This window comes from Dama dama, chromosome 27 (assembly GCF_033118175.1).
Source record: "Dama dama isolate Ldn47 chromosome 27, ASM3311817v1, whole genome shotgun sequence".
Taxonomy (NCBI): Eukaryota; Metazoa; Chordata; class Mammalia; order Artiodactyla; family Cervidae; genus Dama; species Dama dama.
The window spans coordinates 2235268-2306394 of NC_083707.1; positions in this window are offsets into that span (position 1 = coordinate 2235268).

Consider the following 71127-nt stretch of genomic DNA (forward strand, 5'->3'; position numbering starts at 1 on the left):
TGAGAGAAGCCTCCTCTTGAGGTGCTTGTGGAAAGTTGGTATTCCTCTTGAGTCGAAACCAGGGACTAAGCTCTCATCTCGAGTAGATTTGGGGTCCACGGAGCCCTTTCGTGTTGCTCCAGTGACCTCAGGATCCCTCTAGACTTGAGACAGTGATCTTGGGTTTTCTCTGGAGTGCCATCAAGGAAATCAAGGCTCCTTTCACGTTTGATGTGGAACACGGAATTGCTCTGCACGCAGTGCAGGGGAATCGGGCCTCATCTCGCGGCGAGGGGGAATTCTCATGGTTTTTCTCGAGTTGCGGCCGGAACCTGGGGTATATTCTCGAGTTACGACGGGGAGGGCCCTTCCAGACACGTGTTTGTTCAGCGAAGTCAGGACTCCTGCCTAGGTGCGAGGGACAACTCGGGATTCTCCTCGAGTCTTGGCATGGCAATGGGGACGCGGGTCCACGTGAGGCGGGAGACCCAGTGTCCCTTTCCACGTGCCACAGGGATCCTGGGACTCCTATCCATTTTCAAGAGGAGTCAGCCATCGTCTCCTTTGGAAGCATTGATCTCCGCGGACCTCTCGAATTTTCAAAGGATGTGAGGCCTCCGGTCGCGTTGAGGCGGAGGACTAGGTCTTTCTCTGTGGTCTCCACAGGGGATTCAGACATCCCTTCGTCTTGGGAGATACAAGACAAGCCTGCATTCAATTCACTGCAAGGATATCCGGCCTAACTTCGAGTCAGACCATCTCGGTGTCCATTCCAATTGAGGCCAGCAACTCAGGGTCCCTCTCACATACCTGTAGCTGAGAGAAGCCTCCTCTTGAGGTGCTTGTGGAAAGTTGGTATTCCTCTTGACTCGAAGCCAGGGTCTAAGCTCTCATCTCGAGTTGATTTGGGGTCCACGGAGCCCTTTCGTGTTGCTCCAGTGACCTCAGGATCCCTCTAGACTTGAGACAGTGATTTTGGGTTTTCTCTGGAGTGCCTTCAAGGAAATCAAGGCTCCTTTCACGTTTGATGTGGAACACGGAATTGCTCTGCATGCAGTGCAGGGGAATCCGGCCTCATGTCGCGGCGAGGGGGAAGTCTCATGGTTTTTCTCGAGTTGCGGCCGGAACCTGGGGTATATTCTCGAGTTACGACGGGGAGGGCCCTTCCAGACACGTGTTTGTTCAGCGACGTCAGGACTCCTGCCTAGGTGCGAGGGACACCTCGGGATTCTCCTCGAGTCTTGGCATGGCAATTGGGAGGCATCTCCACGTGAGGCGGGAGACCCAGGGTCCCTTTCCACGTGCCACAGGGATCCTGGGACTCCTATCCATTTTCAAGAGGAGTCAGGCATCATCTCCTTTGAAAGCATTGATCTCCGCAGACCTCTCGAGTTTTCAAAGGATGTGAGGCCTCCGGTCGCGATGAGGCAGAGGACTAGGTCTTTCTCTGTTGTCTCCACAGGGGATTCAGACATCCCTTCGTCTTGGGAGATGCAAGACGAGCCTGCATTCAATTCACTGTTGGGATATCCGGCCTTACTTCGAGTCAGAGTATCTCGGTGTCCATTCCACTTGAGGCCACAAACTCAGGGTCCCTCTCACATACCTGTAGCTGAGAGAAGCCTCCTCTTGAGGTGCTTGTGAAAAGTTGGTATTCCTCTTGAGTCGAAGCCAGGGACTAAGCTCTCATTTCGAGTTGATTTGGGGTCCACGGAGCCCTTTCGTGTTGCTCCAGTGACCTCAGGATCCCTCTAGACTTGAGACAGTGATCTTGGGTTTTCTCTGGAGTGCCATCAAGGAAATCAAGGCTCCTTTCACGTTTGATGTGGAACACGGAATTGCTCTGCACACAGTGCAGGGGAATCGGGCCTCATCTCGTGGCGAGGGGGAAGTCTCATGGTTTTTCTCGAGTTGCGGCCGGAACCTGGATTATATTCTCGAGTTACGACGGGGAGGGCCCTTCCAGACACGTGTTTGTTCAGCGACGTCAGGACTCCTGCCTAGGTGCGAGGGACACCTCGGGATTCTCCTCGCGTCTTGGCATGGCAATGGGGACGCGGCTCCACGTGAGGCCGGAGACCCAGTGTCCCTTTCCACGTGACACAGGGATCCTGGGACTCCTATCCATTTTCAAGAAGAGTCAGGCATCGTCTCCTTTGAAAGCATTGATCTCCGCAGACCTCTTGAGTTTTCAAAGGATGTGAGGCCTCCGGTCGCGTTGAGGTGGGAATTACGTCTTTCTCTGTGGTCTCCACAGGGGATTCAGACATCCCTTCCTCTTGGGAGATGCAAGACAAGCCTGCATTCAATTCACTACAAGGATATCCGGCCTTACTTCGAGTCAGACCATCTCGGTGTCCATTCCACTTGAGGCCAGCAACTCAGGGTCCCTCTCACATACCTGTAGCTGAGAGAAGCCTCCTCTTGAGGTGCTTGTGGAAAGTTGGTATTCCTCTTGACTCGAAGCCAGGGACTAAGCTCTCATCTCGAGGTGATTGGGGTCCACGAAGCCCTTTCATGTTGCTGCAGTGACCTCAGGATCCCTCTAGACTTGAGACAGTGATTTTGGGTTTTCTCTGGAGTGCCATCAAGGAAATCAAGGCTCCTTTCACGTTTGATGTGGAACACGGAATTGCTCTGCATGCAGTGCAGGGGAATCCGGCCTCATGTCGCAGCGAGGGGGAAGTCTCATGGTTTTTCTCGAGTTGCGGCCGGAACCTGGGGTATATTCTCGAGTTACGACGGGGAGGGCCCTTCCAGACACGTGTTTGTTCAGCGACGTCGGATTCCTGCCTAGGTGCGAGGGATACCTCGGGATTCTCCACGAGTCTTGGCATGGCAATTGGGACGCGTCTCCACGTGAGGCGGGAGACCCAGTGTCCCTTTCCACGTACCACAGGGATCCTGGGACTCCTATCCATTTTCAAGAGGAGTCGGGCATCTTCTCCTTTGGAAGCATTGATCTCCGCGGACCTCTCGAGTTTTCAAGGAATGTGAGGCCTCCGGTGGCGATGAGGCGGAGAACTAGGTCTTTCTCTGTGGTCTCCACAGGGGATTCAGACATCCCTTCGTCTTGGGAGACGCAAGACGAGCCTGCATTCAATTCACTTCAGGGATATCCGGTCTTACTTCGAGTCAGAGCATCTCGGTGTCCATTCCACTTGAGGCCACAAACTCAGGGTCCCTCTCACATACCTGTAGCTGACAGAAGCCTCCTCTTGAGGTGCTTGTGGAAAGTTGGCAGTCCTCTTGAGTCGAAGCCAGGGACTCAGCTCTCATCTCGTGTTGATTTCGGGTCCACGGGGCCCTTTCGTGTTGCTCCAGTGACCTCAGGATCCCTCTAGAGTTGAGGCAGTGATCTTGGGTTTTCTCTGGAGTGCCATCAAGGAAATTAAGTCTCCTTTCACGATTGATGTGGAACACGGAATTGCTCTGCACGCAGTGCAGGGGAATCGGGCCTCATCTCGTGGCGAGGGGGAAGTCTCATGGTTTTTCTCGAGTTGCGGCCATAACCTTGGGTATATTCTGGAGTTACGACGGGGAGGTCCCTTCCAGACACGTGTTTGTTCAGCGACGTCAGGACTCCTGCCTAGGTGCGAGGGACACCTCGGGATTCTCCTCGAGTCTTGGCATGGCAATTGGGAGGCATCTCCACGTGAGGCGGGAGACCCAGGGTCCCTTTCCACGTGCCACAGGGATCCTGGGACTCCTATCCATTTTCAAGAGGAGTCAGGCATCGTCTCCTTTGGAAGCATTGACCTCCGTAGACCTCTCGAGTTTTCAAAGGATGTGATGCCTCCGGTCGCGATGAGGCGGAGGACTAGGTCTTTCTCTGTGGTCTCCACAGCAGATTCAGACATCCCTTCGTCTTGGGAGATGCAAGACGAGCCTGCCTTCAATTCACTGCAGGGATATCCGGCCTTACTTAGAGTCGGAGCATCTCGGTGTCCATTCCACTTGAGGCCACAAACTCAGGGTCCCTCTCACTTACCTGTAGCTGAGAGAAGCCTCCTCTTGAGGTGCTTGTGGAAAGTTGGTATTCCTCTTGAGTCGAAGTCAGGGACTAAGCTCTCATCTCGAGTTGATTTGGGGTCCACGGAGCGCTTTCCTCTTGCTCCAGTGACCTCAGGATCCTTCTAGACTTGAGACAGTGATCTTGGGTTTTCTCTGGAGTGCCATCAAGGAAATCAAGGCTCCTTTCACGTTTAATGTGGAACACGGAATTGCTCTGCACGCAGTGCAGGGGAATCGGGCCTCATCTCGCGGCGAGGGGGAAGTCTCATGGTTTTTCTCGAGTTGCGGCCGGAACCTGGGGTATATTCTCGAGTTACGACTTGCAGGGCCCTTCCAGACACGTGTTTGTTCAGCGACGTCAGGACTCCTGCCTAGGTGCGAGGGACACCTCGGGATTCTCCTCGAGTTTTGGCATGGCAATTGGGACGCGTCTCCACGTGAGGCGGGAGACCCAGGGTCCCTTTCCACGTGCCACAGGGATCCTGGCACTCCTATCCATTTTCAAGAGGAGTCAGGCATCGTCTCCTTTGGAAGCATTGATCTCCGCGGACCTCTCCAGTTTTCAAACAATGGGAGGCCTCCGGTCGCGATGAGGCGGAGAACTAGGTCTTTCTCTGTGGTCTCCACAGGGGATTCAGGCATCCCTCCGTCTTGGGAGATGCAAGACGAGCCTGCATTCAATACACTGCAGGGATATCCGGCCTTACTTCGAGTCAGAGCATCCCGGTGTCCATTCCACTTGAGGCCACAAACTCAGGGTCACTGTCACATACCTATAGCTGAGAGAAGCCTCCTCTTGAGGTGCTTGTGGAAAGTTGGTATTCCTCTCGAGTCGAAGCCAGGGACGAAGCTCTCATCTCGAGTTGCTTTGGGGTCCAAGGAGACCTTTCGTGTTGCTCCAGTGACCTCAGGATCCCTCTAGACTTGACACAGTGATCTTGGGTTTTCTCTGGAGTGCCATCACAGAAAGCAAGGCTCCTTTCACGTTTGATGTGGAACACGGAATTGCTCTGCACGGAGTGCAGGGGAATCGGGCCTCATCTCGTGGCGAGGGGGAAGTCTCATGGTTTTTCTCGAGTTGGGGCCGGAACCTGGGGTATATTCTCGAGTTACGACGGGAAGGGCCCTTCCAGACCCGTGTTTGTTCATCGACATCAGGACTCCTGCCTAGGTGTGAGGGAAAACTCGGGATTCTCCTCGAATCTTGGCATGGCAATTGGGACGCGTCTCCACGTGAGGCGGGAGACCCACGGTCCCTTTCACGTGCCACAGGGATCCTGGCACTCCTATCCATTTTCAAGAGGAGTCAGGCATCGTCTCCTTTGGAAGCATTGATCTCCGCGGACCTCTCAAGTTTTCAAAGGATGCGAGGCCTCCGTTCGCAATGAGGCGGAGAACTAGGTCTTTCTCTGTGGTCTCCACAGGGGATTCAGACATCCTTTATCTTGGGAGATGCAAGACGAGCCTGCATTCAATACACTGCAGCGATATCTGGCCTTACTACGAGTCAGAGCATCTCGGTGTCCATTCCACTTGAGGCCACAAACTCAGGGTCCCTCTCACATACCTATAGCTGAGAGAAGCCTCCTCTTGAGATGCTTGTGGAAAGTTGGTATTCCTCCTCATTGGAAGCTAGGGACTAAGCTCTCATCTCGAGTTTATTTGGGGTCCACGGAGCCCTTTCGTGTTGCTCCAGTGACCTCAGGATCCCTCTAGACTTGAGACAGTGATTTTGGGTTTTCTCTGGAGTGCCATCAAGGAAATCAAGGCTCCTTTCACGTTTGATGTGGAACACGCAATTACTCTGCACGCAGTGCAGGGGAATCGGGCCTCATCTCGCGTCGAGAGGGAAGTCTCATGGTTTTTTTCGATTTTCGGCCGGAACTTGGGGTATATTCTTGAGTTACGACGGGAATGCCCTTCCAAACACGTGTTTGTTCAGCGACGTCAGGACTCCTGCCTAGGTGCGAGGGACACCTCGGGATTCTCCTCGAGTCTTGGCATGGCAATTGGGACGCGTCTCCACGTGAGGCGGGAGACCCAGGGTCCCTTTCCACGTGCCACAGGGATCCTGGGACTCCTATCCATTTTCAAGAGGAGTCAGGCATCGTCTCCTTTGGAAGCATTGATCTCCGCGGACCTCTCGAGTTTTCAAAGGATGTGAGGCCTCCGGTCGCGATGATGCGGAGAACTAGGTCTTTCTCTGTGGTCTCCACAGTGGATTCAGACATCCCTTCGTCTTGCGAGATGCAAGACGAGCCTGCATTCAATTCACTGCAGGGATATCCGGCCTTAATTCGAGTCAGAGAATCTCTGTGTCCATTCCACTTGAGGCCACAAACTCACGGTCCCTCTCACATACCTGTAGCTGAGAGAAGCCTCCTCTTGAGGTGCTTGTGGAAAGTTAGTATTCCTCTTGAGTCGAAGCCAGAGACTAAGCTCTCATCTCGAGTTGATTTGGGGTCCACGGAGCCCTTTCGTGTTGCTCCAGTGACCTCAGGATCCCTCTAGACTTGAGACAGTGATCTTGGGTTTTTTCTGGAGTGTCATCAAGGAAATCAAGGGTCTTTTCTCGTTTGATGTGGAACACGGAATTGCTTTGCACGCAGTGCAGGGGAATCGGGCCTCATCTCGCGGCGAGGAGTAAGTCTCATGGTTTTTCTCGAGTTGTGGCCGGAACCTGGGGTATATTCTCGAGTTACGACGGGGAGGGCCCTTCCAGACACGTGTTTGTTCAGCAACGTCAGGAATTCGGCCTAGGTGCGAGGGACACCTCGGGATTCTCCTCGAGTCTTGGCATGGCAATTGGGACGCGTATCCACGTGAGGCGGGAGACCCAGGGTCCCTTTCCACGTGCCACAGGGATCCTGGGACTCCTATCCATTTTCAAGAGGAGTCAGGCATCGTCTCCTTTGGAAGCATTCATCTCCGCGGACCTCTCGAGTTTTCAAAGAATGTGAGGCCCCCGGTCGCATTGAGGCGGAGGACTAGGTCTTTCTCTGTGGTCGCCACAGGGGATTCAGACATCCCTTCGTCTTGGCAGATGCAAGACGAGGCTGCAATCAATTCACTGCAGGGATATCCGGTCTGACTTCGAGTCAGAGCATCTCGGTGTCCATTCCATTGAGGCCACAAACTCAGGGGCCCTCTCACATACCTGTAGCTGAGAGAAGCCTCCTCCTGAGGTGCTTGTGGAAAGTTGGTATTCCTCTTGAGGCGAAGCCAGGGTCTAAGCTCTCATCTCGAGTTGATTTGGGTTCCACAGAGCCCTTTCGTGTTGCTCCAGTGACCTCAGGATCCCTCTAGACTTGGACAGTGTTCTTGGGTATTCTCTGGTGTGTCATCAGGGAAATCAAGGTTCCTTTCACGTTTGATGTGGAACACGGAATTGCTCTGCACGCAGTGCAGGGGAATCGGGCCTCATCTCGCGGAGAGGGGAAAGTCTCATGGTTTTTCTCGAGTTGCGGCCGGAACCTGGGGTATATTCTCGAGTTACGACGGGGAGGGCCCTTCCAGACACGTGTTTGTTCAGCGACGTCAGGACTCCTGCCTAGGTGCGAGGGACACCTCGGGATTCTCCTCGAGTCTTGGCATGGCAATTGGGATGCGTCTCCACGTGAGGCGGGAGACCCAGGGTCCCTTTCCACGTGCCACAGGGATCCTGGGACTCCTATCCATTTTCAAGAGGAGTCAGGCATCGTCTCCTTTGGAAGCATTGATCTCCGCGGACCTCTCGAGTTTTCAAAGGATGTGAGGCCGCCGTTCGCGTTGAGGCGGAGGACTAGGTCTTTCTCTGTGGTCTCCACAGGGGATTCAGACATCCCTTCGTCTTGGGAGATGTAAGACGAGCCTGCATTCAATTCACTGCAGGGATATCCGGCCTTACTTCGAGTCAGAGCATCTCGGTGTCCATTCCACTTGAGGCCACAAACTCAGGGTTCCTCTCACATACCTGTAGCTGTGAGAAGCCTCCTCTTGAGTTGCTTGTGGAAAGTTGGTATTCCTCTTGAGTCGAAGCCAAGGACTAAGCTCTCATCTCGAGTTGATTTGGGATCCACGGAGCCCTTTCGTGTTGCTCCAGTGACCTCAGGATCCCTCTAGACTTGAGACAGTGATCTTGGGTTTTCTCTGGAGTGCCATCAAGGAAATCAAGGCTCCTTTCACGTTTGATGTGGAACACGGAATTGCTCTGCACGCAGTGCAGGGGAATCGGGCCTCATCTCGCGGCGAGGGGGAAGTCCGATGGATTTTCTCGAGTTGCGGCCGGAACCTGTGGTATATTCCCGAGTTACGACGGGGAGGGCCCTTCCGGACACGTGTTTGTTCAGCGACGTCAGGACTCCTGCCTAGGTGCGAGGGACACCTCGGGATTCTCCTCGAGTCTTGGCATGGCAATTGGGACGCGTCTCCACGTGAGGCGGGAGACCCAGGGTCCCTTCCCACGTGCCACAGGGATCCTGGGACTCCTATCCATTTTCAAGAGGAGTCAGGCATCGCCTCCTTTGGAAGCATTGATCTCTGCAGACCTCTCGAGTTTTCAAAGGATGTGAGGTCTCCGGTCGGGATGAGGCGGAGGACTAGGTCTTTCTCTGTGGTCTTCACAGGGGATTCAGACATCCCTTCGTCTTGGGAGACGCAAGACGAGCCTGCATTCAATTCACTTCAGGGATATCCGGTCTTATTTCGAGTCAGAGCATCTGGGTGTCCATTCCACTTGAGGCCACAAACTCAGGGGCCCTCTCACATACCTGTAGCTGAGAGAAGCCTCCTCTTGAGGTGCTTGTGGAAAGTTGGTATTCCTCTTGAGGCGAAGCCAGGGACTAAGCTCTCATCTCGAGTTGACTTGGGGTCCACGGAGCCCTTTCGTGTTGCTCCAGTGACCTCAGGATCCCTCTAGACGTGAGACAGTGATCTTGGGTTTTCTCTGGAATGCCATCAAGGAAATTAAGTTTCCTTTCACGTTTGATGTGGAACACGGAATTGCTCTGCACGCAGTGCAGGAGAATCGGGCCTCATTTCGCGGCGAGGGGGAAGTCTCATGGTTTTTCTCGAGTTCCGGCCGGAACCTGGGGTATATTCTCGTGTTACGACGGGGAGGGCCCTTCCAGACACGTGTTTGTTCAGCGACGTCAGGACTCCTGCCTAGGTGCGAGGGACACCTCGGGATTCTCCTCGAGTCTTGGCATGGCAATTGGGACGCGTCTCCACGTGAGGCGGTAGACCCAGTGTCCCTTTCGACGTGCTACAGGGATCCTGGGACTCCTATCCATTTTCAAGAGGAGTCAGGCATCGTCTCCTTTGGAAGCATTGATCTCCGCGGACCTCTCGAATTTTCAAAGGATGTGAGGCCTCCGGTCGCGTTGAGGCCGAGGACTAGGTCTTTCTCTGTGGTCTCCACAGGGGATTCAGACATCCCTTCGTCTTGGGAGATGTAAGACGAGCCTGCATTCAATTCACTGCAGGGATATCCGGCCTTACTTCGAGTCAGAGCATCTCGGTGTCCATTCCACTTGAGGCCACAAACTCAGGGTTCCTCTCACATACCTGTAGCTGTGAGAAGCCTCCTCTTGAGGTGCTTGTGGAAAGTTGGTATTCCTCTTGAGTCGAAGCCAGGGACTAAGCTCTCATCTCGAGTTGATTTGGGGTCCACGGAGCCCTTTCGTGTTGCTCCAGTGACCTCAGGATCCCTCTAGACTTGAGACAGTGATCTTGGGTTTTCTCTGGAGTGCCATCAAGGAAATCAAGGCTCCTTTCACGTTTGATGTGGAACACGGAATTGCTCTGCACGCAGTGCAGGGGAATCGGGCCTCATCTCGCGGCGAGGGGAAAGTCTCATGGTTATTCTCGAGTTGCGGCCGGAACCTGTGGTATATTCCCGAGTTACGACGGGGAGGGCCCTTCCAGACACGTGTTTCTTCAGCGACGTCAGGACTCCTGCCTAGGTGCGAGGGACACCTCGGGATTCTCCTCGAGTCTTGGCATGGCAATTGGGACGCGTCTCCACGTGAGGCGGGAGACCCAGGGTCGGTCCCTTTCCAAGTGCCACAGGGATCCTGGGACTCCTAACCATTTTCAAGAGGAGTCAGGCATCATCTCCTTTGGAAGAATTGATCTCCGGGGACCTCTCGAGTTTTCAAAGGATGTGAGGCCTCCGGTCGCGTTGAGGCGGAGGACTAGGTCTTTCTCTGTGGTATCCACAGGGTATTCAGACAAACCTTCGTCTTCGGAGATGCAAGACGAGCCTGCATTCAATTCACTGCAGGGATATCCAGCCTTACTTCGAGTCAGAGCATCTCGGTGTCCATTCGACTTGAGGCCCCAATCTCAGGGTCCCTCTCACATACCTGTATCTGAGAGAAGCCTCCTCTTGAGGTGCTTGTGGTAAGTTGGTATTCCTCTTGAGTCGAAGCCAGGGACTAAGCTCTCATCTCGAGATGATTTGAGGTCCACGGATCCCTTTCTTGTTGCTCCAGTGACGTCAGGATCCCTCTAGAATCTAGACAGTTATCTTGGGTTTTCTCTGGAGTGCCATCAAGGCAATCAAGGCTCCTTTCACGTTTGATGTGGAACACGGAATTGCTCTGCACGCAGTGCAGGGGAATCGGGCCTCATCTCGCGGCGAGGGGGAATTCTCATGGTTTTTCTCGAGTCGCGCCTGGAACCTGTGTTATATTCTAGAGTTATGACGGGCAGGGCCCTTCCAGACACGTGTTTATTCAGCGACGTCAGGATTCCTGCCTAGGTGCGAGGGACACCTCGGGATTCTCCTCGAGTCTTGGTATGGCAATTGGGATGCGACTCCACGTGAGGCGGGGGACCCAGGGTCCCTTTCCACGTGCCACAGGGATCCTGGGACTCGTATCAACTTGCAAGAAGAGTCAAGCATCGTCTCCTTTGGAAGCATTGATCTCTGCGGACCTCTCGAGTTTTCAAAGGATGTGAGGCCTCCGGTCGCGTTGAGGCGGAGGACTAGGTCTTTCTCTGTGGTCTCCACAGGGGATTCAGACATCCCTTCGTCTTGTGAGATGCAAGACGAGCCTGCTTTCAATTCACTGCAGGGATATCCGGCCTTACTTCGAGTCAGAGCATCTCGGTGTCCATTCCACTTGAGGCCACAAACTCAGGGTCCCTCTCACATACCTGTAGCTGTGAGAAGCCTCCTCTTGAGGTGCTTGTGGAAAGTTGGTATTCCTCTTGAGTCGAAGCCAGGGACTAAGCTCTCATCTCGAGTTGATTTGGGGTCCACGGAGCCCTTTCGTGTTGCTCCAGTGACCTCAGGATCCCTCTAGACTTGAGCCAGTCATCTTGGGTTTTCTCTGGAGTGCCATCAAGGAAATCAAGGCTCCTTTCACGTTTGATGTGGAACACGGAATTGCTCTGCACGCAGTGCAGGGGAATCGGGCCTCATCTCTCGGCGAGGGGGAAGTCTCATAGTTTTTCTCGAGGTGCGGCCGGAACCTGGGGTATATTCTCGAGTTACGACGGGGAGGGCCCTTCCAGACACGTGATTGTTCAGCGACGTCAGGACTCCTGCCTAGGTGCGAGGGACACCTCGGGATTCTCCTCGAGTCTTGGCATGGCAATTGGGACGCGTCTCCACGTGAGGCGGGAGACCCAGGATCCCTTTCGACGTGCTACTGGGATCCTGGGACTCCTATCCATTTTCAAGAGGAGTCAGGCATCGTCTCCTTTGGAAGCACTGATCTCCGCGGACCTCTCGAGTTTTCAAAGGATGTGAGGCCTTGGTTCGCGTTGAGGCGGAGGACTAGGTGTTTATCTGTCGTCTCCACAGGGGATTCAGACATCCCTTCGTCTTGGGAGATGCAAGACGAGCCTGCATTCAATTCCCTGCAGGGATATTCAGCCTTACTTCGAGTCAGAGCATCTGGGTGTCCATTCCACTTGAGACCACAAACTCAGGGGCCCTCTCACATACCTGTTGCTGAGAGAAGCCTCCCCTTGAGGTGCTTGTGGAAAGTTGGTATTCCTCTTGAGTCGAAGCCAGGGACTAAGCTCTCATCACGAGTTGATTTGGGGTCCACGGAGCCCTTTGGTGTTGCTCCAGTGACCTCAGGATCCCTCTAGACTAGAGACAGTGATCTTGGGTTTTCTCTGGAGTGCCATCAAGGAAATCAAGGCTCCTTTCACGTTTGAGTGGAACACGGAATTGCTCTGCACGCAGTGCAGGGGAATCGGGCCTCATCTCGCGGCGAGGGGGAAGTTTCATGGTTTTTCTCGAGTTGCGGCCGGAACCTGGGGTATATTCTCGAGTTACGACGGGGAGGGCCTTTCCAGACACGTGTTTGTTCAGCGACGTCAGGACTCCTGCCTAGGTGCGAGGGACACCTCGGGATTCTCCTCCAGTCTTGGCATGGCAATTGGGACGCGTCTCCACGTGAGGCCGGAGACCCAGGGTCCCTTTCCACGTGCCACAGGGATCCTGGGACTCCTATCCTTTTTCAATAGGAGTCAGGCATCGTCTCCTTTGGAAGCATTGATCTCCGCGGACCTCTCGAGTTTTCAAAGGATGTGAGGCCTCCGGTCGCGTTGTGGCGAGAACTAGGTCTTTCTTGTGGTCTCCACAGGGGATTCAGACATCCCTTCGTCTTGGGAGATGCAAGACGAGGCTGCAATCAATTCACTGCAGGGATATCCGACCTTACTTCGAGTCAGAGCATCTCGGTGTCCATTCCATTGAGGCCACAAACTCAGGGTCCCTCTCACATACCTATAGCTGAGAGAAGCCTCCTCTTGAGGTGCTTGTGGAAAGTTGGTATTCCTCTTGAGTCGAAGCCAGGGACTAAGCTCTCATCTCGAGTTGATTTGAAGTCCACGGACTCCGTCCGAGTTGCTCCAGTGACCTCAGGATCCCTCTAGACTTGAGACAGTGATCTTGGGTTTTCTCTGGAGTGCCATCAAGTAAATCAAGGCTCCTTTCACGTTTGATGTGGAACACGGAATTTCTCTGCCGGCAGTGCAGGGGAATCGGGCCTCATCTCTCGGCGAGGGGGAAGTTTCATGGTTTTTCTCGAGTTCCGGCCGGAACCTGGGGTATATTCTCGAGTTATGACGGGGAGGGCCTTTCCACACACGTGTTTGTTCAGCGACGTCAGGACTCCTGCCTAGGTGCGAGGGACACCTTGGGATTCACCTCGAGTCTTGGCATGGCAATTGGGACTCGTCTCCACGTGAGGCGGGAGACCCAGGGTCCCTTTCCACGTGCCACAGGGGTCCTGGGACTCCTATCCATTTGCAAGAGGAGTCAGGCATCGTCTCCTTTGGAAGCATTGATCTCCGCGGACCTCTCGAATTTTCAAAGGATGTGAGGCCTCCGGTCGCGTTGAGGCAGAGGACTAGGTCTTTCTCTGTGGTCTCCACAGGGGATTCAGACATCCCTTCGTCTTGGGAGATGCAAGACGAGCCTGCATTCAATTCACTGCAGGGATATCCGGCCTTACTTCGAGTCAGAGCATCTCGGTGTCCATTCCACTTGAGGCCGCAAACTCAGGTTCCGTCTCACATACCTGTAGCTGAGAGAAGCCTCCTCTTGAAGTAATTGTGGAAAGTTGGTATTCCTCTTGAGTCGAAGCCAGGGTCTAAGCTCTCATCTCAAGTTGATTTGTGGTCCACGGAGCCCTTTCGTGTTGCTCCAGTGACCTCAGGATCCCTCTAGACTTGAGACAGTGATCTTGGGTTTTCTCTGGAGTGCCATCAAGGAAATCAAGGCTCCTTTCACGTTAGATGTGGAACACGGAATTGCTCTGCACGCAGTGCAGGGGAATCAGGCCTCATCTATCGGCGAGGGGGAAGTCTCATGGTTTTTCTCGAGTTGCGGCTGGAACCTGGGGTATATTCTCGAGTTACGACGGGGAGGGCCCTTCCATACACTTGTTTGTTCAGCGACGTCAGGACTCCTGCCTAGGTGTGAGGGACACCTCAGGATTCTCCTCGATTCTTGGCATGGCAATTGGGACGCGTCTCCACGTGAGGCGCGAGACCCAGGGTCCCTTTCCACGTGCCACAGGGATCCTGGAACTCCTATCCATTTTCAAGAGGAGTCAGGCATCGTCTCCTTTGGAAGCATTGATCTCCGCGGACCTCTCGAGGTTTCAAAGGATGTGAGGCCTCCGTTCGCGTTGAGGCGGAGGACTAGGTCTTTCTCTGTGGTCTCCACAGGGGATTCAGACATCCCTTCGTCTTGGGAGATGCAAGACGAGCCTGCATTCAATTCACTGGAGGGATATCCGGCCTTACTTCGAGTCAGAGCATCTCGGTGTCCATTCCACTTGAGGCCACAAACTCAGGGTCCGTCTCACATACCTGTAGCTGAGAGAAGCCTCCTCTTGAGGTGCTTGTGGAAAGGTGGTATTCCTCTTGAGTTGAAGCCAGGGACTAAGCTCTCATCTCGAGTTGATTTGGGGTCCACGGAGCCCTTTCGTGTTGCTCCAGTGACCTCATGATCCCTCTAGACTTGAGACAGTGATCTTGGGTTTTCTCTGGAGTGCCATCAAGGAAATCAAGGCTCCTTTCACGTTTGATGTGGAACACGGAATTGCTCTGCACACAGTGCAGTGGAATCGGGCCTCATCTCTCGGCGAGGGGGAAGTCTCATGGTTTTTCTCGAGTTGCGGCCGGAACCTGGGGTATATTCTCGAGTTCCGACGGGGAGGGCCCTTCCATACGTGTTTGTTCAGCGACGTCAGGACTCATGCCTAGGTGCGAGGGACACCTTGGGATTCTCCTCGAGTCTTGGCATGGCAATTGGGACGCGTCTCCACGTGTGGCGGGAGACCCAGAGTCCCTTTCCACCTGCCACAGCGATCCTGGGACTCCTATCCATTTTCAAGAGGAGTCAGGCAACGTCTCCTTTGGAAGCATTGATCTCCGCAGACCTCTCGAGTTTTCAAAGGATGTGAGGCCTCCGGTCGCGTTGAGGCGGAGGACTAGGTCTTTCTCTGTGGTCTACACAGGGGATTCAGACATCCCTTCGTCTTGGGAGTTGCAAGACGAGCCTGCATTCAATTCACTGCATGGATATCCGGCCTTACTTCGAGTCAGAGCATCTCGGTGTCCATTCCACATGAGGCCACAAACTCAGTGTCCCTCTCACATACCTGTAGCTGAGAGAAGCCTCCTCTTGAGGTGCTTGTGGAAAGTTGGTATTCCTCTTGAGTCGAAGCCAGGGACTAAGCTCTCATCTCGAGTTGATTTGGGGTCCACGGAGCCCTTTCGTGTTGCTCCAGTGACCTCAGGATCCCTCTAGACTTGAGACAGTGATCTTGGGTTTTCTCTGGAGTGCCATCAAGGAAATCAAGGCTCCTTTCACGTTTGATGTGGAACACGGAATTGCTCTGCACGCAGTGCAGGGGAATCGGGCCTCATCTCGCGGCGAGGGGAAAGTCTCATGGTTATTCTCGAGTTGCGGCCGGAACCTGTGGTATATTCCCGAGTTACGACGGGGAGGGCCCTTCCAGACACGTGTTTCTTCAGCGACGTCAGGACTCCTGCCTAGGTGCGAGGGACACCTCGGGATTCTCCTCGAGTCTTGGCATGGCAATTGGGACGCGTCTCCACGTGAGGCGGGAGACCCAGGGTCGGTCCCTTTCCAAGTGCCACAGGGATCCTGGGACTCCTAACCATTTTCAAGAGGAGTCAGGCATCATCTCCTTTGGAAGAATTGATCTCCGGGGACCTCTCGAGTTTTCAAAGGATGTGAGGCCTCCGGTCGCGTTGAGGCGGAGGACTAGGTCTTTCTCTGTGGTATCCACAGGGTATTCAGACAAACCTTCGTCTTCGGAGATGCAAGACGAGCCTGCATTCAATTCACTGCAGGGATATCCAGCCTTACTTCGAGTCAGAGCATCTCGGTGTCCATTCGACTTGAGGCCCCAATCTCAGGGTCCCTCTCACATACCTGTATCTGAGAGAAGCCTCCTCTTGAGGTGCTTGTGGTAAGTTGGTATTCCTCTTGAGTCGAAGCCAGGGACTAAGCTCTCATCTCGAGATGATTTGAGGTCCACGGATCCCTTTCTTGTTGCTCCAGTGACGTCAGGATCCCTCTAGAATCTAGACAGTTATCTTGGGTTTTCTCTGGAGTGCCATCAAGGCAATCAAGGCTCCTTTCACGTTTGATGTGGAACACGGAATTGCTCTGCACGCAGTGCAGGGGAATCGGGCCTCATCTCGCGGCGAGGGGGAATTCTCATGGTTTTTCTCGAGTCGCGCCTGGAACCTGTGTTATATTCTAGAGTTATGACGGGCAGGGCCCTTCCAGACACGTGTTTATTCAGCGACGTCAGGATTCCTGCCTAGGTGCGAGGGACACCTCGGGATTCTCCTCGAGTCTTGGTATGGCAATTGGGATGCGACTCCACGTGAGGCGGGGGACCCAGGGTCCCTTTCCACGTGCCACAGGGATCCTGGGACTCGTATCAACTTGCAAGAAGAGTCAAGCATCGTCTCCTTTGGAAGCATTGATCTCTGCGGACCTCTCGAGTTTTCAAAGGATGTGAGGCCTCCGGTCGCGTTGAGGCGGAGGACTAGGTCTTTCTCTGTGGTCTCCACAGGGGATTCAGACATCCCTTCGTCTTGTGAGATGCAAGACGAGCCTGCTTTCAATTCACTGCAGGGATATCCGGCCTTACTTCGAGTCAGAGCATCTCGGTGTCCATTCCACTTGAGGCCACAAACTCAGGGTCCCTCTCACATACCTGTAGCTGTGAGAAGCCTCCTCTTGAGGTGCTTGTGGAAAGTTGGTATTCCTCTTGAGTCGAAGCCAGGGACTAAGCTCTCATCTCGAGTTGATTTGGGGTCCACGGAGCCCTTTCGTGTTGCTCCAGTGACCTCAGGATCCCTCTAGACTTGAGCCAGTCATCTTGGGTTTTCTCTGGAGTGCCATCAAGGAAATCAAGGCTCCTTTCACGTTTGATGTGGAACACGGAATTGCTCTGCACGCAGTGCAGGGGAATCGGGCCTCATCTCTCGGCGAGGGGGAAGTCTCATAGTTTTTCTCGAGGTGCGGCCGGAACCTGGGGTATATTCTCGAGTTACGACGGGGAGGGCCCTTCCAGACACGTGATTGTTCAGCGACGTCAGGACTCCTGCCTAGGTGCGAGGGACACCTCGGGATTCTCCTCGAGTCTTGGCATGGCAATTGGGACGCGTCTCCACGTGAGGCGGGAGACCCAGGATCCCTTTCGACGTGCTACTGGGATCCTGGGACTCCTATCCATTTTCAAGAGGAGTCAGGCATCGTCTCCTTTGGAAGCACTGATCTCCGCGGACCTCTCGAGTTTTCAAAGGATGTGAGGCCTCGGTTCGCGTTGAGGCGGAGGACTAGGTGTTTATCTGTCGTCTCCACAGGGGATTCAGACATCCCTTCGTCTTGGGAGATGCAAGACGAGCCTGCATTCAATTCCCTGCAGGGATATTCAGCCTTACTTCGAGTCAGAGCATCTGGGTGTCCATTCCACTTGAGACCACAAACTCAGGGGCCCTCTCACATACCTGTTGCTGAGAGAAGCCTCCCCTTGAGGTGCTTGTGGAAAGTTGGTATTCCTCTTGAGTCGAAGCCAGGGACTAAGCTCTCATCACGAGTTGATTTGGGGTCCACGGAGCCCTTTGGTGTTGCTCCAGTGACCTCAGGATCCCTCTAGACTAGAGACAGTGATCTTGGGTTTTCTCTGGAGTGCCATCAAGGAAATCAAGGCTCCTTTCACGTTTGAGTGGAACACGGAATTGCTCTGCACGCAGTGCAGGGGAATCGGGCCTCATCTCGCGGCGAGGGGGAAGTTTCATGGTTTTTCTCGAGTTGCGGCCGGAACCTGGGGTATATTCTCGAGTTACGACGGGGAGGGCCTTTCCAGACACGTGTTTGTTCAGCGACGTCAGGACTCCTGCCTAGGTGCGAGGGACACCTCGGGATTCTCCTCCAGTCTTGGCATGGCAATTGGGACGCGTCTCCACGTGAGGCCGGAGACCCAGGGTCCCTTTCCACGTGCCACAGGGATCCTGGGACTCCTATCCTTTTTCAATAGGAGTCAGGCATCGTCTCCTTTGGAAGCATTGATCTCCGCGGACCTCTCGAGTTTTCAAAGGATGTGAGGCCTCCGGTCGCGTTGTGGCGAGAACTAGGTCTTTCTTGTGGTCTCCACAGGGGATTCAGACATCCCTTCGTCTTGGGAGATGCAAGACGAGGCTGCAATCAATTCACTGCAGGGATATCCGACCTTACTTCGAGTCAGAGCATCTCGGTGTCCATTCCATTGAGGCCACAAACTCAGGGTCCCTCTCACATACCTATAGCTGAGAGAAGCCTCCTCTTGAGGTGCTTGTGGAAAGTTGGTATTCCTCTTGAGTCGAAGCCAGGGACTAAGCTCTCATCTCGAGTTGATTTGAAGTCCACGGACTCCGTCCGAGTTGCTCCAGTGACCTCAGGATCCCTCTAGACTTGAGACAGTGATCTTGGGTTTTCTCTGGAGTGCCATCAAGTAAATCAAGGCTCCTTTCACGTTTGATGTGGAACACGGAATTTCTCTGCCGGCAGTGCAGGGGAATCGGGCCTCATCTCTCGGCGAGGGGGAAGTTTCATGGTTTTTCTCGAGTTCCGGCCGGAACCTGGGGTATATTCTCGAGTTATGACGGGGAGGGCCTTTCCACACACGTGTTTGTTCAGCGACGTCAGGACTCCTGCCTAGGTGCGAGGGACACCTTGGGATTCACCTCGAGTCTTGGCATGGCAATTGGGACTCGTCTCCACGTGAGGCGGGAGACCCAGGGTCCCTTTCCACGTGCCACAGGGGTCCTGGGACTCCTATCCATTTGCAAGAGGAGTCAGGCATCGTCTCCTTTGGAAGCATTGATCTCCGCGGACCTCTCGAATTTTCAAAGGATGTGAGGCCTCCGGTCGCGTTGAGGCAGAGGACTAGGTCTTTCTCTGTGGTCTCCACAGGGGATTCAGACATCCCTTCGTCTTGGGAGATGCAAGACGAGCCTGCATTCAATTCACTGCAGGGATATCCGGCCTTACTTCGAGTCAGAGCATCTCGGTGTCCATTCCACTTGAGGCCGCAAACTCAGGTTCCGTCTCACATACCTGTAGCTGAGAGAAGCCTCCTCTTGAAGTAATTGTGGAAAGTTGGTATTCCTCTTGAGTCGAAGCCAGGGTCTAAGCTCTCATCTCAAGTTGATTTGTGGTCCACGGAGCCCTTTCGTGTTGCTCCAGTGACCTCAGGATCCCTCTAGACTTGAGACAGTGATCTTGGGTTTTCTCTGGAGTGCCATCAAGGAAATCAAGGCTCCTTTCACGTTTGATGTGGAACACGGAATTGCTCTGCACGCAGTGCAGGGGAATCAGGCCTCATCTATCGGCGAGGGGGAAGTCTCATGGTTTTTCTCGAGTTGCGGCTGGAACCTGGGGTATATTCTCGAGTTACGACGGGGAGGGCCCTTCCATACACTTGTTTGTTCAGCGACGTCAGGACTCCTGCCTAGGTGTGAGGGACACCTCAGGATTCTCCTCGATTCTTGGCATGGCAATTGGGACGCGTCTCCACGTGAGGCGCGAGACCCAGGGTCCCTTTCCACGTGCCACAGGGATCCTGGAACTCCTATCCATTTTCAAGAGGAGTCAGGCATCGTCTCCTTTGGAAGCATTGATCTCCGCGGACCTCTCGAGGTTTCAAAGGATGTGAGGCCTCCGTTCGCGTTGAGGCGGAGGACTAGGTCTTTCTCTGTGGTCTCCACAGGGGATTCAGACATCCCTTCGTCTTGGGAGATGCAAGACGAGCCTGCATTCAATTCACTGGAGGGATATCCGGCCTTACTTCGAGTCAGAGCATCTCGGTGTCCATTCCACTTGAGGCCACAAACTCAGGGTCCGTCTCACATACCTGTAGCTGAGAGAAGCCTCCTCTTGAGGTGCTTGTGGAAAGGTGGTATTCCTCTTGAGTTGAAGCCAGGGACTAAGCTCTCATCTCGAGTTGATTTGGGGTCCACGGAGCCCTTTCGTGTTGCTCCAGTGACCTCATGATCCCTCTAGACTTGAGACAGTGATCTTGGGTTTTCTCTGGAGTGCCATCAAGGAAATCAAGGCTCCTTTCACGTTTGATGTGGAACACGGAATTGCTCTGCACACAGTGCAGTGGAATCGGGCCTCATCTCTCGGCGAGGGGGAAGTCTCATGGTTTTTCTCGAGTTGCGGCCGGAACCTGGGGTATATTCTCGAGTTCCGACGGGGAGGGCCCTTCCATACGTGTTTGTTCAGCGACGTCAGGACTCATGCCTAGGTGCGAGGGACACCTTGGGATTCTCCTCGAGTCTTGGCATGGCAATTGGGACGCGTCTCCACGTGTGGCGGGAGACCCAGAGTCCCTTTCCACCTGCCACAGCGATCCTGGGACTCCTATCCATTTTCAAGAGGAGTCAGGCAACGTCTCCTTTGGAAGCATTGATCTCCGCAGACCTCTCGAGTTTTCAAAGGATGTGAGGCCTCCGGTCGCGTTGAGGCGGAGGACTAGGTCTTTCTCTGTGGTCTACACAGGGGATTCAGACATCCCTTCGTCTTGGGAGTTGCAAGACGAGCCTGCATTCAATTCACTGCATGGATATCCGGCCTTACTTCGAGTCAGAGCATCTCGGTGTCCATTCCACATGAGGCCACAAACTCAGTGTCCCTCTCACATACCTGTAGCTGAGAGAAGCCTCCTCTTGAGGTGCTTGTGGAAAGTTGGTATTCCTCTTGAGTCGAAGCCAGGGACTAAGCTCTCATCTTGAGTTGATTTGGGGTCCACTGAGCACTTTCCTGTTGCTCCAGTGACCTCAGGATCCCTCTAGACTTGAGACAGTGATCTTGGGTTTTCTCTGGAGTGCCATCAAGGAAATCAAGGCTCCTTTCACGTTTGATGTGGAACACGGAATTGCTCTGCACGCAGTACAGGGGAATCAGGCCTCATCTCGCGTCGAGGGGGATGTCTCATGGTTTTTCTCGAGTTGCGGCCGGAACTTGGGGTATATTCTCGAGTTACGACGGGGAGGGCCCTTCCAGACACGTGTTTGTTCAGCGACGTCAGAGCTCCTGCCTAGGTGCGAGGGACACCTCGGGATTCTCCTCGAGTGTTGGCATGGCAATTGGTACGCGTCTCCACGTGAGGCGGGAGACCCAGGGTCCCTTTCCACGTGCCACAGGGATCCTGGGACTCCTATCCTTTTTCAAGAGGAGTCAGGCATCGTCTCCTTTGGAAGCATTGATCTCCGCGGACCTCTCGAGTTTTCAAAGGATGTGAGGCCTCCGGTCGCGATATGGCGAGAACTAGGTCTTTCTTGTGGTCTCCACAGGGGATTCAGACATCCCTTCGTCTTGGGAGATGCAAGACGAGCCTGCATTCAATTCACTGCAGGGATGTCCGGCCTTACTTCGAGTCAGAGCATCTCGGTGTCCATTCCACTTGCGGCCAAAAACTCAGGGTCCCTCTCACATAACTGTAGCTGAGAGAAGCCTCCTCTTGAGGTGCTTGTGGAAAGTTGCTATTCCTCTTGAGTCGAAGCCAGGGTCTAACCTCTCATCTCAAGTTGATTTGGGGTCCACGGAGCCCTTTCGTGTTGCTCCAGTGACCTCATGATCCCTCTAGACTTGAGACAGTGATCTTGGGTTTTCTCTGGAGTGCCATCAAGGAAATCAAGGCTCCTTTCACGTTTGATGTGGAACACGGAATTGCTCTGCACGCAGTGCAGGGGAATCGGGCCTCATCTCTCGGCGAGGGGGAAGTCTCATGGTTTTTCTCGAGTTGCGGCTGGAACCTGGGGTATATTCTCGAGTTACGACGGGGAGGGCCCTTCCATACACGTGTTTGTTCAGCGACGTCAGGACTCCTGCCTAGGTGTGAGGGACACCTCAGGATTCTCCTCGATTCTTGGCATGGCAATTGGGACGCGTCTCCACGTGAGGCGCGAGACCCAGGGTCCCTTTCCACGTGCCACAGGGATCCTGGAACTCCTATCCATTTTCAAGAGGAGTCAGGCATCGTCTCCTTTGGAAGCATTGATCTCCGCGGACCTCTCGAGTTTTCAAAGGATGTGAGGCCTCCGGTCGCGTTGAGGTGGGGACTAGGTCTTTCTCTGTGGTCTCCACAGGGGATTCAGACATCCTATCGTCTTGGGAGATGAAAGACGAGCCTGCATTCAATTCACTGTAGGGATATCCAGCCTTACTTCGAGTCAGAGCATCTCGGTGTCCATTCCACTTGAGGCCACAAACTCAGGGTCCGTCTCACATACCTGTTGCTGAGAGAAGCCCCCTCTTGAGGTGCTTGTGGAAAGTTGGTATTCCTCTTGAGTCAAAGCCAGGGTCTAAGCTCTCATCTCAAGTTGATTTGGGATCCACGGAGCCCTTTCGTGTTGCTCCAGTGACCTCAGGATCCCTCTAGACTTCAGACAGTGATCTTGGGTTTTCTCTGGAGTGCCATGAAGGAAATCAAGGCTCCTTTCACGTTTGATGTGGAACACGGAATTTCTCTGCCGGCAGTGCAGGGGAATCGGGCCTCATCTCTCGGCGAGGGGGAAGTCTCATGGTTTTTCTCGAGTTGCGGCCGGAACCTGGGGTATATTCTCGAGTTACGACGGGGAGGGCCCTTCCAGACACGTGTTTGTTCAGCGACGTCAGGACTCCTGCCTAGGTGCGAGGGACACCTCGGGATTCTCGTCGAGTCTTGGCATGGCAATTGGGACGCATCTCCACGTGAGGCGGGAGACCCAGGGTCCCTTTCCACGTGCCACAGGGATCCTGGGACTCCTATCCATTTGCAAGAGGAGTCAGGCATCGTCTCCTTTGGAAGCATTGATCTCCGCGGACCCCTCGAGTTTTCAAAGGATGTGAGGCCTCCGTTCGCGTTGAGGCGGAGGACTAGGTCTTTCTCTGTGGTCTCCACAGGGTATTCAGACATCCCTTCGTCTTGGGAGATGCAAGACGAGCCTGCATTCAATTCACTGCAGGGATATCCGGCCTTACTTCGAGTCAGAGCATCTCGGTGTCCATTCCACTTGAGGCCGCAAACTACGGTCCGTCTCACATACCTGTAGCTGAGAGAAGCCTCCTCTTGAGGTGCTTGTGGAAAGTTGGTATTCCTCTTGAGTCGAAGCCAGGGACTAAGCTCTCATCTCGAGTTGATTTGGGGTCCACGGAGCCCTTTCGTGTTGCTCCAGTGACCAAGGGATCCCTCTAGACTTGAGACAGTGATCTTGGGTTTTCTCTGGAGTGCCATCAAGGAAATCAAGGCTCCTTTCACGTTTGATGTGGAACACGGAATTGCTCTGCACGCAGTGAAGGGGAATCGGGCCTCATCTCGCGGCGAGGGGGAAGTCTCATGCTTTTTCTCGAGTTGCGGCCGAAACCTGGGGTATATTCTCGAGTTACGACGGGGAGGGCCCTTCCAGACACGTGTTTGTTCAGCGACGTCAGGACTCCTGCCTAGGTATGAGGGACACCTCGGGATTCTCCTCGAGTCTTGGCATGGCAATTGGGACGCGTCTCCACGTGAGGCGGGAGACCCAGGGTCCCTTTCCACGTGCCACAGGGATCCTGGGACTCCTATCCATTTGCAAGAGGAGTCAGGCATAGTCTCCTTTGGAAGCATTGATCTCCGCGGACCCTTCGAGTTTTCAAAGGATGTGAGGCTTCCGTTCGCGTTGAGGCGGAGGACTAGGTCTTTCTCTTTGGTTTCCACAGGGGATTCAGACATCCCTTTGTCTTGGGAGATGCAAGACGAGCCTGCTTTCAATTCACTGCAGGGATATCCGGCCTTACATCGAGTCAGAGCATCTCGGTGTCCATTCCACTTGAGGCCACAAACTCAGGGTCCCTCTCACATACGTGTAGCTGAGAGAAGCCTCCTCTTGAGGTGCTTGTGGAAAGTTGGTATTCCTCTTGAGTCGAAGCCAGGGTCTAAGCTCTCATCTCGAGTTGACTTGGGGTCCACGGAGCCCTTTCGTGTTGCTCCAGTGACCTCAGGATCCCTCTAGACTTGAGACAGTGATCTTGGGTTTTCTCTGGAGTGCCATCAAGGAAATCAAGGCTCCTTTCACGTTTGATGTGGAACACGGAATTGCTCTGCACGCAGTGCAGGGGAATCGGGCCTCATCTCGCGGCGAGGGGGACGTCCCATGATTTTTCTCGAGTTGCGGCCGGAACCTGTGGTATATTCTCGAGTTACGACGGGGAGGGCCCTTCCAGACACGTGTTTGTTCAGCGACGTCAGGACTCCTGCCTAGGTGCGAGGGACACCTCGGGATTCTCCTCGAGTCTTGGCATGGCAAATGGGACGCGGCTCCACGTGAGGCGCGAGACCCAGGGTCCCTTTCCATGTGCCACAGGGATCCTGGGACTAATATCCATTTTCAAGAGGAGTCAGGCATCGTCTCCTTTGGAAGCATTGATCTCCGCGGACCTCTCGAGTTTTCAAAGGATGTGAGGCCTCCGGTCGCGTTTGGGCCGAGGACTAGGTCTTTCTCTGTGGTCTCCACAGGGGATTCAGACATCCCTTCGTCTTGGGAGAGGTAAGACGAGCCTGCATTCAATTCACTGCAGGGATATCCGGCCTTACTTCGAGTCAGAGCATCTCGGTGTCCATTCCACTTGAGGCCACAAACTCAGGGTTCCTCTCACATACCTGTAGCTGTGAGAAGCCTCCTCTTGAGGTGCTTGTGGAAAGTTGGTATTCCTCTTGAGTCAAAGCCAGGGACTAAGCTCTCATCTCGAGTTGATTTGGGGTCCACGGAGCCCTTTCGTGTTGCTCCAGTGACCTCAGGATCCCTCTAGACTTGAGACAGTGATCTTGGGTTTTCTCTGGAGTGCCATCAAGGAAATCAAGGCTCCTTTCACGTTTGATGTGGAACACGGAATTGCTCTGCACGCAGTGCAGGGGAATCGGGCCTCATCTCGCGGCGAGGGGAAAGTCTCATGGTTTTTCTCGAGTTCCGGCCCGAACCTGTGGTATATTCCCGAGTTACGACGGGGAGGGCCCTTCCGGACACGTGTTTGTTCAGCGACGTCAGGACTCCTGCCTATGTGCGAGGGACACCTCGGGATTCTCCTCGAGTCTTGGCATGGCAATTGGGACGCGTCTCCACGTGATGCGGGAGACCCAGGGTCGGTCCCTTTCCAAGTGCCACAGGGATCCTGGGACTCCTATCCATTTTCAAGAGGAGTCAGGCATCATCTCCTTTGGAAGAATTGATCTCCGCGGACCTCTCGAGTTTTCAAAGGATGTGAGGCCTCCGGTCGCGTTGAGGCGAAAGACTAGGTCTTTCTCTGTGGTATCCACAGTGTATTCAGACAAACCTTCGTCTTCGGAGATGCAAGACGAGCCTGAATTCAATTCACTGCAGGGATATCCAGCCTTACTTCGAGTCAGAGCATCTCGGTGTCCATTCGACTTGAGGCCACAAACTCAGGGTCCCTCTCACATACCTGTAGCTGAGAGAAGCCTCCTCTTGAGGTGCTTGTGGAAAGTTGGTATTCCTCTTGAGTCGAAGCCAGGGACTAAGCTCTCATCTCGAGATGATTTGAGGTCCACGGATCCCTTTCCTGTTGCTCCAGTGACGTCAGGATCCCTCTAGAATCTAGACAGTTATCTTGGGTTTTCTCTGGAGTGCCATCAAGGTAATCAAGGCTCCTTTCACGTTTGATGTGGAACACGGAATTGCTCTGCACGCAGTGCAGGGGAATCGGGCCTCATCTCGCGGCGAGTGGGAATTCTCATGGTTTTTCTCGAGTCGCGCCTGGAACCTGTGTTATATTCTAGAGTTATGACGGGCAGGGCCCTTCCAGACACGTGTTTGTTCAGCGACGTCAGGATTCATGCCTAGGTGCGAGGGACAACTCGGGATTCTCCTCGAGTCTTGGCATGTCAATTGGGATGCGACTCCACGTGAGGCGGGAGACCCAGGGTCCCTTTCCACGGGCCACAGGGATCCTGGGACTCGTATCAATTTGCAAGAAGAGTCAGGCATCGTCTCCTTTGGAAGCATTGATCTCCGCAGACCTCTCGAGTTTTCAAAGAATGTGAGGTCTCCGGTTGCGATGAGGCGAAGGACTAGGTCTTTCTCTGTGGTCTCCACAGGGGATTCAGACATCCCTTCGTCTTGGGAGACGCAAGGCGAGCCTGCATTCAATTTACTGCAGGGATATCCGGCCTTACTTCGAGTCAGAGCATCTCGGTGTCCATTCCACTTGAGGCCACAAACTCAGGGGCCCTCTCACATACCTGGAGCTGAGAGAAGCCTCCTCCTGAGGTGTTTGTGGAAAGTTGGTATTCCTCTTGAGGCGAAGCCAGGGACTAAGCTCTCATCTCGAGTTGATTTGGGGTCCATGGAGCCCTTTCGTGTTGCCCAGTGACCTCAGGATCCCTCTAGACTTGGACAGTGATCTTGGGTATTCTCTGGAGTGCCATCAGGGAAATCAAGGTTCCTTTCACGTTTGATGTGGAACACGGAATTGCTCTGCACGCAGTGCAGGGGAATCGGGCCTCATCTCGCGGCGAGGGGAAAGTCTCATGGTTTTTCTCGAGTTGCGGCCGGAACCTGGGGTATATTCTCGAGTTACGACAGGGAGGGCCCTTCCAGACACGTGTTTGTTCAGCGACGTCAGGACTCCTGCCTAGGTGCGAGGGACAACTCGGGATTCTCCTCGAGTCTTGGCATGGCAATTGGGACGCGTCTCCACGTGAGGCGGGAGACCCAGGGTCCCTTTCGACGTGCTACTGGGATCCTGGGACTCCTATCCATTTTCAAGAGGAGTCAGGCATCGTCTCCTTTGGAAGCACTGATCTCCGCGGAACTCTCGAGTTTTCAAACGATGTGAGGCCTCCGTTCGCGTTGAGGCGGAGGACTAGGTGTTTATCTGTGGTCTCCACAGGGGATTCAGACATCCCTTCGTCTTGGGAGATGCAAGACGAGCCTGCACTCCATTCACTGCAGGGATATTCGGCCTTACTTCGAGTCAGAGCATCTGGGTGTCCATTCCACTTGAGACCACAAACTCAGGGGCCCTCTCACATACCTGGAGCTGAGAGAAGCCTCCTCTTGAGGTGCTTGTGGAAAGTTAATATTCCTCTTGAGGCGAAGCCAGGGACTAAGCTCTCATCTCGAGTTCATTTGGGGTCCACGGAGCCCTTTCGTGTTGCTCCAGTGACCTCAGGATCCCTCTAGACTTGAGACAGTGATCTTGGGATTTCTCTGGAGTGCCATCAAGGAAATCAAGGTTCCTTTCACGTTTGATGTGGAACACGGAATTGCTCTGCACGCAGTGCAGGGGAATCGGGCCTCATCTCGCGGCGAGGGGAAAGTCTCATGGTTTTTCTCGAGTTGCGGCCGGAACCTGGGGTATATTCTCGAGTTACGACGGGGAGGTCCCTTCCAGACACGTGTTTGTTCAGCGACGTCAGGACTCCTGCCTAGGTGCGAGGGACACCTCGGGATTTTCCTCGAGTCTTGGCATGGAAATTGGGACGCGGCTCCACGTGAGGCGGGAGACCCAGGGTCCCTTCCCACGTGCCACAGGGATCCTGGGACTCCTATCCATTTTCAAGAGGAGTCAGGCATCGTCTCCTTTGGAAGGATTGATCTCCGCGGACCTCTCGAGTTTTCAAAGGATGTGAGGCCTCCGGTCGCGTTGAGCCCGAGGACTAGGTCTTTCTCTGTGGTCTCCACAGGGGATTCAGAAATCCCTTCCTCTTGGGAGATGTAAGACGAGCCTGCATTCAATTCACTGCAGGGATATCCGGCCTTACTTCGAGTCAGAGCATCTCGGTGTCCATTCCACTTGAGTCCACAAACTCAGGGTTCCTATCACATACCTGTTGCTGTGAGAAGCCTTCTCTTGAGGTGCTTGTGGAAAGTTGGTATTCCTCTTGAGTCGAAGCCAGGGACTAAGCTCTCATCTCGAGTTGATTTGGGGTCCACGGAGCCCTTTCGTGTTGCTCCAGTGACCTCAGGATCCCTCTAGACTTGAGACAGTGATCTTGGGTTTTCTCTGGAGTGCCATCAAGGAAATCAAGGCTCCTTTCACGTTTGATGTGGAACACGGAATTGCTCTGCACGCAGTGCAGGGGAATCGGGCCTCATCTCGCGGCGAAGGGAAAGTCTCATGGTTTTTCTCGAGTTGTGGCCGGAACCTGTGGTATATTCCCGAGTTACGACGGGGAGGGCCCTTCCGGACACGTGTTTGTTCAGCGACGTCAGGACTCCTGCCTAGGTCCGAGGGACACCTCGGGATTTTCCTCGAGTCTTGGCATGGCAATTGGGACGCGTCCACGTGAGGCGGGAGACCCAGGGTCCCTTTCCATGTGCCACAGGGATCCTGGGACTAATATCCATTTTCAAGAGGAGTCAGGCATCGTCTCCTTTGGAAGGATTGATCTCCGCGGACCTCTCGAGTTTTCAAAGGATGTGAGGCCTCCGGTCGCGTTGAGGCCGAGGACTAGGTCTTTCTCTGTGGTCTCCACAGGGGATTCAGAAATCCCTTCCTCTTGGGAGATGTAAGACGAGCCTGCATTCAATTCACTGCAGGGATATCCGGCCTTACTTCGAGTCAGAGCATCTCGGTGTCCATTCCACTTGAGTCCACAAACTCAGGGTCCCTCTCACATACCTGTTGCTGTGAGAAGCCTTCTCTTGAGGTGCTTGTGGAAAGTTGGTATTCCTCTTGAGTCGAAGCCAGGGACTAAGCTCTCATCTCGAGTTGATTTGGGGTCCACGGAGCCCTTTCGTGTTGCTCCAGTGACCTCAGGATCCCTCTAGACTTGAGACAGTGATCTTGGGTTTTCTCTGGAGTGCCATCAAGGAAATCAAGGCTCCTTTCACGTTTGATGTGGAACACGGAATTGCTCTGCACGCAGTGCAGGGGAATCGGGCCTCATCTCGCGGCGAAGGGAAAGTCTCATGGTTTTTCTCGAGTTGTGGCCGGAACCTGTGGTATATTCCCGAGTTACGACGGGGAGGGCCCTTCCGGACACGTGTTTGTTCAGCGACGTCAGGACTCCTGCCTAGGTGCGAGGGACACCTCGGGCTTCTCCTCGAGTCTTGGCATGGCAATTGGGACGCGTCTCCACGTGAGGCGGGAGACCCAGGGTCCCTTTCCAAGTGCCACAGGGATCCTGGGACTCCTATCCATTTTCAAGAGGAGTCAGGCATCATCTCCTTTGGAAGAATTGATCTACGCGGACCTCTCGAGTTTTCAAAGGATGTGAGGCCTCCAGTCGCGTTGAGGCGGAGGACTAGGTCTTTCTCAGTGGTATCCACAGGGTATTCAGACAAACCTTCGTCTTCGGAGATGCAAGACGAGCCTGCATTCAATTCACTGCAGGGATATCCAGCCTTACTTCGAGTCAGAGCATCTCGGTGTCCATTCCACTTGAGGCCACAAACTCAGGGTCCCTCTCACATACCTGTAGCTGAGAGAAGCCTCCTCTTGAGGTGCTTGTGGAAAGTTGGTATTCCTCTTGAGTCGAAGCCAGGGACTAAGCTCTCATCTCGAGATGATTTGAGGTCCACGGATCCCTTTCGTGTTGCTCCAGTGACGTCAGGATCCCTCTAGAATCTAGACAGTTATCTTGGGTTTTCTCTGGAGTGCCATCAAGGCAATCAAGGCTCCTTTCACGTTTGATGTGGAACACGGAATTGCTCTGCACGCAGTGCAGGGGAATCGGGCCTCATCTCGCGGCGAGGGGGAATTCTCATGGTTTTTCTCGAGTCGCGCCTGGAACCTGTGTTATATTCTAGAGTTATGACGGGCAGGGCCCTTCCAGACACGTGTTTGTTCAGCGACGTCAGGATTCATGCCTAGGTGCGAGGGACATCTCGGGATTCTCCTCGAGTCTTGGCATGGCAATTGGGATGCGACTCCACGTGAGGCGGGAGACCCAGGGTCCCTTTCCACGTGCCACAGGGATCCTGGGACTCGTATCAATTTGCAAGAAGAGTCAGGCATCGTCTCCTTTGGAAGCATTGATCTCTGCGGACCTCTCGAGTTTTCAAAGGATGTGAGGCCTCCGGTCGCGTTGAGGCGGAGGACTAGGTCTTTCTCTGTGGTCTCCACATGGGATTCAGACATCCCTTCGTCTTGGGAGATGCAAGACGAGCCTGCATTCAATTCACCTCAGGGATATCCGGCCTTACTTCGAGTCAGAGCATCTCGGTGTCCATTCCACTTGAGGCCACAAACTCAGGGTCCCTCTCACATACCTGTAGCTGTGAGAAGCCTCCTCTTGAGGTGCTTGTGGAAAGTTGGTATTCCTCTTGAGTCGAAGCCAGGGACTAAGCTCTCATCTCGAGTTGATTTGGGGTCCACGGAGCCCTTTCGTGTTGCTCCAGTGACCTCAGGATCCCTCTAGACTTGAGCCAGTGATCTTGGGTTTTCTCTGGAGTGCCATCAAGGAAATCAAGGCTCCTTTCACGTTTGATGTGGAACACGGAATTGCTCTGCACGCAGTGCAGGGGAATCGGGACTCATCTCGCGGCGAGGGGAAAGTCTCATGGTTTTTCTCGAGTTGCGGCCGGAACCTGGGGTATATTCTCGAGTTACGACAGGGAGGGCCCTTCCAGACACGTGTTTGTTCAGCGACGTCAAGACTCCTGCCTAGGTGCGAGGGACAACTCGGGATTCTCCTCGAGTCTTGGCATGGCAATTGGGACGCGTCTCCACGTGAGGCGGGAGACCCAGTGTCCCTTTCGACGTGCTACTGGGATCCTGGGACTCCTATCCATTTTCAAGAGGAGTCAGGCATCGTCTCCTTTGGAAGCACTGATCTCCGCGGACCTCTCGAGTTTTCAAAGGATGTGAGGCCTCCGTTCGCGTTGAGGCGGAGGACTAGGTGTTTATCTGTGGTCTCCACAGGGGATTCAGACATCCCTTCGTCTTGGGCGATGCAAGACGAGCCTGCATTCAATTCACTGCAGGGATATTCGGCCTTACTTCGAGTGAGAGCATCTGGGTGTCCATTCCACTTGAGACCACAAACTCAGGGGCCCTCTCACATACCTGGAGCTGAGAGAAGCCTCCTCTTGAGGTGCTTTTGGAAAGTTAATATTCCTCTTGAGGCGAAGCCAGGGACTAAGCTCTCATCTCGAGTTCATTTGGGGTCCACGGATCCCTTTCGTGTTGCTCCAGGGACCTCAGGATCCCTCTAGACTTGAGACAGTGATCTTGGGTTTTCTCTGGAGTGCCATCAAGGAAATCAAGGTTCCTTTCACGTTTGATGTGGAACACGGAATTGCTCTGCACGCAGTGCAGGGGAATCGGGCCTCATCTCGTGGCGAGGGGGAAGTCTCATGGTTTTTCTCGAGTTGCGGCCGGAACCTGGGGTATATTCTCGAGTTACGACGGGGAGGGCCCTTCCAGACACGTGTTTGTTCAGCGACGTCAGGACTCCTGCCTAGGTGCGAGGGACACCTCGGGATTCTCCTCGAGTCTTGGCATGGCAATTGGAACGCGTCTCCACGTGAGGCGGGAGACCCAGGGTCCCTTTCCACGTGCCACAGGGATCCTGGGACCCCGATCCACTTTCAAGAGGCGTCAGGTATCGTCTCCTTGGGAAGCATTGATCTCCTCGGACCTCTCGAGGTTACAAAGGATGTGAGGCCTCCGTTCGCGTTGAGGCGGAGGACTAGGTCTTTCTCTGTGGTCTCCACAGGGGATTCAGACATCCCTTCGTCTTGGGAGATGGAAGACGAGCCTGCATTCAATTCACTGCAGGGATATCCGGCCTTACTTCGAGTCAGAGCATCTCGGTGTCCATTCCACTTGAGGCCACAAACTCAGGGTCCCTCTCACATACCTGTAGCTGAGAGAAGCCTCCTCTTGAGGTGCTTGTGGAAAGTTGGTATTCCTCTTGAGTCGAAGCCAGGGACTAAGCTCTCTTCTCGAGTTCATTTGGGGTCCACGGATCCCTTTCGTGTTGCTCCAGTGACCTCAGGATCCCTCTAGACTTGAGACAGTGATCTTGGGATTTCTCTGGAGTGCCATCAAGGAAATCAAGGCTCCTTTCACGTTTGATGTGGAACACGGAATTGCTCTGCACGCAGTGCAGGGGAATCGGGCCTCATCTCGCGGCGAGGGGGAAGTCTCATGGTTTTTCTCGAGTTGCGGCCGGAACCTGGGCTATATACTCGAGTTAGGGCGGGGAGGGCACTTCCAGACACGTGTTTGTTCAGCGACGTCAGGACTCTTGCCTAGGTGTGAGGGACACCTCGGGATTCTCCTCGAGTCTTGGCATAACAAGAGGGACGCGACTCCACGTGAGGCGGGAGACCCAGTGTCCCTTTCCACGTGCCACAGGGATCCTGGGACTCCTATCCATTTTCAAGAGGAGTCAGGCATCGTCTCCTTTGAAAGCATTTGTCTCCGGGGACCTCTCGAGTTTTCAAAGATGTGAGGCCTCCGGTCGCGATGAGGCGGAGAACTAGGTCTTTCTCTGTGGTCTCCACAGGGCATTCAGACATCCCTTCGTCTTGGGAGATGCAAGACGAGCGTGCATTCAATTCAATGGAGGGATATCCATCCTTACTTCGAGTCAGAGCATCTCGGTGTCCATTCCACTTGAAGCCACAAACTCAGGGTCCCTCTCACATACCTGTAGCTGAGAGAAGCCTCCTCTTGAGGTGCTTGTGGAAAGTTGGTATTCTTCTTGAGTCGAAGCCAGGGACTAAGCTCTCATCTCGAGTTGATTTGGGGTCCATGGAGCCCTTTCGTGTTGCTCCATTGACCTCAGGATCCCTCTAGACTTGAGACAGTGATCTTGGGTTTTCTCTGGAGTGCCATCAAGGAAATCAAGGCTCCTTTCACGTTTGATGTGGAACACGGAATTGCTCTGCACGCAGTGCAGGGGAATCGGGCCTCATCTCTCGGCCAGGGGGAAGTCTCATGGTTTTTCTCGAGTTGCGGCCGGAACCTGGGGTATATTCTCGAGTTACGACGGGGAGGGCCCTTCCAGACACCTGTTTGTTCAGCGACGTCAGGACTCCTGCCTAGGTGCGAGGGACACCTCGGGATTCACCTCGAGTCTTGACATGGCAATTGGGACACGTCTCCACATGAGGCGGGAGACCCAGGGTCCCTTTCCACGTGCCACAGGGATCCTGGGACTCCTATCCATTTTCAAGAGGAGTCAGGCATCGTCTCCTTTGGAAGCCTTGATCTCCATGGACCTCTCCAGTTTTCAAAGGATGTGAGGACTCCAGTCGCGATGAGGCGGAGAACTAGGTCATTCTCTGTGGTCTCCACAGGGGATTCAGACATCCCATCCTCTTCGGAGATGCAGGACGAGACTGCATTCAATTCACTGCAGGGATATCCGGCCTTACTTCGAGTCAGAACATCTTGGTGTCCATTCCACTTGAGGCCACAAACTCAGGGTCCCTCTCACATACCTGTAGCTGAGAGAATCCTCCTCTTGAGGTGCTTGTGGAAAGTTGGTATGCCTCTTGAGTCAAAGCCTGGGACTAAGCACTCACCTCGAGTTGATTTGGGGTCCAGGAACCGTTTCGTGTTGCTATAGTGACCTCAGGATCCCTCTAGACTTGAGAAAGTTATCTTGGGTTTTCTCTGGAGTGCCATCAAGGAAATCAAGTCTCCTTTCACGTTTGATGTGGAACACGGAAATGCTCTGCACGCAATGCAGGGGAATCGGGCCTCATCTCGTGGCGAGGGGTAGTCTAATGGTTTTTCTCGAGTTGCGGCCGGAACCTGGGATATATTCTCGAGTTACGACGGGGAGGGCCCTTCCAGACATGTGTTTGTTCAGCGACTTCAGGACTCCTGCCTAGGTGCGAGGGACACCTCGGGATTCTCCTCGAATCTTGGCATAGCAATTGGGACGCGTCTCCACGTGAGGTGGGAGACCCAGGATCCCTTTCCACGTACCACAGGGATCCTGGGACTCCTATCAATTTTCAAGAGGAGTCAGGCATCGTCTCCTTTGGAAGCATTGATCTCCGCGGACCTCTCGAGTATTCAAAGGATGTGAGGCCTCCGTTCGCGTTGAGGCGGAGGACTAGGTCTTTCTCTGTGGTCTCCACAGTGTATTCAGACAACCCTTCGTCTTGGGAGATGCAAGACGAGCCTGCATTCAATTCACTGCAGGGATATCCGGACTTATTTCGAGTCAGAGCATCTCGGTGTCCATTCCACTTGAGGCCACAAACTCAGGGTCCCTCTCACATACATGTAGCTGAGAGAAGCCTCCTCTTGAGATGCTTTTGGAAAGTTGGTATTCTTCTTGAGTCGAAGCCAGGGACTAAGCTCTCATCTCGAGTTGACTTCGGGTCCACAGAGCCCTTTCGTGTTGCTCCAGTGACCTCAGGATCCCTCTAGACTTGAGACAGTGATCTTGGGTTTTCTCTGCAGTGCCATCAAGGAAATCAAGGCTCCTTTCACGTTTGATGTGGAACACGGAATTGCTCTGCACGCAGTGCAGGGGAATCGGGCCTCATCTCGCGGCGAGGGGGAAGTCCCATGGTTTTTCTCGAGTAGCGGCCGGAACCTGTGGTATATTCTCGAGTTACGACGGGGAGGGCCCTTCCAGACACGTGTTTGTTCAGCGACGTCAGGACTCCTGCCTAGGTGCGAGGGACACCTCGGGATTCTCCTCGAGTATTGGCATAGCAATTGGGACGCGTCTCCTCGTGAGGCGTGAGCCCCAGGGCCCCTTTCCACGTAAAACAGGGATCCTGGGACTCCTATCCATTTTCAAGAGGAGTCAGGCATCGTCTCCTGTGGAAGCATTGATCTCCGCAGACCTCTCGAGTTTTCAAAGGATGTGAGCCCTCCGTTCGAGATGAGGCGGAGAACTAGTTCATTCTCTGTGGTCTCCACAGGGGATTCAGACATCCCTTCCTCTTGGGAGATGCAGGACGAGCCTGCATTCAATTCACTGCAGGGATATCCGGCCTTACTTCGAGTCAGAACATCTTGGTGTCCATTCCACTTGAGGCAACAAACTCAGGGTCCCTCTCACATACCTGTATCTGAGAGAAGCCTCCTCTTGAGGTGCTTGTGGAAAGTTGGTATTCCTCTTGAGTCGAAGCCAGGGACTAAGCTCTCATCTAGAGTTGATTTTGGGTCCACGGAGCCCTTTCGTGTTGCTACAGTGACCTAAGGATCCCTCTAGACTTGAGACAGTGATCTTGGGATTTCTCTGGAGTGCCATCAAGGAAATCAAGGCTCCTTTCACGTTTGATGTGGAACACGGAATTGCTCTGCACGCAGTGCAGGGGAAATGGGCCTCATCCCGCGGCGAGGGGGAAGTCTCAAGGTTTTTCTCGAGTTGCGACCGGAATCTGGGGTATATTCTCGAGTTACGACGGGAGGGCCCTTCCAGACACGTGTTTGTTCAGCGACGTCAGGACTCCTGCCTCGGTGCAAGGGACACCTCGGGATTCTCCTCGAGTCTTGGCATGGCAATTGGGACGCGTCTCCACGTGAGGTGGGAGACCCAGTGTCCCTTTCCACGTGCCACACAGATCATTTGACTCCTATCCATTTTCAAGAGGAGTCAGGCATCGTCTCCGTTGGAAGCATTGATCTCCGCGGACCTCTTGAGTTTTCAAAGGATGTGAGGCCTCCGGTCGCGGAGAGGCGGAGATCTAGGTCTTTCTCTGTGGTCTCCACAGGGGATTCAGATATCCCTTCGACTTGGGAGATTCAAGACGAGCCTGCTTTCAATTCACTGAAGGGATATCCGGCCTTACTTCGAGTCAGAGCATCTCAGTGTCCCTTCTACTTGAGGCCACACATTCAGGGTCCCTCTCACATACCTGTAGCTGAGAGAAGCCTCCTCTTGAGGTGCCTGTGGAAACTTGGTATTCCTCTTGAGTCGAAGCCAGGGACTAAGCTCTCATCTCGAGTTGATTTGGGGTCCACGGAGCCATTTCGTGTTGCTACAGTGACCTCAGGATCCCTCTAGACTTGAGCCAGTGATCTTGGGTTTTCTCTGGAGTGCCATCAAGGAAATCAAGGCTCCTTTCACGTTTGATGTGGAATACGGAATTGCTCTGCACGCAGTGCAGGGGAATCGGGGCTCATCTCGCGGCAAGTGGGAATTCTCATGGTTTTTCTCGAGTTGCGGCCGGAACCTGGGGTATAGTCTAGAGTTACGATGGGAAAGGCCCTTCCAGACACGTGTTTGTTCAGCGACATCAGGAATCCTGCCTAGGTGGGAGGGACACCCGGGATTATCCTAAAGTCTTGGCATGGCAATTGGGACGCTTCTCCCCGTGAGGCGGGAGACCCAGGGTCCCTTTCCACGTGCCACAGGAATCCTGGGACTCCTATCCATTTTCAAGAGGAGTCAGGCATCGTCTCCTTTGGAAGCATTGATCTCCGCGGACCTCTCCAGTTTTCAAAGGATGTGAGGCTTCCGGTCGTGATGAGGCGGAGAACTAGGTCTTTCTCTGTGGTCTCCACAGGGGATTCAGACATTCCTTCGTCTTGGGAGATGCAAGACGAGCCTGCACTCAATTCACTGCAGGGATATCAGGCCTTACTTCGAGTCAGAACATCTCGCTGTCCATTCCACTTGAGGCCACAAACTCAGGGTCCCTCTCACATACCTGTAGCTGAGAGAAGCCTCCTCTTGAGGTGCTTGTGGAAACTTGGGATTCCTCTTGAGTCGAAGCCAGGGACTAAGCTCTCATCTCGAGTTGATTGGGGGTCCACGGAGCCCTTTCCTGTTGCTCCAGTGACCTCAGGATCCCTCTAGACTTGAGACAGTGATCTTGGGTTTTCTCTGGAGTGCCATAAAGGAAATCAAGGCTCCTTTCATGTTTGATGTGGAACACGGAATTGCTCTGCAATCAGTGCAGTGGAATCGGGCCTCATCTCGTGGCGAGGGGGAAGTCTCATGGTTTTTCTCGAGTTGCGTCCGGAACCTGGGGTATATTCTCGAGTTACGATGGGGGGTGCCCTTCCCGACACGTGTTTGTTCAGCGACGTCAGAACCAATGCCTAGGTTCGATGGAGACCTCGGTATTCTCCACGAGGCTTGGCATGGCAATTGGGACGCATCTCCACGTGAGGCGGGAGACCCAGGGTCCCTTTCCAAGTGCCACAGGGATCCTGGGACTCCTATCCATTTTCAAGAGGAGTCAGGCATCGTCTCCTTTGGAAGCATTGATCTTCGCGGACCTCTCGAATTTTCAAAGGATGTGAAGCCTTTGGTCGCGATGAGGTGGAGTACTAGTTCTTTCCCTGTGGTCTCCACAGGGGATTCAGACATCCCTTCGTCTTGGGAGATGAAAGACGAGCCTGCTTTCAATTCACTGCAGGGATATCCGGCCTTACTTCGAGTCAGAGCATCTCGGTGTCCATTCCACTTGAAGCCACAAACTCAGGGTCCCTCTCACATACCTGTAGCTGAGAGAAGCCTCCTCTTGAGGTGCTTGTGGAAAGTTGGTATTCCTCTTGAGTCGAAGCCAGGGACTAAGCTCTCATCTCGAGTTGATTTGGGGTCCACGGAGCCCTTTCGTGTTGCTACAGTGACCTCAGGATCCCTCTAGACTTGAGACAGTGATCTTGGGTTTTCTCTGGAGTGCCATCAAGGAAATCAAGGCTCCTTTCACGTTTGATGTGGAACACGGAATTGCTCTGCACGCAGTGCAGGGGAAATGGGCCTCATCTCGCGGCGAGTTCGAATTCTCATGGTTTTTCTCGAGTTGCGGCCGGAACCTGGGGTATATTCTCGAGTTACGACGGGGAGGGCCCTTCCAGACACGTGTTTGTTCAGCGACGTCAGGACTCCTGCCTCGGTGCAAGGGACACCTCGGGATTCTCCTCGAGTCTTGGCATGGCAATTGGGACGCGTCTCCACGTAAGGTGGGAGACCCAGTGTCCCTTTCCACGTGCCACACAGATCCTTTGACTCCTATCCATTTTCAAGAGGAGTCAGGCATCGTCTCCTTTGGAAGCATTGATCTCCGCGGACCTCTCCAGTTTTCAAAGGATGTGAGGCTTCCGGTCGTGATGAGGCGAAGAACTAGGTCTTTCTCTGTGGTCTCCACAGGGGATTCAGACATTCCTTCGTCTTGGGAGATGCAAGACGAGCCTGCACTCAATTCACTGCAGGGATATCTGGCCTTGCTTCGAGTCACAGCATCTCAGTTTCCATTCCACTTGATGCCACAAACTCAGGGTCCCTCTCACATACCTGTAGCTGAGAGAAGCCTCCTCTTGAGGTGCTTGTGGAAACTTGGAATTCCTCTTGAGTCGAAGCCAGGGAGTAAGCTCTCATCTCGAGTTGATTTGGGGTCCACGGAGCCCTTTCCTGTTGCTCCAGTGACCTCCGGATTCCTGTAGACTTGAGACAATGATCTTGGGTTTTCTCTGAAGTGCCATCAAGGAAATCAAGGCTCCTTTCATGTTTGATGTGGAACACGGAATTGCTCTGCAAGCAGTGCAGTGGAATCAGGCCTCATCTCGCGGCGAGGGGGAAGTCTCATGGTTTTTCTCGAGTTGCGGCCGGAACCTGGGGTATATTCTCGAGTTACGATGGTGGGTGCCCTTCCAGACACGTATTTGTTCAGCGACGTCAGAACCAATGCCTAGGTTCGATGGAGACCTTGGTATTCTCCACGAGGCTTGGCATGGCAATTGGGACGCATCTCCACGTGAGGCGGAAGATCCAGGGTCGCTTTCCACGTGCCACAGGGATCCTGGGACTCCTATCCATTTTCAAGATGAGTCAGGCATCGTCTCCTTTGGAAGCATTGATCTCCGCGGACCTCTCGAATTTTCAAAGGATGTGAGGCCTTTGTTCGCCATGGGGTGGAGAACTAGTTCTTTCCCTGTGGTCTCCACAGGGGATTCAGACATCCCTTCGTCTTGGGAGATGAAAGACGAGCCTGCTTTCAATTCACTGCAGGGATATCCCGCCTTACTTCGAGTCAGAGCATCTCGGTGTCCATTCCACTTGAGGCCACAAACTCAGGGTCCCTCTCACATACCTGTACCTGAGAGAAGCCTCCTCTTGAGGTGCTTGTGGAAAGTTGGTATTCCTCTTGAGTCGAAGCCAGGGACTAAGCTCTCATCTCGAGTTGATTTGGGTTCCACGGAGCCCTTTCGTGTTGCTATAGTGACCTCAGGATCCCTCTAGACTTGAGACAGTGATCTTGGGTTTTCTCTGGAGTGCCATCAAGGAAATCAAGGCTCCTTTCATGTTTGATGTGGAACAAGGAATTGCTCTGCACGAAGTGCAGGGGAATCGGGCCTCATCTCGCGGCGAGGGGGAAGTCTCATGGTTTTTCTAGAGTTGCGGCCGGAACCTGGGGTATATTCTCGAGTTACGACGGGGAGGGCCCTTCCAGACAAGTGTTTGTTCAGCGACGTCAGGACTCCTGCCTAGGTGCGAGGGACACCTCGGGATTCTCCTCGAGTCTTCACATGGCAATTGGGACGCGTCTCCACGTGAGGCGGGAGACCCAGGTTCCCTTTCCACGTGCCACACGGATCCTGGGACTCTTATCCATTTTCAAGAGGAGTCAGGCATCGTCTCCTTTGGAAGCATTGATCTCCGCGGACCTCTCGAGTTTCCAAAGGATGTGAGGCTTCCGGTCGAGATGAGGCAGAGAACTAGGTCTTTCTCTGTGGTCTCCACAGGGGATTTAGACATCCCTTCGTCTTCGGAGATGCAAGACGAGCCTGCATTCAATTCACTGCAGGGATATCCGGCCTAACTTCGAGTCAGAGTTTCTCGGTGTCCATTCCACTTGAGGCCACAAACTCAGGGTCCCTCTCACATACCTGTAGCTGAGAGAAGCCTCCGCTTGAGGTGCTTGTGGAAACTTGGTATTTCTCTTGAGTCGAAGCCAGGGACTAAGCTCTCATCTCGAGTTGATTTGGGGTCCACGGAGCCGTTTCGTGTTGCTACAGTGACCTCAGGATCCCTCTAGACTTGAGACAGTGATCTTGGGTTTTCTCTGGAGTGCCATCAAGGAAATCAAGGCTTTTTTCTCGTTTGATGTGGAACACAGAATTGCTCTGCACGCAGTGCAGGGGAATCGGGCCTCATCTCGCAGCGAGGGGGAAGTCTCATATTTTTTCTCGAGTTGCGGCTGGAACCTGGGGTATATTCTCGAGTTATGACGGGGAGGGCCCTTCCAGACCCGTGTTTGTTTAGCGACGTCAGCACTCCTGCCTAGGTGCGAGGGACAACTCGGGATTCTCCTCGAGTCTTGGCATGGCAATTGGAACGCGTCTCCACGTGAGGCGGGAGACCCAGGGTCCCTTTCCACGTGCCACAGTGATCCTGGGACTCCTATCCATTTTCAAGAGGAGTCAGGCATCGTCTCCTTTGGAAGCATTGATCTCCGCGGACCTCTCGAGTTTTCAAAGGATTTAAGGCCTCCGGACGCGATGAGGCGGAGAAGTAGGTCTTTCTTGTGGTCTCCACAGGGGATTCAGACATCCCTTCATCTTGGGAGATGCAAGACGAGCCTGCATTCAATTCACTGCAGGGATAACCGGCCTTACTTCAAGTCAGAGCATCTCGGTGTCCATTCCACCTGAGGCCACAATCTCAGGGTCCCTCTCATATACCTGTACCTGAGAGAAGCCTCCTCTTGAGGTGCTTGTGGAAACTTGGTATTCCCCTTGATTCGAAGCAAGGACTAAGCGCTCATCTCAAGATGATTTGGGTCTACGGAGCCCTTTCGTTTTGCTACAGTGACCTCAGGATCCCTCTAGACTTGACACAGTGATCTTGGGTTTTCTCTGGAGTTCCATCAAGGAAATCAAGGCTCCTCTCACGTTTGATGTGGAACACGCAATTGCACTGAATGCAGTGCAGGGGAATCGGGCCTCATCTCGCGGCGAGGGGGAAGTCTCATGGTTTTTCTCGAGTTGCGCCCGGAACCTGGGGTATATTCTTGAGTTACGACGGGGAGGGCCCTTCCAGACACGTGTTTGTTCAGCAACGTCAGGACTCCTGCCTAGGTGCGAGGGACACCTCAGGATTCTCCTCAAGTCTTGGCATGGCAAATGGGACGCGTCTCCCCGTGAGGCTGGATACCCAGGGTCCCTTTCCAAGTGTCACAGGGATCCGGGGACTCCTATCCATTTTCAAGAGGAGTCAGGCATCGTCTCCTATGGAAGCATTGATCTCCGCGGACCTCTCGAGTTTTCAAAGGATGTGAGGCCTCCCGTCGCGATGAGACGGAGAACTAGGTCTTTCTCTGTGGTCTCCACAGGGGATTCAGACATCCCTTCGTCTTGGGAGATGCAAGACCAGCCTGCATTCAATTCACTGCAGGGATATCCGGCCTTACTTCGAGTCAGAGCATCAAGGTGTCCATTCCACTTGAGGCCACAAACTCAGGGTCCCTCTCACATACCTGTAGCTGAGAGAAGCCTCCTCTTGAGGTGCTTGTGGAAAGTTGGTATTCCTCTTGAGTCGAAGCCCGGGGCTAAGCTCTCATCTCGAGTTGATTTGGGGTCCATGGGGCCCTTTCGTGTTGCTACAGTAACCTCAGGATCCCTCTAGACTTGAGACAGTGATCTTGCCTTTCCTCTGGAGTGCCATCAAGGAAATCAAGTTTCCTTTCATGTTTGATGTGGAACACGGAATTGCTCTGCACGCAGTGCATGGGAAACGGGCCTCATCTTGCGGCGAGGGGGAAGTTTCATGGTTTTTCTCGAGTTGCGGCCGGAACCTGGGGTATATTCTCGAGTTACGATGGGGAGGGCCCTTCAGGATGCGTGTTTTTTCAGTGACGTCAGGACTCCTGCCTAGGTGCGAGGGACACCTCGGGATTCTCCTCGAGTCTTGGCATGGCAATTGGGACGCGTCACCCCGTGAGGCTGGATACCCAGGGTCCCTTTCCACGTGAGACAGGGATCCTGGGACTCCTATCCATTTTCAAGAGGAGTCAGGCATTGTCACCTTTGGAAGCATTGATCTCCGCGGACTTCTCGAGTTTTCAAAGGATGTCAGGCCTCCGGTCCCGAAGAGGCGGAGAACTAGGTCTTTCTCTGTGGTCTCCACAGGGGATTCAGAAATCCATTTGTCTTGGGAGATGCAAGACGAGCCTGCATTCAATTCACTTCAGGGATATCCGGCCTTACTTCGAGTCAGAACATCTCAGTGTCCATTCCACTTGAGGCCACAAACTCAGGGTCCCTCTCACATACCTGTAGCTGAGAGAAGCCTCCTCTTGAAGTGCTTGTGGAAAGTTGGTATTCCTCTTGAGTCGAAGCCAGGGACTAAGCTCTCATCTCGAGTTAATTTGGGGTCCAGGGAGCCCTTTCGTGTTGCTCCAGTGACCTCAGGATCCCTCTAGACTTGAGACAGTGATCTTGGGTTTTCTCTGAAGTGGCATCAAGGAAATCAAGGCTCCTTTCTCGTTTGATGTCGAACACGGAATTGCTCTGCACACAGTGCAGGGGAATCGTGCCTCATCTCGCGGCGAGGGGGAAGTCTCATGGTTTTCTCGAGTTGCGGCCAGAACTTGAGGTATATTCTCGAATTACGACGGGGAGGGCCCTTCCAGACACGTGTTTCTTCAGCGACATCAGCACTCCTGGCTAGGTGCGAGGGACACATCGGGATTCTCCTCGAGTCTTGGCATGGCATTTGGGGCGCGTCTCCACGTGAGGCGGGAGACCCAGTGTCCCTTTCTACGTGCCACAGGGATCCTGGGACTCCTATCCATTTTCAAGAGGAGTCAGGCATCATCTCCTTTGGAAGAATTGATCTCCGCGGACCTCTCCAGTTTTCAAAGGATGTGAGGACTCCGGTTGCGATGAGGCGGAGAACTAGGTCTTTCTCTGTGGTCTCCACATGGGATTCAGACATCCCTTCGTCTTGGGACATGCAAGCCGAGCCTGTATTCAATTCACTTCAGGGATATCCGGCCTTACTTCGAGTCAGAGCATCTCAGTGTCCATTCCACTTGAGGCCACAAACTCAGGTTCCCTCTCAAATACCTGTAGCTGAGAGAAGCCTCCTCTTGAAGTGCTTGTGGAAAGTTGGTATTCCTCTTGAGTCGAAACCAGGGACTAAGCACTCATCTCGAGTTGATTTGGGGTCCACGGAGCCCTTTCCTGTTGTTACAGTGACCTCAGGATCCCTCTAGACTTGAGACAGTGATCTTGGGTTTTCTCTGCAGTGCCATCCAGGAAATCAAGGCTCCTTTCACGTTTGATGTGGAACACGGAATTGCTCTGCACGCAGTGCAGGGGAATCGGGCCTCATCTCGCAGCGAGGGGGAAGTCTCATGGTTTTTCTCGAGTTGCGGCCGGAACCTGGGGTATAGTCTAGAGTTACGATGGGAAAGGCCCTTCCAGACACGTGTTTGTTCAGCGACGTCAGGAATCCTGCCTAGGTGGGAGGGACACCCGAGATTATCCGAAAGACTTGGCATGGCAATTGGGACGCGTCTCCACGTGAGGCGGGAGATGCAGGGTCCCGTTCCACGTGCCACAGGGATCCTCGGACTCCTATCCATTTTTAAGAGGAGTCAGGCATCGTCTCCTTTGGAAGCATTGATTTCCATGGATCTCTCGAGTTTTCAAAGGATGTGAGGCCTCCGATCGCGATGAGGCGGAGAACTAGGTCTTCTCTGTTCTCTCCACAGGGGATTCAGACATCCCTCCGTCTTGGGAGATGCAAGATGAGCCTGCATTCAATTTACTGCAGGGATATCTGGCCTTACTTCGAGTCAGAGCATCTCGGTGTCCATTCCACTTGAGGCCACAAACTCAGGGTCCCTCTCACATACCTGTTGCTGAGAGAAGCCTCCTCTTGAGGTGCTTGTGGAAACTTGGTATTCCTCTTGAGTCGAAGCCAGGGACTAAGCTCTCATCTCGAGTTGATTTGTGGTCCACGGAGCCCTTTCTTGTTGCTACAGTAACCTCAGGATCCCTCTAGACTTGAGGCAGTGATCTTGGATTTTCTCTGGAGTGCCATCCAGGAAATCAAGGCTCCTTTTACATTTGATGTGGAACACGGAATTGCTCTGCACGCAGTGCAGGGTAATCGGCCCTCAGCTCGTGGGCGAGGTTGAAGCCTCATGGTTTTTCTCGAGTTGCGGCCGGAACCTGGGGTATATTCTCGAGTTACGACGGGGAGGGCCCTTCCAGACACGTGTTTGTTCAGCCACGTCAGGACTCCAGCCTAGGTGCGAGGGACACCTCGGGATTCTCCTCGAGTCTTGGCATGGCAATTGGGACGCGTCTCCACGTGAGGCGCGAGACCCAGGGTCCCTTTTCACGTGCCACAGGGATCCTGGGACTCCTATCCATTTTCGAGAGGAGTCAGGCATCGTCTCCTTTGTAAGCATTGATCTCCGCGGACCTTTCGAGTTTTCAAATGATGTGAGGCCTCCGGTCGCGATGAGGCGGAGAACTAGGTCTTTCTCTGTGGTCTCCACAGGTGATTCAGACATCCCTTCCTCTAGGGAGATGCAGGACGAGCCTGCATTCAATTCTCTGCAGGGATATCCGGCCTTAGTTCCAGTCAGAGGATCTCGGTGTCCTTTCCACTTGAGGCCACAAACTCAGGGTCCCTCTCACATACCTGTAGCTGAGAGAAGCCTCCTCTTGAGGTGCTTGTGGAAAGTTGGTATTCCTCTTGAGTCGAAGCCAGGGACTAAGCTCTCATCTCGAGTTTATTTGGGGTCCACGGAGCCCTTTCCTGTTTCTACAATGACCTCAGGATCCTGCTAGAGTTGAGACAGTGATCTTGGGTTTTCTATGGAGTGCCATCAAGGAAATCAAGGCTCCTTTCATGTTTGATGTGGAACACGGTTTTGCTGTGCACGCAGTGCAGGGAAATCGGCCCTCATCTCGCAGGGGAGGGGGAAGTCTCATGGTTTTTCTCGAGTTGCGGCCGGAACCTGTTGTATATTCTCGAGTTACGATGGGGAGGGCCCTTCCAGACCCGTGTTTGTTCAGTGACGTCAGGACTCCTGCCTAGGTGCGAGGGACACCTCGGGATTGTCCTCGAGTCTTGGCATCGCAATTGGAACGCCTCTCCATGTGAGGCGGGAGACACAGGGTCCCTTTCCACGTGCCACAGGGATCCTGGGACTCCTATCCATTCTCAAGAGGAGTCAGGCATCGTCTCCTTTGGAAGCATTGATCTCCGCAGACCTCTCGAATTTTCAAGGGATGTGAGGCCTCCCGTCGCGATGAGGCGGAGAACTAGGTCTTTCTCTGTGGTCTCCACATTGGATTCAGACATCCCTTTGCTTGCGAGATGCAAGACGAGCCTGCATTCAATTCACTGCAGGGATATCCGGCCTTATTTCGAGTCAGAGTATTTCGGTGTCCATTCCACTTGAGGCCACAAACTCAGGGTCCCTCTCACATACCTGTAGCTGAGAGAAGCCTCCTCTTGAGGTGCTTGTGGAAAGTTGGTATTCCTCTTGAGTCGAAGCCAGGGACTAAGCTCTCATCTCGAGTTGATTTGGGGTCCACGGAGCCCTTTCGTGTTGCTACAGTGACCTCACGATCCCTGTAGACTTGAGACAGTTATCTAAGGTTTTCTCTGGAGTGCCATCAAGGAAATCAAGGCTAGTTTCACGTTTGATGTGGAACACGGAATTGCTCTGCACGCAGTGCAGGGGAATAGGGCCTCATCTCGCGGCGAGGGGGAAGTCTCATGGTTTTTCTCGAGTTGCGGCCGGAACCTGGGGTATATTCTTGAGTTAAGACGGGGAGGGCCCTTCCAGACACGTGTTTGTTCAGCGACGTCAGGACACCTGCCTAGGCGCGAGGGACACCTCGGGATGCTCCTCGAGTCTTGGCATGGCAATTGGGACGCGTCTCCACGTAAGGCGGGAGACCCAGGTTCCCTTTCCACGTGCCACAGTGATCCAGGGACTCCTATCCATTCTCAAGAGGAGTCAGGCATCGTCTCCTTTGGAAGCATTGATCTCCGCCGACCTCTCGAGTTTTCATAGGAATTGTGGCCTCCGGTGCGATGAGGCTGACGACTAGGTCGTTCTCTGTGTTCTCCACAGGGGATTCACACTTCCCTTCGTCTTGGGAGATGCAAGACCAGCCTATTGAAATCACTGCAGGGATATAAGGTTTACTTCGAGTCAGAGCATCTTGGTGTCCATTCCACTTGAGTCCAGAAACTCAGGGTCCATCTCACTTACCTGTAGCTGAGAGAAGTCTCCTCTTGAGGTGCTTGTGGAAAGTTGGTATTCCTCTTGAGTCGAAGCCAGGGACTAAGCTCTCATCTCGAATTGATTTGTGGTCCACGGAGCCCTTTCGTGTTGCTACCGTGAACTCAGGATCCCTCTAGACTTGAGACAGTGATCTTGGGTATTCTCTGGAGTGCCATCAAGGAAATCAAGGCTCCTTTCAAGTTTGATGTGGAACACGGAATTGCTCTGCACGCAGTGCAGGGGAATCTGGCCTCATCTCGCGGCGAGGGGGAAGTCTCATGGTTTTTCTCGAGTTGCGGCCGGAACCTTGGGTATATTTTCGAGTTACGACGGGGAGGGCCCTTCCAGACACCTGTTTGTTCAGCGACGTCAGGACTCCTGCCTAGGTGCGAGTGACACCTCGGGATTCTCCTCGAGTCTTCCATGGCAATTGGGATGCATCTCCACGTGAGGCGGGAGACCCAGTGTCCCTTTCCACGTGCCACAGGGATCCTGGGACTCCTATCCATTTTCAAGATGAGTCAGGCATCGTCTCCTTTGGAAGCATTGATCTCCGCGGACCTCTCGAGTTTTCAAAAGATGTGAGGCCTCCGGTCGCCATGAGACGGAGAATTAGGTCTTTCTCTGTGGTCTCCACAGGGGATTCAGACATCCCTTCATCTTGGGAGATGCAAGATGAGCCTGCATTCAATTCATTGCAGGGATATCCGGCCTTACTTCGAGTCAGAGCATCTTGGTGTCCATTCCACTTGAGGCCACAAACTCAGGGTCCCTCTCACATACCTGTAGCTGAGAGAAGCCTCCTCTTGAGGTGCTTGTGGAAAGTTGGTATTCCTCTTGAGCCGAAGCCAGGGAATAAGCTCTCATCTTGAGTTGTTTTGGGGTCCACGGAGGCCTTTCGTGTTGCTCCAGTGACCTCAGGATCCCTCTAGACTTGAGACAGTGCTCTTGGGTTTTCTCTGGAGTGCCATCAAGGAAATCAAGGCTCCTTTCACGTTTGATGTGGAACACGGATTTGCTCTGCACGCAGTGCAGTGGAATCGGGCCTCATCTCGCGGCTAGGGGGAAGTCTCATGGTTTTTCTCGAGTTGCGGATGGAACCTGGTGTACATTCTCGAGTTAGGATGGGAGGGCCCTTCTAAACACGAGTTTGTTCAGCGACGTCAGGACTCCTGCCTAGTTGCGAGGGACACCTCGGGATTCTCCTCGAGTCTTGGCACGGCAATTGGGACGCGTCTCCACGTGAGGCGGGAGACCCAGGGTCCCGTTCCACGTGCCCCAGGGATCCTGGGACTCCTATCCATTTTCAAGAGGAGTCAGGCATCGTCTCCTTTGGAAGCATTGATCTCCGCGGACCTCTCGAGTTTTCAAAGGATGTGAGGCCTCCGGTCGCCATGAGGCGGAGAATTAGGTCTTTCTCTGTGGTCTCCACAGGGGATTCAGACATCGCTTCATTGGGAGATGCAAGACGAGCCTGCATTCAATTCACTGCAGGGATATCCGGCCTTACTTCGAGTCAGAGCATCTCGGTGTCCATTCCACTTGAGGCCACAAACTCAGGGTCCCTCTCACATAGCTGTAGCTGAGAGAAGCCTTCTCTTGAGGTGCTTGTGGAAAGTTGGTATTCCTCTTGAGTCGAAGCCAGGGACTAAGCTCTCATCTCGAGTTGATTTGGAGTCCACGGAGCCCTTTCATGTTGCTCCAGTGACCTCAGGATCCCTCTAGACTTGAGACAGTGATCTTGGGTTTTCTCTGGAGTGCCATCAAGGAAATTAAGGCTCCTTTCACGTTTGATGTGGAACACGGAATTGCTCTGCATGCAGTGCAGGGAAATCAGGCCTCATCTCGCGGCGAGGGGGAAGTCTCATGGTTTTTCTCGGGTTGCGGCCGGAACCTGGGGTATATTCTCGAGTTACGACTGGGAGGGCCCTTCCAGACACGAGTTTGTTCAGCGATGTCAGGACTCCTGCCTACGTGCGAGGGACACCTCGGGATTCTCCTCGAGTCTTGGCATGGCATTTGGGACGCGTCTCCACATGAGGCTCGAGACCCAGGGTCCCTTTCCACGTGTCACAGGGATCCTGGGACTCCTATCCATTTTCGAGAGGAGTCAGGCATCGTCGCCTTTGGAAGCATTGATCTCTGCGGACCTCTCGAGTTTTCAAATGACGTGAGGCTGCCCGACACAATGAGGTGGAGAACTAGGTCTTTCTCTGTGGTCTCCACATGGGATTCACACTTCCCTTCATCGTGGGAGATGCAAGACGAGCCTGCATTCAATTCACTGCAGGGATATCCGGCCTTACTTCGAGTCAGAGCATTTCGGTGTCCATTCCATTTGAGGCCACAAACTCAGGGTTCCTCTCACATACCTGTAGCTGAGAGAAGCCTCCTCTTGAGGTGCTTGTGGAAAGTTGGTATTCCTCTTGAGTCGAAGCCAGGGACTAAGCTCTCATCTCGAGTTTATTTGGGGTCCGCGGAGCCCTTTCCTGTTGCTACAATGACCTCAGGATCCTGCTAGAGTTGAGACAGTGATCTTGGGTTTTCTGTGGAGTGCCATCAAGGAAATCAAGGCTCCTTTCATGTTTGATGTGGAACACGGATTTGCTGTGCACGCAGTGCAGGGAAATCGGCCCTCATCTCGCAGGGGAGGGGGAAGTCTCATGGTTTTTCTCGAGTTGCGGCCGGAACCTGTTGTATATTCTCGAGTTACGATGGGGAGGGCCCTTCCAGACCTGTGTTTGTTCAGTGACGTCAGGACTCCTGCCTAGGTGCGAGGGACACCTCGGGATAGTCCTCGAGTCTTGGCATCGCAATTGGAACGCCTCTCCATCTGAGGCGGGAGACACAGGGTCCCTTTCCACGTGCCACAGGGATCCTGGGACTCCTATCCATTCTCAAGAGGAGTCAGGCATCGTCTCCTTTGGAAGCATTGATCTCCGCAGACCTCTCGAATTTTCAAGGGATGTGAGGCCTCCCGTCGCGATGAGGCGGAGAACTAGGTCTTTCTCTGTGGTCTCCACATTGGATTCAGACATCCCTTTGCTTGCGAGATGCAAGACGAGCCTGCATTCAATTCACTGCAGGGATATCCGGCCTTATTTCGAGTCAGAGTATTTCGGTGTCCATTCCACTTGAGGCCACAAACTCAGGGTCCCTCTCACATACCTGTAGCTGAGAGAAGCCTCCTCTTGAGGTGCTTGTGGAAAGTTGGTTTTCCTCTTGAGTCGAAGCCAGGGACTAAGCTCTCATCTCGAGTTGATTTGGGGTCCACGGAGCGCTTTCGTGTTGCTACAGTGACCTCAGGATCCCTCTAGACTTGAGACAGTGATCTAAGGTTTTCTCTGGAGTGCCATCAAGGAAATCAAGGCTCCTTTCACGTTTGATGTGGAACACGGAATTGCTCTGCACGCAGTGCAGGGGAATAGGGCCTCATCTCGCGGCGAGGGGGAAGTCTCATGGTTTTTCTCGAGTTGCGGCCGGAACCTGGGGTATATTCTTGAGTTAAGACGGGGAGGGCCCTTCCAGACACGTGTTTGTTCAGCGACGTCAGGACATCTGCCTAGGCGCGAGGGACACCTCGGGATGCTCCTCGAGTCTTGGCATGTCAATTGGGACGCGTCTCCACGTAAGGCGTGAGACCCAGGTTCCCTTTCCACGTGGCACAGTGATCCAGGGACTCCTATCCATTCTCAAGAGGAGTCAGGCATCGTCTCCTTTGGAAGCATTGATCTCCGCCGACCTCTCGAGTTTTCATAGGAATTGAGGCCTCCGGTGCGATGAGGCTGACGACTAGGTCGTTCTCTGTGGTCTCCACAGGGGATTCACACTTCCCTTCGTCTTGGGAGATGCAAGACCAGCCTACATTGAAATCACTGCAGGGATATAAGGTTTACTTCGAGTCAGAGCATCTTGGTGTCCATTCCACTTGAGTCCACAAACTCAGGGTCCATCTCACTTACCTGTAGCTGAGAGAAGTCTCCTCTTGAGGTGCTTGTGGAAAGTTGGTATTCCTCTTGAGTCGAAGCCAGGGACTAAGCTCTCATCTCGAATTGATTTGTGGTCCACGGAGCCCTTTCGTGTTGCTACCGTGAACTCAGGATCCCTCTAGACTTGAGACAGTGATCTTGGGTTTTCTCTCGAGTGCCATCAAGGAAATCAAGGCTCCTTTCATGTTTGATGTGAAACACGGAATTGCTCTGCACGCAGTGCAGGGGAATCGGCCCTCATCTCGTGGGCGAGGATGAAGTCTCATGGTTTTTCTCGAGTTGCGGCTGGAACCTGGGGTATATTCTCGAGTTACGACGGGGACTGCCCTTCCAGACACTTGTTTGTTCAGCGACGTCAGGACACCTGCCTAGGTGCAAGGGACACCTCGGGATTCTCCTCGAGTCTTGGCATGGCAATTGGGACGCGTCTCCACGTGAGACCCGAGACCCAGGTTCCCTTTCCACATGCCACAGGGATCCTGGGACTCCTATCCATTTTCGAGAGGAGTCAGGCATCGTCTCCTTTGGAAGCATTGATCTCCGCTGACCTTTCGAGTTTTCAAAGATGTGAGGCCTCCGGTCGCGATGAGGCGGAGAACTAGGTCTTTCTCTGTGGTCTGCACAGGGGATTCAGACATCCCTTCGTCTTGGGAGATGCAAGACGAGCCTGCATTGAATTGACTGCAGGGATATCCAGCCTTACTTCGAGTCAGAGTATCTTGGTGTCCATTCCACTTGAGGCCACAAACTTAGGGTCCCACTCACATACCTGTAGCTGAGAGAAGCCTCCTCTTGAGGTGCTTGTGGAAAGTTGGTATTCCTCTTGAGTCGAAGCCAGGGACTAAGCTCTCATCTCGAGTTGATTTGGGGTCCACGGAGCCCTTCCGTGTTCCTACAGTGACCTCAAGATCCCTCTAGACTTCAGACAGTGATCTTGGGTTTTCTCTGGAGTGCCATCAAGGAAATCATGGCTCCTTTCATGTTTGATGTGGAACAAGGAATTGCTCTGCACGCAGTGCAGGGGAATCGGCCTTAATCTCGCGGGAGAGGGGGAAGTCTCATGGTGTTTCTCGAGTTGCGGCCGAAACGTGGGGTATATTCTCGAGTTACATCGGGGAGGGCCCTTCCAGACCCGTGTTTGTTCAGCGACGTCAGGACTTCTGCCTAGCTGCGAGGGACACCTCGGTATTATCCTCGAGTCTTGGCCTGGCAATTGGGACGCGTCTCCACGTGAGGCGGGAGACCCAGGGTCTCTTTCCACATGCCACAGGGATCCTGGGACTCCTATCCATTTTCAAGAGGAGTCAGGCATCGTCTCCTTTGGAAGCATTGATCTCCGCAGACCTCTCCAGTTTTCAAAGGATGTGAGGCCTCGGGTCGCGATGAGGCTGAGAACTAGATCTTTCTCTGTGGTCTCCACAGGGGATTCAGGCATCCCTCCGTCTTGGGAGATGCAAGACGAGCCTGCATTCATTACACTGCAGGGATATCCGGCCTTACTTCGAGTCAGAGCATCTCGGTGTCCATTCCACTTGAGGCCACAAACTCACTGTCACTCTCACATACCTGTAGCTGAGAGAAGCCTCCTCTTGAGGTGCTTGTGGAAAGTTGGTATTCCTCTTGAGTTGAAGCCAGGGACGAAACTCTCATCTCGAATGGCTTTGGGGACCACGGAGCCCTTTTCTTCTTGCTACAGTGACCTCAGGATCCCTCTAGACTTGAGACAGTGATCTTGGGTTTTCTCTGGAGTAAAATCAAGGAAATCAAGGCTCCTTTCACGTTTGATGTGGAACACGGAATTGCTCTGCATGCAGTGCAGGGGAATCGGGCCTCATCTCGCAGCGAGGGGGAAGTCTCATGGTTTTTCTCGAGTTGCGACCGGAACCTGGGGTATATTCTCGAGTTACTACGGGGAGGGCACTTCCCGACACGTGTTTATTCAGCGACTTCAGGACTCCTGCCTAGGTACGAGGGACACCTCAGGATTCTCCTTGAATCTTGGCATGGCAATTGGGACGCGTCTCAACGTGAGGCGGGAGATCCAGGGTCCCTTTCCACGTGCCACAGGGATCCTGGGACTCCTATCCATTTTCAAGAGGAGTCAGGCATCGTCTCCTTTGGAAGCATTGATCTCCGCGGACGTCTCGAGTTTTCAAAGGATGTGCGGCCTCCGATCGCGATGAGGCGGAGAACTAGGTCTTTCTCTGTGGTCTCCACAGGGGATTCAGACATCCCTTCCTCTGGGGAGATGCAGGACGAGCCTGCATTCAATTCACTGCAGGGATATCCGGCCTTACTTCGAGTCAGAGCATCTCGGTGTCCATTCCATTTGAGGCCACAAACTCAGGGTCCCTCTCACATACCTGTAGCTGAGAGAAGCCTCCTCTTGAGGTGCTTGTGGAAAGTTGGTATTCCTCTTGAGTCGAAGCCAGGGACTAAGCTCTCATCTCGAGTTGATTTGGGGTCCACGGAGCCCTTTCGTGTTGCTTCAGTGACCTCCGTATCCCTCTAGACTTGAGCCAGTGATTCTCGGTATTCTCTGGAGTGCCATCAAGGAAATCAAGGCTCCTTTCACGTTTGATGTGGAACACGGAATTGCTCTGCACGCAGTGCAGGGGAATCGGGCCCCATCTCGCGGCGAGGGGGAAGTCTCATGGTTTTTCTCGAGTTGCGGCCGGAACCTGGGGTATATTCTTGAGTTACGCCGGGAATGCCCTTCCAGACACCTGTTTGTTCAGAGACGTCAGGACTCCTGCCTAGGTGGGAGGGACACCTCGGGATTCTCCTCGAGTTTTGGCATGGCAATTGGGACGCGTCTCCACGTGAGGCGGGAGACCCAGGGTCTCTTTCCACATGCCACAGGGATCCTGGGACTCCTATCCATTTTCAAGAGGAGTCAGGCATCGTCTCCTTTGGAAGCATTGATCTCCGCAGACCTCTCCAGTTTTCAAAGGATGTGGGCCTCGGGTCGCGATGAGGCTGAGAACTAGATCTTTCTCTGTGGTCTCCACAGGGGATTCAGGCATCCCTCCGTCTTGGGAGATGCAAGACGAGCCTGCATTCATTACACTGCAGGGATATCCGGCCTTACTTCGAGTCAGAGCATCTCGGTGTCCATTCCACTTGAGGCCACAAACTCACTGTCACTCTCACATACCTGTAGCTGAGAGAAGCCTCCTCTTGAGGTGCTTGTGGAAAGTTGGTATTCCTCTTGAGTTGAAGCCAGGGACGAAACTCTCATCTCGAATGGCTTTGGGGACCACGGAGCCCTTTTCTTGTTGCTACAGTGACCTCAGGATCCCTCTAGACTTGAGACAGTGATCTTGGGTTTTCTCTGGAGTAAAATCAAGGAAATCAAGGCTCCTTTCACGTTTGATGTGGAACACGGAATTGCTCTGCATGCAGTGCAGGGGAATCGGGCCTCATCTCGCAGCGAGGGGGAAGTCTCATGGTTTTTCTCGAGTTGCGACCGGAACCTGGGGTATATTCTCGAGTTACTACGGGGAGGGCACTTCCCGACACGTGTTTATTCAGCGACTTCAGGACTCCTGCCTAGGTACGAGGGACACCTCAGGATTCTCCTTGAATCTTGGCATGGCAATTGGGACGCGTCTCAACGTGAGGCGGGAGATCCAGGGTCCCTTTCCACGTGCCACAGGGATCCTGGGACTCCTATCCATTTTCAAGAGGAGTCAGGCATCGTCTCCTTTGGAAGCATTGATCTCCGCGGACGTCTCGAGTTTTCAAAGGATGTGCGGCCTCCGATCGCGATGAGGCGGAGAACTAGGTCTTTCTCTGTGGTCTCCACAGGGGATTCAGACATCCCTTCCTCTGGGGAGATGCAGGACGAGCCTGCATTCAATTCACTGCAGGGATATCCGGCCTTACTTCGAGTCAGAGCATCTCGGTGTCCATTCCATTTGAGGCCACAAACTCAGGGTCCCTCTCACATACCTGTAGCTGAGAGAAGCCTCCTCTTGAGGTGCTTGTGGAAAGTTGGTATTCCTCTTGAGTCGAAGCCAGGGACTAAGCTCTCATCTCGAGTTGATTTGGGGTCCACGGAGCCCTTTCGTGTTGCTTCAGTGACCTCCGTATCCCTCTAGACTTGAGCCAGTGATTCTCGGTATTCTCTGGAGTGCCATCAAGGCAATCAAGGCTCCTTTCACGTTTGATGTGGAACACGGAATTGCTCTGCACGCAGTGCAGGGGAATCGGGCCCCATCTCGCGGCGAGGGGGAAGTCTCATGGTTTTTCTCGAGTTGCGGCCGGAACCTGGGGTATATTCTTGAGTTACGCCGGGAATGCCCTTCCAGACACGTGTTTGTTTAGCGACGTCAGGACTCCTGCCTAGGTGAGAGGGACACCTCGGGATACTCCTCGAGTCTTGGCATGGCAATTGGGACGCGTCTCCACGTGAGGAGGGAGACCAAGGGTTCCTTTCCACGTGCCACAGGGATCCTGGGACTCCTATCCATTTTCTTTTTTTTTTTTTTCTTTTTTTTTAATTACTATTATTTTTTTTTCCAGTGGGTTTTGTCATACATTGATATGAATCAGCCATGGAAGTACATGTATTCCCAATCCCGATTTTCAAGAGGAGTCAGGCATCGTCTCCTTTGCAAGCATTCATCTCCACAGACCTCTCGAGTTTTGAAAGGATGTGAGGCCTCCGGTCGCGATGTGGCGTAGAACTAGGTCTTTGTCTGTTGTCTCCACAGTGGATTCAGACATCCCTTCGTCTTGCGAGATGCAAGACGAGCCTGCATTCAATTCACTGCAGGGATATCCGGCCTTAATTCGAGTCAGAGCATCTCGGTGTCGATTCCACTTGAGGCCACAAATTCAGGGTCCCTCTCACATACCTGTAGCTGAGACAAGCCTCCTATAGGTGCTTGTGGAAGTTTGGTATTCCTCTTGAGTCGAAGCCAGGGACTAAGCTCTCATCTCGAGTTGATTTGGGGTCCACGGAGCCCTTTCGTGTTGCTTCAGTGACCTCCGTATCCCTCTAGTCTTGAGCCAGTGATTCTCGGTATTCTCTGGAGTGCCATCAAGGAAATCAAGGCTCCTTTCACGTTTGATGTGGAACACGGAATTGCTCTGCACGCAGTGCAGGGGAATTGGGGCTCATCTCGCGGCGAGGGGTAAGTCTCATGGTTTTTCTCGAGTTGCGGCCGGAAAAGAGGTATATTCTCGAGTTGCGACGGGGAGGGCACTTCCAGACACGTGTTTGTTCAGGGACCTCAGGACTCCTGCCTAGGTGCGAGGGACACCTCGGGATTCTCCTCGAGTCTTGGCATGGCAATTGGGACGCGTCTCCATGTGAGGCGCGAGACCCAGGGTCCCTTTCCACGTGCCACAGGGATCCTGGGACTCCTATCTATTTTCAAGAGCAGTCAGGCATCGTCTCCTTTGGAAGTATTGATCTCCGCGGACCTCACGAGTTTTCAAAGGATGTGAGGCGTCCGGTCGCGATGAGGCGGAGATCTAGGTCTTTCTCTGTGGTCTCCACAGGGGATTCAGACATCCCTTCGTCTTGGGAGATGCAAGACGAGCCTGCATTCAATTCACTGCAGGGATATCCGGCCTTACTTCGAGTCAGAGCATCAAGGTGTCCATTCCACTTGAGGCCACAAACTCAGGGTCCCTCTCACATACCTGTAGCTGAGAGAAGCCTCCTCTTGAGGTGCTTGTGGAAAGTTGGTATTCCTCTTGAGTCGAAGCCCGGGGCTAAGCTCTCATCTCGAGTTGATTTGGGGTCCACGGGGCCCTTTCGTGTTGCTACAGTAACCTCAGGATCCCTCTAGACTTGAGACAGTGATCTTGCCTTTCCTCTGGAGTGCCATCAAGGAAATCAAGTTTCCTTTCATGTTTGATGTGGAACACGGAATTGCTCTGCTCGCAGTGCATGGGAAACGGGCCTCATCTTGCGGCGAGGGGGAAGTTTCATGGTTTTTCTCGAGTTGCGGCCGGAACCTGGGGTATATTCTCGAGTTACGATGGGGAGGGCCCTTCAGGATGCGTGTTTTTTCAGTGACGTCAGGACTCCTGCCTAGGTGCGAGGGACACCTCGGGATTCTCCTCGAGTCTTGGCATGGCAATTGGGACGAGTCTCCCCGTGAGGCTGGATACCCAGGATCCCTTTCCACGTGCCACAGGGATCCTGGGACTCCTATCCATTTTCAAGAGGAGTCAGGCATTGTCACCTTTGGAAGCATTGATCTCCGCGGACGTCTCGAGTTTTCAAAGGATGTCAGGCCTCCGGTCCCGAAGAGGCGTGGAACTAGGTCTTTCTCTGTGGTCTCCACAGGGGATTCAGAAATCCATTTGTCTTGGGAGATGCAAGACGAGCCTGCATTCAATTCCCTGCAGGGATATCCGGCCTTACTTCGAGTCAGAGCATCTCGGTGTCCATTCCACTTGAGGCCACAAACTCAGGGTCCCTCTCACACACCTGTAGCTGAGAGAAGCCCCCTCTTGAGATGCTTGGGGAAAGTTGGTATTCCTCTTGAGTCGAAGCCAGGGACTAAGCTCTCATCTCGAGTTGATTTGCGGTCCACGGAGCCCTTTCGTGTTTCTCCAGTGACCTCAGGATGCCTCTAGACTTGACACAGTTATCTTGCTTTTTCTCTGGAGTGCCATCAAGGAAATCAAGGCTCCTTTCACGTTTGATGTGGAACACGCAATTGCACTGAATGCAGTGCAGGGGAATCGGGCCTCATCTCGCGGCGAGGGGGAAGTCTCATGGTTTTTCTCGAGTTGCGCCCGGAACCTGGGGTATATTCTTGAGTTACGACGGAGAGGGCCCTTCCAGACACGTGTTTGTTCAGCAACGTCAGGACTCCTGCCTAGGTGCGAGGGACACCTCAGGATTCTCCTCGAGTCTTGGCATGGCAATTGGGACGCGTCTCCCCGTGAGGCTGGATACCCAGGGTCCCTTTCCACGTGTCACAGGGATCCGGGGACTCCTATCCATTTTCAAGAGGAGTCAGGCATCGTCTCCTTTGGAAGCATTGATCTCCGCGGACCTTTCGAGTTTTCAAATGATGTGAGGCCTCCGGTCGCGATGAGGCGGAGAACTAGGTCTTTCTCTGTGGTCTCCACAGGGCATTCAGACATCCCTTCCTCTGGGGAGATGCAGGACGAGCCTGCATTCAATTCTCTGCAGGGATATCCGGCCTTAGTTCCAGTCAGAGGATCTCGGTGTCCTTTCCACTTGAGGCCACAAACTCAGTGTCCCTCTCACATACCTGTAGCTGAGAGAAGCCTCCTCTTGAGGTGCTTGTGGAAAGTTGGTATTCCTCTTGAGTAAAAGCCAGGGACTAAGCTCTCATCTCGAGTTGATTTGGGGTCCACGGAGCCCTTTCGTGTTGCTACAGTGCCCTCAGGATCCCTCTAGACTTGAGACAGTGATCTTGGGTTTTCTCTGGAGTGCCACCAAGGAAATCAAGGATCCTTTCACGTTTGATGTGCAACACGGAATTGCTCTGCACGCACTGCAGGGAAATCGGGCCTCATCTCGCGGCTAGGGGGAAGTCTCATGGTTTTCCTCGAGTTGCGGCCGGAACCTGGGGTATATTCTCGAGTTACGATGGGGAGGGCCCTTCCAGACACGTGTTTGTTCAGCGACGTCAGGACTCCTGCCTAGGTGCGAGGGCCAACTCGGGATTCTCCTCGAGTCTTGGCATGGCAATTGGGATGCGTCTCCACGTGAGGCGGGAGACCAATTTTCCCTTTCCACGTGCCACAGGGATCCTGGGAGTCCTATGCATTTTCAAGAAGAGTCAGGCATCGGCTCCTTTGGAAGCATTGATCTCCGCGGACCTCTCGAGTTTTCAAAGGATGTGAGGCCTCCGATCGCGATGAGGCGGAGAACTAGGTCTTCTCTGTGCTCTCCACAGGGGATTCAGACATCCCTCCGTCTTGGGAGATGCAAGATGAGCCTGCATTCAATTTACTGCAGGGATATCTGGCATTACTTCGAGTCAGAGCATCTCGGTGTCCATTCCACTTGAGGCCACAACCTCAGGGTCCCTCTCACATACCTGTAGATGTGAGAAGCCTCCTCTTGAGGTGCTTGTGGAAACTTGGTATTCCTCTAGAGTCGAAGCCAGGGACTAAGCTCTCATTTTGAGTTGATTTGGGGTCCACGGAGCCCTTTCGTGTTGCTCCAGTGACCTCAGGATCCCTCTATACTTGAGACAGTGATCTTGGGTATTCTCAGGAGTGCCGCCAAGGAAATCAAGGCTCCTCTCACGTTTGATGTGGAACACGGAATTGCTCTGCACGCAGTGCAGGGGAATCGGGCCTCATCTCGGGGCAAGTGGGAAGTCTCAGGGTTTTTCTCGTGTTGAGACCGGAACTTGGGGTATATTCTCGAGTTACGACGGGGAGGGCCCTTACAGACACGTGTTTCTTCAGCAACGTCAGCACTCCTCCCAAGGTGCGAGGGACACCTCGGGATTCTCCTCGAGTCTTGGCATGGCAATTGGGACGCGTCTCCACGTGAGGCGGGAGACCCAGGGTCACTTTCCACGTGCGACAGGGATCCTGGGACTCCTATCCATTTTCAAGAGGAGTCAGGCATCGTCTCCTTTGGAAGCATTGATCTCCGCGGACCTTTCGAGTTTTCAAAGGATGTGAGGCCTCCGGTCGCGATGAGGCAGAGATCTAGGTCTTTCTCTGTGGTCTCCACAGGTGATTCAGACATTCCTTCCTCTGGGGAGATGCAGGACGAGCCTGCATTCAATTCTCTGCAGGGATATCCGGCCTTAGTTCCAGTCAGAGGATCTCGGTGTCCTTTCCACTTGAGGCCACAAACTCAGGGTCCCTCTCACATACCTGTAGCTGGGAGAAGCCTCCTCTTGAGGTGCTTGTGGAAAGTTGGTATTCCTCTTGAGTCGAAGCCAGGGACTAAGCTCTCATCTCCAGTTGATTTGGGGTCCACGGAGCCCTTTCTTGTGGCTGCAGTGACCTCAGGATCCCTCTAGACTTGAGACAGTGATCTTGGGTTTTCTCTGGAGTGCCATCAAGGAAATCAAGGCTCCTTTTACATTTGATGTGGTACACGGAATTGCTCTGCACGCAGTGCAGGGGAATCGGACCTCAGCTCGTGGGCGAGGTTGAAGTCTCATGGTTTTTCTCGAGTTGCGGCCGGAACCTGGGGTATATTCTCGAGTTACGACGGGGAGGGCCCTTCCAGACACGTGTTTGTTCAGCGACGTCAGGACTCCAGCCTAGGTGCGAGGGACACCTCGGGATTCTCCTCGAGTCTTGGCATGGCAATTGGGATGCGTCTCCACGTGAGGCGCGAGACCCAGTGTCCCTTTCCACGTGCCACAGGGATCCTGGGACTCCTATCCATTTTCGAGAGGAGTCACGCATCGTCTCCTTTGGAAGCATTGATCTCCGCGGACCTTTCGAGTTTTCAAAGGATGTGAGGCTTCCGGTCGCGATGAGTCAGAGATCTAGGTCTTTCTCTGTGGTCTCCACAGGGGATTCCGACATCCCTTCGTCTTGGGAGAGGCAAGACGAGCCGGCATTCAATTCACTGCAGGGATATCCGGCCTTACTTCGAGTCAGAGCATCTCGGTGTCCATTCCACTTGAGGCCACAAATTCAGGGTCCCTCTCACATACCTGTACCTGAGAGAAGCCTCCTCTTGAGGTGCTTGTGGAAACTTGGTATTCCTCTTGAGTCGAAGCCAGGGACTAAGCTCTCATCTCAAGTTGATTTGGGGTCCACGGAGCACTTTCTTGTTGCTACAGTGACCTCAGGATCCCTCTAGACTTGATACAGTGATCTTGGGGTTTCTCTGGAGTGCCATCAAGCAAATCAAGGCTCCTTTCACGTTTGATGTGGAACACGGTATTGCTGGGCACGCAGTGCAGGGGAATCGGGCTTCATCTCGCGGCGAGGGGGAAGTCTCATATTTTTTCTCGAGTTGCGGCTGGAACCTGGGGTATATTCTCGAGTTATGACGGGGAGGGCCTTTCCAGACCCGTGTTTGTTTAGCGACGTCAGCACTCCTGCCTAGGTGCGAGGGACAACTCGGGATTCTCCTCGAGTCTTGGCATGGCAATTGGAACGCGTCTCCACGTGAGGCGGGAGACCCAGGGTCCCTTTCCACGTGCCACAGTGATCCTGGGACTCCTATCCATTTTCAAGAGGAGTCAGGCATCGTCTCCTTTGGAAGCATTGATCTCCATGGACCTCTCGAGTTTTCAAAGGATTTAAGGCCTCCGGACGCGATGAGGCGGAGAACTAGGTCTTTCTTGTGGTCTCCACAGGGGATTCAGACATCCCTTCGTCTTGGGAGATGCAAGACGAGCCTGCATTCAATTCACTGCAGGGATATCCGGCCTTACTTCGAGTCAGAGCATCAAGGTGTCCATTCCACTTGAGGCCACAAACTCAGGGTCACTCTCACATACCTGTAGCTGAGAGAAGCCTCCTCTTGAGGTGCTTGTGGAAAGTTGGTATTCCTCTTGAGTCGAAGCCCGGGGCTAAGCTCTCATCTCGAGTTGATTTGGGGTCCACGGGGCCCTTTTGTGTTGCTACAGTAACCTCAGGATCCCTCTAGACTTGAGACAGTGATCTTGCCTTTCCTCTGGAGTGCCATCAAGGAAATCAAGTTTCCTTTCATGTTTGATGTGGAACACGGAATTGCTCTGCACGCAGTGCATGGGAAACGGGCCTCATCTTGCGGCGAGGGGGAAGTTTCATGGTTTTTCTCGAGTTGCGGCCGGAACCTGGGGTATATTCTCGAGTTACGATGGGGAGGGCCCTTCAGGATGCGTGTTTTTTCAGTGACGTCAGGACTCCTGCCTAGGTGCGAGGGACACCTCGGGATTCTCCTCGAGTCTTGGCATGGCAATTGGGACGCGTCTCCCCGTGAGGCTGGATACCCAGGGTCCCTTTCCACGTGTCACAGGGATCCTGGGACTCCTATCCATTTTCAAGAGGAGTCAGGCATCGTCTCCTTTGGAAGCATTGATCTCCGCGGACGTCTCGAGTTTTCAAAGGATGTCAGGCCTCCGGTCCCGAAGAGGCGGAGAACTAGGTCTTTCTCTGTGGTCTCCACAGGGGATTCAGAAATCCATTTGTCTTGGGAGATGCAAGACGAGCCTACATTCAATTCACTGCAGGGATATCTGGCCTTATTTCGAGTCAGAGCATTTCGGTGTCCTTTTCAGTTGATGCCACAAACTCAGGGTCCCTCTCACACACCTGTAGCTGAGAGAAGCCTCCTCTTGAGATGCTTGTGGAAAGTTGGTATTCCTCTTGAGTCGAAGCCAGGGACTAAGCTCTCATCTCGAGTTGATTTGGGGTCCACGGAGCCCTTTCGTGTTTCTCCAGTGACCTCAGGATGCCTCTAGACTTGACACAGTTATCTTGCTTTTTCTCTCGAGTGCCATCAAGGAAATCAAGCCTCCTTTCATGTTTGATGTGGATCACGGAATTGCTCTGCACACAGTGCAGGGGAATCGGGCCTCATCTCGCGGCGAGGGGTAAGTCTCATGGTTTTTCTCGAGTTGCGGCCGGAAAAGAGGTATATTCTCGAGTTGCGACGGGGAGGGCACTTCCAGACACGTGATTTGTTCAGGGACCTCAGGACTCCTGCCTAGGTGCGAGGGACACCTCGGGATTCTCCTCGAGTCTTGGCATGGCAATTGGGACGCGTCTCCACGTGAGGCGCGAGACCCAGGGTCCCTTTCCACGTGCCACAGGGATCCTGGGACTCCTATCCATTTTCAAGAGGAGTCAGGCATCATCTCTTTTGGAAGCATTGATCTCCGCGGACCTCTCGAGTTTTCAAAGGATGTGAGGCCTCCTGTCGCGATGAGGCGGAGAACTAGGTCTTTCTCTGTGGTATCCACAGGGGATTCAGACATCCCTTCGTCTTGGGAGATGCAAGACGAGCCTGCATTCAATTCATTGCAGGGATATCCGGCCTTACTTCGAGTCAGAGCATCTCGGTGTCCATTCCACTTGAGGCCACAAACTCAGGGTCCCTCTCACATACCTGTTGCTGAGAGAAGCCTCCTCTTAAGGTGCTTGTGGAAAGTTGGTATTCCTCTTGAGTCGAAGCCAGGGACTAAGCTCTCATCTCGAGTTGATTTGGGGTCCACGGAGCCCTTTGGTGTTGCTCCAGTGACCTCAGGATCCCTCTAGACTTGAGACAGTGATCTTGGGTTTTCTCTGGAGTGCCATCAAGGAAATCAAGGCTCCTTTCACGTTTGATGTGGAACACGGAATTGCTCTGCACGCAGTGCAGGGGAATCGGGCCTCATCTCGCGGCGAGGGGGAAGTCTCATGGTTTTTCTCGAGTTTAGGCCGTAACCTGGGGTATATTCTCGAGTTACTACGGGGAGGGCCCTTCCAGACACGTGTTTGTTCAGTGACGTCAAAACTCCTGCCTAGGTGCGAGGGACACCTCGGGATTCTCCTCGAGTCTTGGCATGGCAATTGGGATGCGTCTCCACGTGAGGCGGGAGACCTAGGGTCCCTTTGCACATGCCACAGGGATCCTGGGACTCCTATCCATTTTCAAGAGGAGTCACGCATCGTCTCCTTTGGAAGCATTGATCTCCGCGGACCTTTCGAGTTTTCAAAGGATGTGAGGCCTCCGGTCGCGATGAGGCAGAGATCTAGGTCTTTCTCTGTGGTCTCCACAGGTGATTCAGACATCCCTTCCTCTGGGGAGATGCAGGACGAGCCTGCATTCAATTCTCTGCAGGGATATCCGGCCTTAGTTCCAGTCAGAGGATCTCGGTGTCCTTTCCACTTGAGGCCACAAACTCAGGGTCCCTCTCACATACCTGTAGCTGGGAGAAGCCTCCTCTTGAGGTGCTTGTGGAAAGTTGGTATTCCTCTTTAGTCGAAGCCAGGGACTAAGCTCTCATCTCCAGTTGATTTGGGGTCCACGGAGCCCTTTCTTGTTGCTGCAGTGACCTCAGGATCCCTCTAGACTTGAGACAGTGATCTTGGGTTTTCTCTGGAGTGCCATCAAGGAAATCAAGGCTCCTTTTACATTTGATGTGGAACACGGAATTGCTCTGCACGCAGTGCAGGGGAATCAGACCTCAGCTCGTGGGCGAGGTTGAAGACTCATGGTTTTTCTCGAGTTGCGGCCGGAACCTGGGGTATATTCTCGAGTTACGACGGGGAGGGCCCTTCCAGACACGAGTTTGTTCAGCGACGTCAGGACTCCAGCCTAGGTGCGAGGGACACCTCGGGATTCTCCTCGAGTCTTGGCATGGCAATTGGGACGCGTCTCCACGTGAGGCGCGAGACCCAGGGTCCCTTTCCACGTGCCACAGGGATCCTGGGACTCCTATCCATTTTCGAGAGGAGTCAGGCATCGTCTCCTTTGTAAGCATTGATCTCCGCGGACCTTTCGAGTTTTCAAAGGATGTGAGGCCTCCGGTCGCGATGAGTCAGAGATCTAGGTCTTTCTCTGTGGTCTCCACAGGGGATTCCGACATCCCTTCGTCTTGGGAGAGGCAAGACGAGCCGGCATTCAATTCACTGCAGGGATATCCGGCCTTACTTCGAGTCAGAGCATCTCGGTGTCCATTCCACTTGAGGCCACAAACTCAGGGTCCCTCTCATATACCTGTACCTGAGAGAAGCCTCCTCTTGAGGTGCTTGTGGAAACTTGGTATTCCTCTTGATTCGAAGCAAGGACTAAGCGCTCATCTCAAGATGATTTGGGTCTACGGAGCCCTTTCATTTTGCTACAGTGACCTCAGGATCCCTCTAGACTTGACACAGTGATCTTGGGTTTTCTCTGGAGTGCCATCAAGGAAATCAAGGCTCCTTTCACGTTTGATGTGGAACACGCAATTGCACTGAACGCAGTGCAGGGGAATCGGGCCTCATCTCGCGGCGAGGGGGAAGTCTCATGGTTTTTCTCGAGTTGCGCCCGGAACCTGGGGTATATTCTTGAGTTACGACGGGGAGGGCCCTTCCAACCACGTGTTTGTTCAGCAACGTCAGGACTCCTGCCTAGGTGCGAGGGACACCTCAGGATTCTCCTCAAGTCTTGGCATGGCAATTGGGACGCGTCTCCCCGTGAGGCTGGATACCCAGGGTCCCTTTCCACGTGTCACAGGGATCCGGGGACTCCTATCCATTTTCAAGAGGAGTCAGGCATCGTCTCCTATGGAAGCATTGATCTCCGCGGACCTCTCGAGTTTTCAAAGGATGTGAGGCCTCCCGTCGCGATGAGACGGAGAACTAGGTCTTTCTCTGTGGTCACCACAGGGGATTCAGACATCCCTTCGTCTTGGGAGATGCAAGACCAGCCTGCATTCAATTCACTGCAGGGATATCCGGCCTTACTTCGAGTCAGAGCATCAAGGTGTCCATTCCACTTGAGGCCACAAACTCAGGGTCCCTCTCACATACCTGTAGCTGAGAGAAGCCTCCTCTTGAGGTGCTTGTGGAAAGTTGGTATTCCTCTTGAGTCGAAGCCCGGGGCTAAGCTCTCATCTCGAGTTGATTTGGGGTCCACGGGGCCCTTTCGTGTTGCTACAGTAACCTCAGGATCCCTCTAGACTTGAGACAGTGATCTTGCCTTTCCTCTGGAGTGCCATCAAGGAAATCAAGTTTCCTTTCATGTTTGATGTGGAACACGGAATTGCTCTGCACGCAGTGCATGGGAAACGGGCCTCATCTTGCGGCGAGGGGGAAGTTTCATGGTTTTTCTCGAGTTGCGGCCGGAACCTGGGGTATATTCTCGAGTTACGATGGGGAGGGCCCTTCAGGATGCGTGTTTTTTCAGTGACGTCAGGACTCCTGCCTAGGTGCGAGGGACACCTCGGGATTCTCCTCGAGTCTTGGCATGGCAATTGGGACGCGTCTCCCCGTGAGGCTGGATACCCAGGGTCCCTTTCCACGTGCCACAGGGATCCTGGAACTCCTATCCATTTTCAAGAGGAGTCAGGCATTGTCTCCTTTGGAAGCATTGATCTCCGCGGACGTCTCGAGTTTTCAAAGGATGTCAGGCCTCCGGTCCCGAAGAGGCGGAGAACTAGGTCTTTCTCTGTGGTCTCCACAGGGGATTCAGAAATCCATTTGTCTTGGGAGATGCAAGACGAGCCTGTATTCAATTCACTGCAGGGATATCTGGCCTTACTTCGATTCAGAGCATTTCGGTGTCCTTTTCAGTTGATGCCACAAACTCAGGGTCCCTCTCACACACCTGTAGCTGAGAGAAGCCTCCTCTTGAGATGCTTGTGGAAAGTTGGTATTCCTCTTGAGTCGAAGCCAGGGACTAAGCTCTCATCTCGAGTTGATTTGGGGTCCACGGAGCCCTTTCGTGTTTCTCCAGTGACCTCAGGATGCCTCTAGACTTGACACAGTTATCTTGCTTTTTCTCTGGAGTGCCATCAAGGAAATCAAGCCTCCTTTCATGTTTGATGTGGATCATGGAATTGCTCTGCACACAGTGCAGGGGAATCGGGCCTCATCTCGTGGCGAGGGGTAAGTCTCATGGTTTTTCTCGAGTTGCGGCCGGAACCTGGGGTATATTCTCGAGTTACGAAGGGGGGTTCACTTCCAGACACGTGTTTGTTCAGCGAATTTAGAACCCATGCCTAGGTTCGATGGACACCTCGGTATTCTCCCCGAGGCTTGGCATGGCAATTGGGACGCGTCTCCCCGTGAGGTGGGAGACCCAGGGTCCCTTTCCACGTGCCACAGGGATCCTGGGACGCCTATCCATTTTCAAGAGGACTCAGGCATCGTCTCCTTTGGAAGCATTGATCTCCGCGACCTCTCGAGTTTTCAAAGGATGTGAGGCCTCCGGTCGCGATGAGCCGGAGAACTAGTTCTTTCTCTGTGGTCTCCACAGGGGATTCAGACATCCCGTCGTCTTGGGAGATGCAAGACGAGCCTGTATTCAATTCACTGCAGGGATATCCGGCCTTAGTTCGAGTCAGAGCATCTCGGTGTCCATTCCACTTAAGGCCACAAACTCAGGGTCCCTCTCACATACCTGTTTCTGAGAGAAGCCTCCTCTTAGGGTGCTTGTATAAAGTTGATATTCCTCTTGAGTCGAAGCCAGGGATGAAGCTCTCATCTCGAGTTGATTTTGGTTCCACGGAGCCATTTCGTGTTGCTCCAGGGACCTCAGGATCCCTCTAGACTTGAGACAGTGATCTTGGGTTTTCTCTGGAGTGCCATCAAGGAAATCAAGGCTCCTTTCAAGTTTGATGTGGAACACGGAATTGCTCTGCACACAGTGCAGGGGAATCGGGCCTCATTTCGCGGCGAGGGGGAAGTTTCATGGTTTTTCTCGAGTTGCGGCCGGAACCTGGGGTATATTCTCGAGTTATGATGGGGAGGGCCCTTCCAGACACGTGTTTGTTCAGCGAAGTCAGGACTCCTGCTTAGGTGCGAGGGACACCTCGGGATTCTCCTCGAGTCTTGGCATGGAAATTGGGACCCGTCTCCACATGAGGCGGGAGACCCAGGGTCCCTTTCCACGTGCCACAGGGATCCTGGGACTCCTATCCATTTTCAAGAGGAGTCAGGCATCGTCTCCTTTGGATGCATTAATCTCCGCAGACCTCTCGAGTTTTCAAAGTATGTGAGACCTCCGGTCGCGATGAGGCGGAGAACTAGTTCTTTCTCTGTGGTCTCCACAGGGGATTCAGACATCCCTTCCTCTTGGGAGATGAAAGACGAGCCTGCTTTCAATTCACTGCAGGGATATCCGGCCTTACTTCGAGTCAGAGCATCTCGGTGTCCATTCCACTTGAGGCCACAAACTCAGGGTCCCTCTCACATACCTGTAGCTGAGAGAAGCCTCCTCTTGAGGTGCTTGTGGAAAGTTGGTATTCCTCTTGAGTCGAAGCCAGGGACTTAGCTCTCATCTCGAGTTGATTTGGGGTCCACGGAGCCCTTTCGTGTTGCTACAGTGACCTCAGGAACCCTCCAGCTTTGAGACAGTGATCTTGGGTTTTCTCTGGAGTGCCATCAAGGAAATCAAGGCTCCTTTCTTCTTTGATGTGGAACACGGAATTGCTCTGCACGCAGTGCAGGGAAATCGGGCCTCATCTCGCGGCGAGGATGAAGTCTCATGGTTTTTCTCGAGTTGCGGCTGGAACCTGGGTTATATTCTGGAGTTACAACGGGGAGGGCCCTTCCAGACACGTGTTTTTTCAGCTAAGTGAGGACTCCTGCCTAAATGCGAGGGACACCATGGGGTTCTCCTCGAGTCTTGGCATGGCAATTGGGACGCGTCTCCACGTGAGGCGGGAGACCCAGGGTCCCTTTCCACGTGCCACAGGGATCCTGGGACTCCTATCCATTTTCAAGAGGAGTCAGGCATCCTCTCCTTTGTAAGCACTGATCTCCGCGTACCTCTCGAGTTTTCAAAGGATGTGAGGCCTCCGGTCGCGATTAGACGGAGAACTAGTTCTTTCTCTGTGGTCTCCACAGGGGATTCAGACATCCCTTCGTCTTGGGAGATGCAAGACGAGCCTGCATTCAATTCACTGCAGGGATATCCGGCCTTACTTCGAGTCAGAGCATCTCGGTGTCCATTCCACTTGAGGAAACAAACTCAGGGTCCCTCTCACATACCTGTAGCTGAGAGAAGCCTCCTCTTGACGTGCTTGTGGAAAGTTGGTATTCCTCTTGAGTCGAAGCCAGGGACTAAGCTCTCATCTCGAGTTGATTTGGGTTCCACGGAGCCCTTTCGTGTTGCTCCAGTGACCTCAGGTTCCCTCTAGACTTGAGACAGTGATCTTGGGTTTTCTCTGGAGTGCCATCAAGGAAATCAAGGCTCCTTTCACGTTTGAAGTGGAACACGGAATTGCTCTGCACGCAGTGCAGGGGAATCGGGCCTCATCTCACGGCGAGGGGGAAGTCTCATGGTTTTTCTCGAGTGGCGGCAGGAACTTTTGGTATAATCTCGAGTTACGACGGGGTGTGCCCTTCCAGACACGTGTTTGTTCAGGGACGTCAGAACCAATGCCTAGGTTCGATGGACACCTCGGTATTCTCCCCGAGGCTTGGCATGGCAATTTGGACGCGTCTCCACGTGAGGCGGGAGATCGAGGGTCCCTTAACACGTGCCACAGGGATCCTGGGCCTCCTATCCATTTTCAAGAGGATTCAAGCATCGTCTCCTTTGGAAGCATTGATCTCCGCGGAACTCTAAATTTTCAAAGGATGTGAGGCCTCCGGTCGCGATGAGGTGGAGAACTAGGTCTTTCTCTGTGGTCTCCACAGGGGATTCAGACATCCCTTCGTCTTGGGAGATGCAAGACGAGCCTGCATTCAATTCACTGCAGGGATATCCGGCCTTACTTCGAGTCAGAGCATCTCGGTGTCCATTCCACTTGAGGCCACAAACTCAGGGTCCCTCTCACATACCTGTAGCTGAGAGAAGCCTCCTCTTGAGGTGCTTGTGAAAAGTTGGTATTCCTCTTGAGTCGAAGCCAGGGACTAATCTCTCATCTCGAGTTGATTTGGGGTCCACGGAGCCCTTTCTTGGTGCTCCAGTGACCTCAGGATCCCTCTAGACTTGAGACAGTGATCTTGGGTTTTCTCTGGAGTGCTATCAAGGAAATCAAGGCTTCTTTCACGTTTGATGTGGAACACGGAATTGCTCTGCACGCAGTGCAGGGGAATCGGGCCTCATCTCGCGGCGAGGGGGAAGTCTCATGGTTTTTCTCGAGTTGCGGCCGGAACCTGGGGTATATTCTCGAGTTACGACGGGGAGGGCCCTTCCAGACACGTGTTTGTTCAGCGACGTCAGGACTCCTGCCTAGGTGTGAGGGACACCTCAGGATTCTCCTCGAGTCTTGGCATGGCAAGTGGGACGCGTCTCCACGTGAGGCGGGAAACCCAGGGTCCCTTCCAACGTGCCACAGGGATCCTGGGACTCCTATCCATTTTCAAGAGGAGTCAGGCACCGTCTCCTTTGGAAGCATTGATCTCCGTGGACCTCTCGAGTTTTCAAAGGATGTGAGGCCTCCGTTCGCGTTGAGGCGTAGGACTAGGTCTTTCTCTGTGGTCTCCACAGGGAATTCAGACAACCCTTCGTCTTGGGAGATGCAAGACGAGCCTGCATTCAATTCACTTCAGGGATATCCGGCCTTACTTCGAGTCAGAGCATCTCGGTGTCCATTCCACCTGAGGCCACAAACTCAGGGTCCCTCTCACATACTTGTAGCTGAGAGAAGCCTCGTCTTGAGGTGCTTGTGGAAAGTTGGTATTCCTCTTGAGTCGAAGCCAGGGACTAAGCTCTCATCTCGAGTTGATTTGGGGTCCACGGAGCCCTTTCGTGTTGCTCCAGTGACCTCAGGATCCCTCTAGAGTTGAGACAGTGATCTTGGGTTTTCTTTGGAGTGCCATCAAGGAAATCAAGGCTCCTTTCACGTTTGATGTGGAACACGGAATTGCTCTGCACGCAGTGCAGGGGAATCGGGCCTCATCTCGCGGCGAGGGGGAAGTCTCTTGGTTTTTCTCGAGTTGCGGCCGGAACCTGGGGTATATCCTCGAGTTACGACGGGGAGGGCCCTTCCTTACACGTGTTTGTTCAGCGACGTCAGGATTCCTGCCTAGGTGCGAGGGACACCTCGGGATTCTCCTCGAGTCTTGGCATGGCAATTGGGACGCGTCTCCACATGAGGCGGGAGACCCAGGGTCCCTTTCCACGTGCCACAGGGATCCTGGGACTCCTATCCATTTTCAAGTCATCGTCACCTTTGGAAGCATTGATCTCTGCGGACCTCTCGAATTTTCAAAGGACGTGAGGCCTCCGTTCGTGTTGAGGCGGAGGACTAGGTCTTTCTCTGTGGACTCCACAGGGTATTCAGACAACCCTTCGTCTTGGGAGATGCAAGACGAGCCTGCATTCAATTCACTGCAGGGATATCCAGCTTTACTTCGAGTCAGAGCATCACGGTGTCCATTCCACTTGAGGCCACAAACTCAGGGGCCCTCTCACATACCTGTAGCTGAGAGAAGCCTCCTCTTGAGGTGCTTGTGGAAAGTTGGTATTCCTCTTGAGTCGAAGCCAGGGACTAAGCTCTCATCTCGAGTTGTTTTGGGGTCCACTGAGCAGTTTCGTGTTGCTCCAGTGACGTCAGGATCCCTCTAGAATCTAGACAGTGATCTTGGGTTTTCTCTGGAGTGCCATCAAGGAAATCAAGGTTCCTTTCACGTTTGATGTGGAACACGCAATTGCTCTGCACGCAGTGCAGGTTGAATCGGGCGTCATCTCGCGGCGAGGGGGAAGTCTCATGGTTTTTCTCGAGTTGCGGCCGACACCGGGGGTATATTCTCGAGTTACGACGGGGAGGGCCTTTCCATACACGTGTTTGTTCAGCGACATCAGGACTCCTGCCTAGGTGCGAGGGACACCTCGGGATTCCCCTCGAGTCTTGGCATGGCAATTGGGAGGCGTCTCCACGTGAGGCGGGAGACCCAGGGTCCCTTTCCACGTGCCACAGGGATCCTGGGACTCCTATCCATTTTCAAGAGGAGTCAGGAATCGTCTCCTTTGGAAGCATTGATCTCCGCGGTCCTCTCGAGTTTTCAAAGGATGTGAGGCCTCCGGCCGCGATGAGGCGGAGAACTAGGTCTTTCTCTGTGGTTTCCACAGGGGATTCAGACATCCCTTCGTCTTGGGAGATGCAAGACGAGCCTGCATTCAATTCACTGCAGGGATATCCGGCCTTACTTCAAGTCAGAGTATCTCGGTGTACATTCCACTTGAGGCCACAAACTCAGGGTCCCTCTCCCATACCTGTAGCTGTGAGAAGCCTCGTCTTGTGGTGCTTGTGGAAAGTTGGTATTCCTCTTGAGTCGATGCCAGGGACTAAGCTCTCATCTCGAGTTGATTTGGGGTCCACTGAGCCCTTTCGTGTTGCTCCAGTGACCTCAGGATCCCTCTAGACTTGAGACAGTGATCTTGGGTTTTGTCTGGAGTGCCATCAAGGAAATCAAGGCTCCTTTCACGTTTGATGTGGAACAC